Genomic DNA, 60,948 nt, shown 5'->3' with positions numbered 1-60,948 from the left:
TGAGAGGCAAAAAGAAAACGTGTCTTTGAGACAGACGTTAGTGATGATGAACATAAAAATTAGGAGCAGAACTGGATCATTCAGACCCTTCGACCATTTAAACAGGATCATGGCTGAGCTGTTTCTGCTTTAAATTCTATACTTCTATTTACTCCCAAGAACCTTTGCTCCCTTATCTTCCAAAAATCTATTGTCCTACATTTTAAAGATATTCAGTTACCCTATCTCCACTGCCACCATATATGATAATAAAAATAATACTCCTGAAGCAGAGCTTTCCAAAGTCACGCAACCCTCTCAGAGAAAAAACCCTTGTCTCTTATAAAAGGGTGAACCCTAATGTTAAAGCTGTTTACCTAGTTCTGCATCCTCAAGAAAAAATGCCCTCCCAACCTGTCAAGACTTTCCAGCCATTGGAGGATTTGAACAGGTGCAAATGTAAGCAACTGTACGCAGACAGAACATTGAATCAGCAGCCTGCAGTCTTCGTAAACAGGAAAGGGCTCACCTCCATTAATGTACATGTCACCTGTGACCAGAGCAGGTAAAAATCGCAGGGATGTGCATGATAACTTGTTGAAAAGGACAGCCTCCTCAAGCCCTAGTTGATGACTCATGCCATCTTCTGAACATCCCTCAATATTCTCCTTTGGTCAAGGGAAGTCATGGAGGGTACGTCAAACCACCAAGATGTAAGATACTTTGGTTGACGATACTGCGTTGCACCAAGTGGCTGGTCCAGATATCCGAATCTCTTTGTGACGAGGCGTCTGTAGTGGTACGATGGCCCATGTGGAAGTTAGTGCAGTGCCTGCTTGGTGCTGCTCATGGGCGCTGACCTGTGCTGAGGGGCCAGGCTGTCTTGGTCTGATGGGAAAGAGGACCTCCCTCCTTGCCAGTTGCCTGGGAGCATGAATCCTCGTGAGGCTTTGTCAAACCTTGGGGCTAACTTGTTCCTGTTCTGTGACATCTCCAGTGGTAGAGGGGCCAATAAATACAGGCTCCTCCATCGGTTCTGGTTGGCATGAGCGAAGAGGCGCTTGGGTGGCCTTTAAGTATAACCTTCAACTCTGAAAAGTCCTAATGAGGGTGAGAACTTATGCCCAGCCAGTGTATATGGAATTAGAGTTTAACCTGGACTACAACTTGTTGAAATCATATTAAGCAACAACTCAGTCACTGCATTAAAAAAACAGTTTTGCAATGTCCCAATAATAATTACAGTGAGGTATGAATATCTGATCTGAGTCATAGTGCTCATTAATACTGCAGCTCTATAAGATGATATGAATTGGGCATTCCTCTCCATTTCAGGCTGTTTACCACAAGTATGGAATTATCTGTGCAGGGTGACCAAAGGCAGCTCCTTCCCACTATCTGCTGATGTTTTTCTGTGAGCTGTTTCCTTGATAGGTTTCATCACTGGCAGTTTATCATCTGATTCCGCTCTTCAGAACAGAACAATTAGACAGATTCACAAGTTTACCTGAACTGAAATGGGAATTAACCTGCACTCTTAGTGTTCTTCAGAACAGTATGCTAGCATTCTAATCAACTGAGCTAACTGGGACCATACCCCACACAGTAAACAGCTAAAATGAAAACAATGTTCCTTTATCTTCTTGCATTTCAAATTGGCTTAATGTCCTTTTTGTCAGCTGGACTTCCATTGTCTACAGTGCAGTCATCTAAAAGAGGAACTGAGGTATGTACAAAACTCAAGTTTTTTAACATAATCCAATACAATTATTTGTGTTAGATAGCCAAGAGTACTAAGTGCTTATGATAAACCAGAAGATATTCATGTTATGTTTTATACTTGTTTTGTTTTCCTTGAAGATATTTGATTAAGCATTGCTGGTAACAACATGAAATATGAAGCATTAACCTCACTAAAACATGAAGTTAAGACAGCAGTGAACCAAGCTGCAGGTTTCCGATAGTGTGGACATTATGAAATTATCCACAGCTATTGTTGTGAGAACTGCAAGTAATGATCTTTTGTTCATATTGCCACGGAAATGAATTTCAGTGTAATAGGCAGCACATTCAAATTCACCATTCATTAAAAAGTCTCAGTAGCTTACTATAAAATTTAGTTCAAACACATTCCAGTCTAAACATGGAGCTTTTTATCCTCAGCTCTTCACACTGTGATGTTATGGATGGGGATGTCTGACTAAATTGGAAACAGCAAGTAGCTTTCCAAATTGGGTAAACATCTTCTCCTTTGGTCTCCTTGCTCCTGGGTTTTGTTTTCCTTACATAACATTGTTAGATTTCTTCCTCTCTTCTCCCTGATCTTGCATTAAAGTTATACTTTCACCCTTCTGTTCTTTTTAATGCATACTGTGAGAGTGCAAGTAAGTGGAGCTGAGTCCACAAAAAGATCAGCTATGATCTTATTAAAGATGCCTCCTCCTGCTCCTAGTTCTTACGTTTTTATGTTCAAGGACAATGGCTCATTTTTAGCTGGTTGTGGTACGTTCAGTTACAGCAACAGGTTATGCATGGACTTAAAAAGAGTCTCTAACTGTCCCTTTACTGTACCCAACCTGCGGATTTTTCTTATGAAGATCTTTCTCCCCTTAGCCTTCAATTGTCCCAACTGAAAATGTATTTTACTTTAACTGTTAGCCTCTCACTAATACCACTTTGATTGTTTTAAAGTCAGTTTCACTGTGGATTATGTGTCTGTACTTTATCAGTAAAAATGTTTTCTCACTCTTCCCAACCTCACTAACCATTTTGTCAAGTAAAGGGGTCTGAGACCCATACTTCAGAGCATGTTTACCATGCATTCCTTCACATTAGTTAATTCAGATCGAACTATCATTGCTGTGTGCTTACATCAGTAGCCCAAGGTCATGTCATGCAATCTTGACTTTCTGGTGATCTTTGCCAGAAGGATTTCAAAGCTCTTGAGTAACTTGTTGTGGTAAGGTACTTCTTTAGATCTGTATAAAAACACAAAAATAAAATCCACTGTGGTTCTGGAAAAAGTCCCATGTTAATAATGTCCACACATATCTGCAAATTAGAAAGATCCAAATTTTAGTCCTGTTCAAAATCACACATCATAGAAATGTGGTAAGGTTTAAAGAAGGGACAAGGCCCAAATCAACAGGTGATATCATGTCAGCCCTTGTTTTAGGTTTTCTCTCTTATCTTTTGTTTACAATTTCATTTTTGGGAAAACGAGCATACATGAACAACTGGATGCCTGTCAAACTTCTGTTTATCTGTGTGCTTTGAGAATAAGCTTTGCACAGCACAACACAGTATGTTAACACCATTTCCAAACTTTCGTCTGATTTTTTTATCTCTTTCTCAAATCAACATTGAATCTTTGATGTTTCGGAACAACATTGTGCTTTAGCTAAGAATATAAGATGAGCTCTCCTTGCAAATTCATCCCAATGTTCACTGGGGATCTTTTGAACCTAACTGGGCAATGACGACTTGTGTCAAATTGTGAAATTTTCTCGAACTATGCTGCTGGGTGGCTTGCTACCTCTACTGTCTCAGCCCTAACTCTGCCCCAGTGGCATTGAACTCCAGCTTCACCTCATTATATTGGAGAGGCGGAGCCAAATGCTGAGGATTTCCAGCCATGTTCCTGCACCAGCTGGAATTGCCCATATCAACTCAGGAAAGTTGAAAGCTTCTTTTCCGAAACAGCAATCACAACTGTCTGCTGTTTGCAAATTTCTGTCTGATGGTTCCTTTGTTCGTTTCAATCCCATCCATATTCAAATCTGTGGCAAGGGACCTCAGTATTGAACCCTGCCAATAGAGATTGCTGACGAGCCATTTGTGGACACTGAGCAGGGATGCTGGATACTATTTGAAGGGAAGTCAGCTAGAATTAATTACTGGAGACTTCCATTATCAACAGTACAAAACGTTTATCTCTTAAGCCCATCATATTTAAGTAAAGACACCATCTCTCCCTGGAAACCTATAGGAGTCATTACAAACTCTGGGTTGTTAACCTGGGATTGTGGGTCCCAGCACAGCGACTGGCAAAGACCACAGACTGATCCTCATGCTCTCATTTGCTGCCTCTAGTCTCTGTACCCTAGAAATTCCAAAAACTACAAATACTGGAATTCTATACGGGAAATATGAAACACAAAGTGAACACAGTTTTAAAGAGGACCCCAATTTTCAACAATAAATTGCATTTAGAATGTGCAGCAATTCCATTCACATTACTTGGCTTTAAATCTATTGTTTTCCTGTTTCAGTCCACAATCGAAAGCACAGAGTAATAAAAGGATATGGCCTTTATGCCATTTTAACCGATGGTGTCTAGCAGCACTGGAGCATTCAGTAGACAGAAAAGACCCTCATTAATAATTCAATACCAAGTTCCAGTGGTGACATTTGAAACATTATCAAAGTAATCACCAATTCCCTGCTGTGCCTCAGGACCACCATTGATTTCAAAGGTTTTTTGATGCTTCATTCAGGCTGAATGTAGATCAGGTATTTTAGTTCCTTTTTTTCCACAGGATATGTAGGCCAGGATGTTTTGCCCATCCTTAATTGCCCAGAGGGTAATTCAGAGACAGCTACATTGCTGTGGGCCTGGAGTCACATGTAGGCCAGACTGGGTGACGATGGAAGATTCTCAGAACCATGTTCCCAAAATATTAGCCTGGGGCTCAGGTTTACTATTCCAGTGATATCACAACTATGTCAGCACCACCACAAACACTACCTTATGGAAAAACCAGAGATTGTCAGTTCTGAGGATTTGCAATCTGAAGGAAGCTGTTGAACATACAGTGAAGTTATCAACAAAATTGCAAACTGAATCCAAATCTGGCAGATAGGAAACAATGGTTATGGGAGAGAACTGCTTCTATGATTGGAAGCCTGTGACCAGCGGTTTACCACAAGGATTGATGCTGGGGATCTGGCTGTTTCTTATGTATTTTAAAGACTTGGTGGTGAATGTGGAAGATATAATTAGTAAATTGTAGATGACAACCAAATTGTTGATGGTGTTGATGGTGAGGAGGTTGGACTCAGCCTCCAGTCTGATATTGATCAGCTGGAAAATTGGTCAGAGCAATGGCAGATGAAATTTAATCCTGATAAGTGTGAGGTGGTGCATTTTGGTAGGTCCAATAAGGTAAGGACATCCACAACAAATGGTAGGTCCCTCAGGTGTATTGAGGAATAAAGGGACCTTGATTTATAAATACATAGATCCCTGAAGGTGTCAGCACAGGCTGATGAAAAAGGCATATGGGATGCTTGCCTTCATTAACTTGGGCACAGAATACAGGAACGAGGAAGTCTTGTTACAAACTTTATAAAACATCGGTTAGGTCACAGATGGATTACTGTGTGCAGTTCTGGTCACCACACTAGCAGAAGGAAGTGATTGTACTGGAGAGAATGTAGAGGAGATCAAAGTTTGTGAGAAGATTTGTAGCTCGGGTGCTCACTGTTGTGGTTCTGTTCGCCAAGCTGGGAATTTGTGTTGCAGACGTTTCGTCCCCTGTCTAGGTGACATCCTCAGTGCTTGGGAGCCTCCTGTGAAGCGCTTCTGTGATCTTTCCTCCGGTATTTGTAGTGGTTTGAATCTGCCGCTTCCGGTTGTCAGTTCCAGCTGTCCGTTGCAGTGGTCGGTATATTGGGTCCAGGTCGATGTGCTTATTGATTGAATTTGTGGATGAGTACCATGCCTCTAGGAATCCCCTGGCTGTTCTGTTTGGCTTGTCCTATAATAGTAGTGTTGTCCCAGTCGAATTCATGTTGCTTGTCATCTGCATGTGTGGCTACTAAGGATAGCTGATCATGTCATTTCGTGGCTAGTTGGTGTTCATGGATGCGGATCGTTAGCTGTCTTCCTGTTTGTCCTATGTAGTGTTTTGTGCAGTCCTTGCATGGGATTTTGTACACTACATTGGTTTTGCTCATGCTTGATATCGGGTCCTTCGTCCTGGTGAGTTGTTGTCTGAGGGTGGCTGTTGGTTTGTGTGCTGTTATAAGTCCTAGTGGTCGCAGTAGTCTGGCTGTCAGTTCAGAAATGTTCTTGATGTATGGTAGTGTGGCTAGTCCTTTGGGTTGCGGCATGTCCTCGTTCCATTGTCGTTCCCTTAGGCATCTGTTGATGAAATTGCGCGGGTATCCGTTTTTGGCGAATACATTGTATAGGTGTTCCTCTTCCTCTTTTTGCAGTTCTGGTGTACTGCAGTGTGTTGTGGCCCTTTTGAACAGTGTCTTGATGCAACTTCTTTTGTGTGTGTTGGGGTGGTTGCTTTGTAGTTTAGGACTTGGTCTGTGTGTGTGTCTTTCCTGTATACCTTTGTGGTGAATTCTCCGTTAGGTGTTCTCTGTACCATCACGTCTAGGAATGGGAGTTGGTTGTCCTTTTCTTCTTCTCTCGTGAATCGGATTTCTGCGAGTGTGGCGTTGATGATCCAGTGTGTGTTCTCTATCTCTGTGTTTTTAATGATTACAAAGGTATCATCCACATATCTGACCCAGAGTTTGGGTTGAATTTGCACTAAGACTGTTTGTTCTAACCTTTGCATTACTGCTTCTGCTATGAGTCCAGAGATGGGTGAGTCCATGGGGGTGCCATTGATTTGTTCATATATTTGGTTGTTGAATGTGAAGTGTGTTGTGAGGCACAGGTCCAGTAGTTTGAGTATGCCGTCTTTGTTGATAGGTTCACCGTCCTGTTTTCTGTTCTGTATGTCCAGCAGGTTGGCTATTGTTTCTCTGGCTAGGGTTTTGTCGATAGAGATGAACAGTGCCGTTACATCGAATGAGACCATAATTTCTTCCTTGTCTCGGTGTATATTTCTGATGATGTCCAAGAATTCCTGTGTTGATTGTATAGAGTGTCTGGATCCGCTTCACTATCCTATCTACCTGCGACTCCACTTTCAAGGAGCTATGAACCTGCACTCCAAGGTCTCTTTGTTCAGCAACACTCCCTAGAACCTTACCATTAAGTGTATAAGTCCTGCTCTGATTTGCTTTTCCAAAATGCAAAGAGTGAAATCAGCCTATAATAGATAGGGCAGGCAATCCCACACCAAGAGGTCAAATTGAGGTTCTATTGTTCTTTCACAGCCAGTTTGATTAGATTAGATTAGATTAGATTAGATTAGATTACAGTGTGGAAACAGGCCCTTTGGCCCAACAAGTCCACACCGACCCGCCGAAGCGAAACCCACCCATACCCCTACATTTACCCCTTACCTAACACTACGGGCAATTTAGCATGGCCAATTCACCTGACCTGCACATCTTTGGACTGTGGGAGGAAACCTGAGCACCCGGAGGAAACCCACGCAGACACGGGGAGAACGTGCAAACTCCACACAGTCAGTCGCCTGAGGCGGAAATTGAACCCGGGTCTCTGGCGCTGTGAGGCAGCAGTGCTAACCACTGTGCCACCGTGCCGCCCACTAATGGAATGGTGGTGGGCAATTAACCAACTAGCAGGAGTTGGAAATTGCATAAATATCTCCATCCCCCATAACATGGATGCCCAGCACATTTAAAAGTCAGGGGTGGTGATGAAATTCTCTCCACTTGTCTGGATCAGTGCAATTTCAACACTCAAGAAACCATCCAGGACAAAGCATCTTCAATACTCACTCACTTCATCACCGATGCATATCGCCCACACATATTAGATTGCTTTTAGATTAGATTACTTACTTACAGTGTGGAAACTGGCCCTTCGGCCCAACAAGTCCACACCGACCCGCCGAAGCGCAACCCACCCAGACCCATTCCCCTACATTTACCCCTTCACTTAACACTACGGACAATTTAGCATGGCCAATTCACCTAACCTGTACATTTTTGGATTGTGGGATGAAACCAGAGCACCCGGAGCAGACACAGGGAGAATGTGCAAACTCCACACAGTCAGTTGCCAGAGGCGAGAATTGAACCTGGGTCTCTGGTGCTGTGAGGCAGCAGTGCTAACCACTGTGCCACCATGCCCCCTGTAAACACAGTGATAACTCTGTGTGCCATCTACAAAATGCACTGCAGTACCTTACCAAAGCTACTTGAAGAAATCCTTTCTAACCTGTGACCTTTACTACTTTGAAGGACAAGAACAACAGATAAATGCAAATACCACCACTTTGACATTCCCTTCCAAGGCACACATCATCCTGACTTCAAAATGTATTGCAGTTTCTCCACCATCCTTTGGTCAAAATATTGGAATCTCATTCTGAGCAGAATTGTGGATATTCCTAACACTCCAAGGATTGCAACAGCTCACCGTCACCTTCTTGAGAACAATTCAGGATGAGCAGTGAATACTGGTTCATCCAGTGACATCCCATTGCAAGAGCAAATAAAAATAATCTTCAAACAGTCATGGTATAACAATGAGGCAGGTAGATTGTCCTTTATTGAAAAGTGAAAAATGACTGTTCATCTGAAATGGAGTGAACTACTAAAACATTAAATCTCAAGAATCCCCTTTCAAAACTGTTTTGCAGTATTTGTCATTGATTTGCCAATTAGATATAAAAAAAGTCACAATTAGTTTTTCTTTTATAAAGGTTCTTGATGACAATAAAGGAACGGGAATGAATTAATGTCACTTGTAATTAACTTTTCTCATACATCTAGGAAACACGGAAAACGTATCATCTTAAAATAACTCGAAGCCTGGTCAATGGGACAATGGGTTTACATAAAGGCCCACGGTGTGGTGTGGCTGTTACCAAGGGCGTCAAAGTTATTCCACATCAATACATATTTGAAAAACACAACATCACCTACAGGTATAGATCTTGTCTATGTGACACGTCCTGTTCATTCAGTTACATTGTTCAGCCTTATGGGAATTATCTCAATTGAAAACAGCTTAGCTATTAATTAGTTACTGTGTGGATTCAATTTCCATCCATCTCTGTTGGAAAGATTGATTAGGTACAGCTTAACCAGCCTTTTCATAATCCAGAAAATGATATGAAATAACCAATGCCTCAGTACAATCAGAATCCCTGAACTGAGTTCCAATTGCTTAGATTTTGGACACTTTGCTTGACAGATGATAAAAAGATTGCTCTCCAAAATCATATAGCAAATTGTAAATTGCTGGCATTTTAAGGGTACATTAATTTGTTAAAACTGCAATCATCTAAGTTATTTAATAGTACTTTGACAGTGGTGTGACTGTTTCATATTAATATTATTGCTTATTCTTGCTAATATTGATCTTGGTTTCTTTTTAACAATAGTACTGTGACAGTTCAACAGTCCTAATAAGTGTGTGCAAGTTTTTGAAAATTCCGACCTACTAAAGGCATCATACACCTCCACCCTCCCACCCAATCACCACCTCAAGGTGCAATGAGACCATAACCACAGCATCTCAGTTCTACAAAAGATACCCTGACTATACAAAAATAAACTCACGGGGACAGACCCACTCCGATCTGTCCATTCTGTCCATTCCAGATTCTACACACCGGGGAGTTCAAAATGGGATTCAAACAGAGAGTTGACCATGTAAATGAGTTGAAACTTTATTGCTGGAACAGCACAGCAGGTCAGGCAGCATCCAGGGAACAGGAGATTCGACGTTTCGGGCACAGGCCCTTCTTCAGGAATGAGCAGAGAGTGTTCAGCAGGAGAAGATAAAAGGTAGGGAGGAGGGACTTGGAGGAGGGGTGTTGGAAATGTGATAGGTGGAAAGAGGTCTTCAGAATGTGGCTGAAGAGCTTCTGTGCAGAGGAGATGACCTGGGGTGTGCAGTGAGAGAGGGACTCACTGAAATCTTTGTAGCTTTTATCTTCTCCTGCTGAACACTCTCTGCTCATTCCTGAAGAAGGGCCTGTGCCCGAAACGTTGAATCTCCTGTTCCCTGGATGCTGCCTGACCTGCTGTGCTGTTCCAGCAATAAAGTTTCAACTTTGATCTCCAGCATCTGCAGACCTCACTTTCTCCATGTAAATGACCAGTCATCTGTCCCAAAACATACTGCTGTGGAAGTCCGAGATGAGGCCGCAAGGATATAACGCCTGATTTTCACAATTTCACTTTTTTGTATTTGTCCCGATGAAAAGCTTTCTCAAGCATGGAGGGAATCTGAGCCGAGATCGGATAACCAGAGCCTCAGAATGTGTTACTGTTCGATTCTGCTTATGTTTCAATGATTGCAACTTCTAAAGAGCAGTCTGCTTGACAGTTAGTGGAGAAATCCCATAGAGAAATTATCAGTGTCAGGGCTTAAAGGATGAATGTTGATTTGTAAAGACTACAGTCAAAAACTGTGGTGCTGGAAAAACACAGCCGGTCAGGCAGCATCTGAGGAGCCTGAGAGCATAAGCTCTTCATCAGGAATTGTAATGACTATGCCTGATCTCCAATCTGAAAGTGAAAATGACACTTAAAATGTGCACATGACAATGACCCATTCTTGCTGCTGAATCTGGAAGAATCTGTAGCAGCTAACCCTCAGCCCATGATAATTAGATTGAAGATCTGCCTGTGACAACCACCATCTTTATCTGAGGCTGTGACAGAAATGTGCAGATTGAAGAAGCCACACCATATCAGGGACTCAAGGGTTACAGGGAAACTGTGGGGATGTGGAGGTGAGGAATACTGGATTGGCCGTGAGCCTCAGAATAGCAGAGCAGGACCAAGGGACCAAATACTCGCCTCCTGTTCCTACTTCCTATGGCCTTGTGGTTATAGGACACAGACAGATCCGTCAATGATTGCCAGGTGATCATTGTCCAGAGATTTGTTTTGGCTGCTGTTGTTTCTATACAATTGTTGAGGTATCTGTCATTTTCATTGCTGACCATTGCATGTGCCAGTTCCTGGTCGGAAGGTTTTCTGAAGGACAGTATAAATGGAATGTATATAGAACAGTAACCGTACAGGTTCACAATCAAGATGAGCACCATCCTCAACTAATGTCAGAAGAGAAAATTAGTGCATTTCTCTACAAATGGTCCAGTGAGCTTGAGACTGAGATAGTGACATATGCTTGACATGAAGCCTGAATGTATCTGAGTGTCACTTCAAGGAACCTGACTGCTTCACTGCTCCTTTACTGTTGTTGGGTGCAAGATCTTGGAATTGTCTCCAGAAAGACCTTGTATTCCGGCCCCACAGAGACTGCAGTATTGCAAGAAAGCAGCTCACTTTGTCAGGGCAAGCAGGGGAGGTCAGTAAAAGCTGGCCCAGCCAGTGAATACCACAGCCTTGATTGAATTTTTAAAAATATGCTGAGGTGTTTTCTGAAGGATAATAACTGATCTCAGAAACAACTGCATGTGATCAACATCATGATCCCCTTCTGTAGTGGTTGGAAAAAGGGCCTGGTGGATCTCACTGACTACACAATCCCTGATTGGGGTTGTTAACCTGGGCCAATCAGGGAGCCCTGGCTGACCAAGATAACCATTTATTTTGATTTAATCCCTGCCCTCCCCCTCACTGTTTGATCATGCAGCACTGCCCTTTGATGTGAAGGGCACTGCTTGTCACTGGCTACTCGGGTATGTTCCTATCTTCCTGGTGGTGGGAATTGAATTAAGATTCGTGCACCTTGTGTCTCTCACTGTGTCTCACACCTGCACAAACACACCATGGGAAAAGAAAAAAAAAGTATAACCATTTATTTTGATTTAGTCCCTACCCTCCCCCTTCACTTTCCTCAGGTCAGCCTTGCCCTTATTTAGCTTTGCCTATTAATGTTGCACTTGCTACGTGGTGTTTTCCTAGTGGTGGCAAATGTAGAATGAAGTTCTTGCACAACGGTGTAATTTGACTGAGTCACTGCATACCGACCCAAGGGCAAAGCCGGTGAATTTGAAACACCAGTGCAGGGGCTCTTGTGGGTCTGGTGGCAGTGTGGGGAATGAGTGGAAGAAGGAAACACTACATCAGGAGATTCAGGGAGTCTCCTCAGCCTAGGGCCTGGCTCTAAGCTGGCTGGTCAGAGTCCATGTATTGTGCACACGTAGATAAGCAGGGACTTGGTGCTGGGATACCAGCCACTGTGCAGTTATTCCATCCACAAAGTGCTTAAGAAAGTAATGTATTGACTTTGACTTTATACAGTGTAAAGGAATATACAACTGACTTACCACGGAGAGTTGTGGATGAAGTTCTGAAGCGGGCTTTCAAACTTTGGAGTGACGTTACTACATTGTCATTTACAAAAACAACAGCTGCAGCAGACATTGAAATTAGCTTTGGTGCTGGAGGTATGCTCAAACATTCAACCAATGTAATAAGTGCAAACAAGGGCATTAAACATCGTGCAGTGGTCCATGCTTTAACAGCCCACCTCAAACCCGACTCTGCATGTTCCCCAGCAGCACGAGAGGTGCTAGGGGCTTGGGTAAATTGAGAACATTAATTAATGGTATCTTAAGGGGGTCCTGCAACCAACACTGGGATTATACCTCCAGAGCAATGTGGTATGCTTTCATTACCTCCTGGTTAGGCTTGAGCAGGGGGCGCTTCCCTCTTCATACCCACATCCCTTTCCCTCCAAGCCAGAATTCTCCTTCTTTTACCTTCCTGCCTGGCCCATGTGAAATGGTTGACTCACCTTCCTTTGTTGAAAGTTGAAACTTTATTGCTGGAACAGCACAGCAGGTCAGGCAGCATCCAGGGAACAGGAGATTCGACGTTTCGGGCACAGGCCCTTCTTCAGGACTGCTGCAGGTTAAGCAGCAGTCCCAGCTTATTATCACAGACTACTAAATTTCCCAGAAACTGTAGAAGATGAGACTTCCTCTTGGAAGGATGTGGAGGTTCATCCACAAGCCAATTAAGGATCTGACATCTGTGGAAAGGGATGTGGGATGTATTGGCCAAATAGAGGGAAGCTTTTATTCATTTCCAAGGTTAAAAGAAATCCTGGGGTAAAATTTAGACCATGAATTCAAATCCCAGCTCAACCACTGCAAATTTAAATTCAACATATCTGTTTGTCAACTGATATTACCAAAATATTTTTACTTCAGAGTCAAATAAGTAGTGATCATATTTTTATCTGCAGTTGTCAATGAGTATTTCCTGACAAATTTGGTTATATTACTTTCTAGATCACGGTGATGCTTTTCCATTTCATGGACATGGTCATGTTCTGGCTCATGCCTTTCCTCCTGGACCAGGCATTGGAGGAGATGCTCATTTTGATGAGGCTGAAACTTGGGTAACAGGAAGTAATGGTAAATGTTTTTCATCACTCCTTGAAACTCATTGAGTTCAGTTGCTAATAGCAAAACTCCTGCATCTTCAAGTTTTGTCAGGAACAGATTATTTGCCCTGGATGTAGGTTTCCTCGCTGAGCTGGAAGGTTCATTTTCAGATGCTGTGTCACCATTTTGAGTAACAGCTTCAGGAAGCCTCCAACCAAAGCATTGCTGATATTTCCTGCTTTCTATTTATGTGTTTGGGTTTCTTGTGGTTGGTAATGTCATTTCCTGTGGTGATGTCATTTCCTGTTCTTTTTCTCAGGGCATGGTAATGGTAAATCAGGTCCAAGTCAATGTGTTTGTTGTTAAAAATCACACAACACCAGGTTATATTCCAACAGGTTTAATTGGAAGCACACTAGCTTTCGGAGCGACGCTCCTTCATCAGGTGATAGTGGAGGGCTCGAACGTAACACAGAATTTATAGCAAAAATTTACAGTGTGATGTAACTGAAATTATACATTGAAAAATTGATTGTCTGTTAAGCCTTTCATCTGTTAGAATACAGTGATAGTTTCACTTCTTTCATGTGTAAATCACAAAACCCTTTTTTTAAAAGTTGCATTCTCAGGTTAGCTGTTAACAATGGTGATAGCTAGATAATATGTTGAAGGTGTTAGCCCCCTGTGTTCTCTGTCTATGACCTGATGTTTAGATTGATTCTAATCTAAAAAGTGAGATAACAGAGTTTTACATAAATTCATGCAGTTTTTGAGCAACGGATGAATGGGCACCGCACAACAATCAACAGACAGGCGGGTTCCCTCCCAGTTGGGGAACACTTCAGTGGTCCAGGACATTCAGCCTCGGACTTTCAAGTGACCATCCTCCAAGGTGGACTTCGGGACAGGCCGCAGAGGAAAGTGGCCGAGCAGAGGCTGATAGCTAAGGTCGGTACCCATAGGGAGGGCCTCAACAGGGACCTTGGGTTCATGTCACATTACAGGTGATCACCATTGCACTACACACACACACAGATATTCCTACATACACACACTCTCTCACATACACACAGACACAGGTACACACAGACGCCCACACACACCCTTGTAGACACACACACTCCCACACTCACACATGCACCCCCTCACAGACTTAAGACACTCTGCACTCATTACACACACACACACTTTCTCACACTCACAATCCCCACCCCAGACAGACACACACACACAGACAGACAAAGACCCACATGCACAGGTATATTTTGAGGGGTGAATTTGTACTTGCAGAATTACATTGCACATTGCTCAAAAACTGCATACATTCATGTAGAACTCTGAGCTCAAAAACTGCATGAATTTATCTCACTTTTTAGATTAGAATCTATCTAAACATCAGGTCATAGACAGGGAACACAGGGGGCTAACACCTTCAACATATTGTCTAGCTATCACCATTGTTAACAGCTAACCCGAGAATGCAACTTTAAAAAAAAGGGTTTTGTGATTTACACATGAAAGAAGTGAAACTATCACTGTATTCTAACAGATGAAAGGCTTAACAGACAATCAAATTTTCAATGTATAATTTCAGTTACATCACACTGCAAATTTTTGCTATAAATTCTGTGTTACGATTGAGCCCTCCACTATCACCTGATGAAGGAGCGTTGCTCCGAAAGCTAGTGTGCTTCCAATTAAACCTGTTGGACTATAACCTGGTGTTGTGTGATTTTTAACTTTGTACACCCCAGTCCAACACCGGAATCTCCAAATAATGTGTTTGTTGATAGAGTTCTGATTGGAATGCCATACTTCTAGGAATTCTTGTGCAGGTCTCTGTTTGACTTGTCCTGGGATGCATGTGTTGTCCCAGTCGAAGTGGTGTCCTACCTCATCCATGCTTAAGTTATCGAACTGACCCTTAACAGACTCTCGAAAAGCCATCTTAGTAAGAGGATAAAATTACAACTTCCAAGATGTGGACAAGATGTCTTAGCAGCATTAGAAACAACACTGAAAGACAACCAATTCACAGAAGAACCCGAGCAAACTATCAGACAGGCAGTCGCACCAACATTAAGAAGGAAAAAGGAAGGAATCGCAATCAATATACAAGGAAGAAAAGCACTAGAAAGACTTAAGATAAAAACATTGTTATCCTATTACTTGCAGATGCCAACACTTACTAACAAGTGGTGATAGACCCGACCCCACAACTATAGAACCAAATCACAGCCCTACTCAAAAACCTTCAGAAATCTGGAGAAATAAATAAGACCGACTTCCAAAAAATGAAGCCTGATGGATCCAACACACCACGCTTCTACAGATTACCCAAAATTCACAAACCTGGACCCCCCCACCGCCCCAGACCCATAGTCTCACGACCTGGAACACGAACTTACAGATTAGCCAAGGAGCTACACCAAAGACTAAACCACTTTAGTAGAAGACACTCCATCCACTCCACTCAAGATTCCTTGAGGACCATCAAAGACACGAAGACAGAAGAGGATGAAATAATGGTCTCCTTTGATGTAACAGCACTGTTCATAGAACATAGAACACAGAACAATACAACACAGAACAGGTCCTTCGGCCCTCGATGTTGCGCTGACCTGTGAACTATTCTCAGCTCATTCCCCTACACTATCCCAAAATCATCCATGTGCTTAGAGTCATAGAGTCATGGAGATGTACAGCACAGAAACAGACACTTCAGTCCAACCTGTCCATGCCGACCAGATATCCCAACCCAATCTAGTCCCATTTGCCAACACCTGCCCATATCTCTCCAAATATTCATATAGCCATCCAGATGCCTCTTAAATGTTGCAATTGTACCAACCTCCACCACTTCCTCTGGCAGATCACTCCATACTCGTACCACACTCTGCAAGAAAACGTTGCCCCTTTGGTCTCTTTTATATCTTTCCCCTCTCACCCTAAACCTATCCCCTCTTGTTCTGGACTCCCCAACCCCAGGGAAAAGACTTTGTCAATTTACCCTATCCATGCACCTCATAATTTTGTAAACCTCTATAAGGTCACCCCTCAGTCTCCGACGCTCCAGGGAAAACAACCACAGCCTGTTCAGCCTCTCCCTATAGCTCACATCCTCCAACCCTGGCAACATCCTTGTAAATTTCCTCTGAACCTTTTCGAGTTTCACAACATCTTTCCGACAGGAAGGAGACCAGAATTGCATGCAATATTCCAACAGTGGCCTAACCAATGTCCTGTACAGCTGCAACATGACCTCCCAACTCCTGTATTCAATACTCTGACCAATAAAGGAAAGCATACCAAATGCCTTCTTCACTATCCCATCTACCTGCAACTCCACTTTCAAGGAGCTATGAACCTGCACTCCAAAGTCTCTTTGTTCAACAACACTCCCTAGGACCTTACCATTAAATGTATAAGTCCTGCTAAGACTTGCTTTCCCAAAATGCAGTACTTCGCATTTATCTGAATTCAACCCCATCTGCCACTTCTCAGCCCATTGGCCCATCTGGTCAAGATCTTGTTATAATCTGATGTAACCCTCTTCGCTGTCCACTATACCTCCAATTTTGGTATCGTCTGCAAACTTACTAACTTGGACCTCTTATGCTCACATCCAAATCATTTATGTAAATGACAAAAAGTAGAGGACCCAGCACCGATCCTTGTGGCACTCCACTGGTCACAGGCCTCCAGTCTGAAAAACAACTCTCCACCACCACCCTCTGTCTTCTACCTTTGAGCCAGTTCTCCCTGTATTCCATGAGATCTAACCTTGCTAACCAGTCTCCCATCGGGAACTTTGTCGAATGCCTTACTGAAGTCCATATAGATCACATCTACTGCTCTGCCCTCATCAATCTTCTTTGTTACTTCTTCAAAAATCTCAATCAAGTTTATGAACATGATTTCCCACACACAAAGCCATGTTGACTATCCCTAATCAGTCCTTGCCTTTCCAAATACATGTACATCCTGTCCCTCAGGATGCCCACCACCGAGGTCAGGCTCACTGGTCTATAGTTCCCTGGCTTGTCTTTACCGCCCTCCTTAAACAGTGGCACCACCACGTTTGCCAACCTCCAGTCTTCCAGCACCTCACCTGTGACTATCAATGATACAAATATCTCAGCAAGAGGCCCAGCAACCACTTCTCTAGCTTCCCACAGAGTTCTTGGGTACACCTGATCAGGTCTTGGGGATTTATCTACCTTTACCCGTTTCAAGACATCCAGCACTTCCTCCTCTTAATCTGGACATTTTGCAAGATGTCACCATTTATTTCCCTACAGTCTATATCTTCCATATCCTTTTCCACAGTACATACTGATGCAAAATATTCATTCAGTATCTCCCCCATTTTCTGTGGCTCCATACAAAGGCCACCTTGCTGATATTTGAGGGGCCCTATTCTCTCCCTAGTTACCCTTTTGTCCTTAATGTATTTGTAAAAACCCTTTGATTATCCTTAATTCTATTTGCCAAAGTTATCTCATGTCCCCTTTTTGCCCTCCTGATTTCCCTCTTAAGTATACCCCCAATTCCTTTGTACTCTTCTCAGGATTCACTCGATCTATCCTGTCTATACCTGACATATGCTTCCTTCCTTTTCTTAACCAAACCCTCAATTTCTTTAGTCATCCTGCATTCCCTATACCTTACAGCCTTCCCTTTCACCCTAACAGGAATATACTTTCTCTGGATTCTTGTTATCTTATTTCTGAAGGCTTCCCATTTTCCAGCCGTCCCTTTACCTGCGAACATCTGCCTCCAATCAGCTTTCGAAAGTTCTTGCCTAATACCATCAAAATTGGTCTTTCTCCAATTTAGAACTCCAACTTTTAGATCTCGTCTATCCTTTTCCATCACTATTTCAAATTGAATAGAATTATGGTCGCTGGCCCAAAGTGCTCCCCCACTGACACCTCAGTCACTGCCCTGCCTTATTTCTCAAGAGTAGGTCAAGTTTTGCACTTTCTGTAGTATGTACATACACTTATCTATGTTTAAATGCCCCTAATGTGACTGACTTAACTACATTAGCAGGCAGGGCATTCCACGCCCTTACTGCTCTCTGAGTAAAGAACCTGCCTCTGACATCTGTCTTAAATCTATCACCCCTCAATTTGTAGTTATGCCCCCTCGTACAAGCTGACGTCATCATCCTCGGAAAAAGACTTTCACTGTCTACCCTATCCAATCCTCTGATCATCTTGTATGTCTCTATCAAATCCCCTCTTAGCCTTCTTCTTTCCAATCAGAACAGACCCAAGTCCCTCAACCTTTCCTCATAAGAGCTTCCCTCCAGACCAGGCAACATCCTGGTAAATCTCCTCTGCACCCTTTCCAATGCTTCCACATCCTTTCTGTAATGGGGCAACCAGAACTGTACACAATATTCCAAGTGTGGCCACACCAGCGTTTTGTATAGTTGCAGCATGATATTGCAGTTCCAAACTCAATCCCTCTACCAATGAAACCTAACACACCGTATGCCTTCTTAACAGCACTATCCACCTGGGTGGCAACTTTCAGGGATCTATGTACATGGACTCCAAGATCCCTCTGCACATCCACACTACCAAGAATCATTCCATTGACCAAGTACTCTGCTATCCTGTTATTCTTCCCAAAGTGCATCACCTCACATTTAGCTGCATTGAACTCCATTTGCCACCTCTCAGCCCAATTCTGTAGTTTATCCAAATCCCCCTGCAACCTGTAACATTCTTCCAAACTGTCCACTACTCCACTGACTTTCATGTCATCTGCAAACTTACTAATCCATCCACCTATGCCTGTGTCTAAGTCATTTATTAAAATGACAAACAGCAGTGGTCCCAAAACTGATCCTTGTGGCACACCACTAGTAACCGGACGCCAGGCTGAATATTTTCCATCAACCACCACTCGCTACCTTCTTTCAGAAAGCCACTTTCTAATCCAAACTGCTAAATCACCCTCAATTCCACGCCTCTGCATTTTCTCCATCAGCCTACCATGTGGAACCTTATCAAAGGCTTTACTGAAGTCCATGTACACCATGTCAACTCCCTATCCTCATCTACATGCTTGGTCACCTTCTCAAAAAACTCAATGAGGTTTGTGAGACATGACCTGCCCTTGACGAAACCATGTTGACTGTCTGAAATCAAATTGTTGCTTACTAGATGATTATAAACCTTATCTCTCAAAATCCTTTCCAAAACCTTTCCTACAACAGAAGTAAGGCTCACTGGTCAATAATTACCTGGGTCATCTCTGCTGCCCTTCTTGAACAAGGGCAACATTTGCAATCCTCCAGTCCTCAGGTACTAAACCCGTAGACAAATATCAAAGCCAAAGGCTCTGCTATCTCCTCCCTAGCTTCCCAGAGAATCCTCGGATAAATCCCATCCGGCCCAGGGGACTTGTCTACTCTCACTCCTTCTAGAATTGATAACCCCTGTGTGTAACTAACCTCGATCCTTTGTAGTCTAATATTTCGTACCTCATTCTTCTCCTCAACAATATTCTCCTTTTCCTGAGTAAACACTGATGAGAAATGTTCATTTAGCATCTCTCCGATCTCCACAGGATCTACACTCAACTTCCCACCTATTCCTACCCTAACCATCCTTTTATTCCTCACATACCTATAGAAAGCTTTAGGGTTCTCCTTTAATCTATTTGCTAAAGACTGCTCGTGTCCTCTCTTTACTGTTCTTAACTCTCTCTTTAAATCCTTCCTAGCTGATCTGTAACTCTCTATCACCTCATCTGTACCATCTTGCCTCATCAACACATAAGCCTCTTTCTTCACATCAATCAGCATTAACGTGGTCAAGGAAACATTGACTAGACTATTAGAAGACCCTAAGATACATGCATCAAACACCACAACTTCATCAGCAAGGACAATATCATCAAGCTAGTGGACCTATCCTTACCACCCACTTCACCTTCAACAACAAAACCTACAGACAAACCAACGGAACACCCTTGGAATCTCTGATATCAGAGTTCTTAGCAGAGGCAGTAATGCAGAGACTCGAACAAACAGCTCTGCCAATCATCCAACCCAAACTTTGGATCTGCTACGTGGATGACACCTTTGTCATCACTAAACGAAACAAATTAGAGGAAGCCTTCAAGACCATCAATAATACCCTTACTGGCTTAAAATTCACTAAAAAGGAGGAAAACAACAACAAACTGCCATTCCTAGATGTCACAGTCGAGCGAATAGTCAATGAAGCTTCAAACCAGCGTCTACAGGAAAACAACACATACGGACCAAATACTGAACTCCAGAGGCAATCGTCCCAACATCCACAATCAAAACTGCATCAGAACATTATTCCAATGAGCCAATCCATGTTGCAGCACCGAGGAACTACGCAGAGCAGAGGAAAATCACCAATACGGTGTATTCAAAAAGAATGGCTACCCAATGAACACAGTCCGCCGATTTCTGAGCAACAAACCCAAACAAGCAGACAAAACACGTCCAGAAACCCTAGCCACTCGCCCCTACATCAAAGACATCTTGAAAATGATTGCCAGATTACTCAGACCTCTTGGCATCATGGTAGCCCACAAACTCACCAATACACTAAAATAGCAGCTCATGAACTTGAAAGATCCTATACAGACAACAAACAAAACTAATGTCATTTACAAAATACCTTGAAAGAATTGTAACAAACACTACATCGGACAAACAGGCAGAAAGCTAGCCACTAGGATGCATAAACATCAATTAGCCACAAAATGACATGACCCACTCTCACTAGTATCTTTACATACAGATGAAGAAGGACACCACTTCGACTGGGACAACACATCCATCCTAGGATAACCCAAACAGAGACATGCACAAGAATTCCTAAAAGCATAGCATTTCAACTGGAACTCTATCAGAAAATACATTGACTTGGACTCAATCTACCATGCCCTGAGAAAAAGTACAGGAAATGACATCACAATAGGAAATGACATCTCCACAGGAAATTACATCACACATCCAAAGAAACCCAACCATATAAACAGAATACAGGAAACAATAGCAGTGCTTTGTCCAGAGGCTCACTGAAGATGTTACCTAGTGTGAAAATGAACCTTCCAGCTCAGCGAGCAAATCTACACCCAGAACCTCAACCTGGGCTACAAATCTTTTCAAAAGTTGCTAAGATTATTTGCTGCGTGAGTGGATTTGATTTGGGACTTTAAATGGTGACAAGTTGAATAGTGACACATTACAACCTCTCATGGAATTATGCATGAGCAATAATCCTTCTTTCTTAAAAGGTACACTAAGATTATATGAACTGCAGAGGGCATCCGGATTCTAAATCAGGAAACCTTTGATTTTTCAGATGGTCATATTTCACAGACCATGCCCGTAATGGTCAGATTCTGCATTAGAAATGCATATTCTATAGGGTGAAGGTTTGCTCGCTGAGCTGTAGGTTTGATATCCAGACGTTTCATTACCTGGCTAGGTAACATTATCAGAGGCGACCTCCAAGTGAAGCGAAGCTGTTGTCTCCTGCTTTCTATTTATATCTTTCTCCTGGATGGGGTTTCTGGGGTTTGTGATGATGTCATTTCCTGTTCGTTTTTCTGAGGGGTTGATAGATGGTATCTAGATCTGGTGTTGTGGTTGGAATGCCAGGCCTCTAGGAATTCTCTGGCATGTCTTTGCTTAGCCTGTCCCAGGATAGATGTGTTGCCCCAGTCGAAATGGTGTTTTTTTTACCTCCGTGTGTAGGGCCATGAGGGAGAGAGGGTTGTGTCTTTTTGTGGCTAGCTGGTGATCGTGTATCCTGGTGGCTGACTTTCTTCCTGTTGTCCTATGTAGTGTTTGTGGCAGTCCTTGCATGGAATTTTGTAGATGACATTGGTTTTGTCCATGGATTGTACTGGGTCTTTTAAGTTTGTTAGTTTTTGTTTGAGAGTGTTGGTGGGTTTGTGTGCTACTAGGATTCTGAGGGGTCTCAGTAGTCTGGCTGTCATTTCTGAAACTTCTTTGATATATGGTAAGGTGGTTAGGGTTTCTGGCTGTGTTTGGTCTGCTTTTCGCGGATTGTTCTTGAGGAATCTGCGCACTGTATTTTTTGCATACCTGTTCTTCTTGAATATGTTGAATAGGTGGTTCTCCTCTGTTTTCCGAAGTTCGTCTGTGCTGCAGTGTGTGGTGGCTCATTGAAATAGCGTTCTGATACAGCTTTGTGTGTGTTGGGATGGTTGCTGGTGTAGTTAAGTATTTGGTCAGTGTTTGTCGGTTTTCTGTATACGCAGGTTTGTAGTTCTCCATTGTCCTTTCTTTCGACTGTAACGTCCAGGAATGCGAGTTTGTTGTCAGTTTCTTCCTCCTTGCTGAACTTTATGCCTGTGAGGGTGTTGTTGATGATGTTAAATGTCTCTTCTATCTTGTTTCGTTTTGTGATGACAAAGGTGTCATCTACGTAGCGGACCCAGATTTTTGGTTTGATGGTTGGTCAGGCTGTTTGTTCTAGTCTTTGCATTACCGCTTCTGCTATGAATCCTGATAGCGGAGATCCCATGGGTGTGTTGTTGGTTTGTCAAGAAAAAACTTGACAAACTCACAAACAAAGACAAAACCAATAACACAGGGACATGGATAAAGAACTTCTCAGACCGAACCCTATCAGACACAGAAAAAGCGGTAATAGTCAAAGGACTAAATTTCAATTACCGAGATGCTGACAAGAAAGATTTCCTAGCAGCATTTCGGAACAGACGAACTTCGGAAAATAGAGGAGAACCACCTATACAACGTATTCAAGAAGAACGGATACTCAAAAAGTACAGTCCGCAGATTCCTCAAGAGCAAGCAACGACAAGCAGAACAAACACAGCCAGAAACCCTAACCACCTTACCATATATCAAAGAAGTTTCAGAAATGACAGCCAGACTACTAAGACCCCTCAGAATCCTAGCAGTTCACAAACCCACCAACACTCTCAAACAAAAACTAACAAACTTAAAAGACCCAGTACAACCCATGGGCAAAACCAATGTCATCTACAAAATTCCATGCAAGGACTGCCACAAACACTACATAGGACAAACAAGAAGAAAGTTAGCCACCAGGATACATGAACACCAGCTAGCCACAAAAAGACACGACCCTCTCTCCCTCGTAGCCCTACACACGGAGGAAAAAAACCCACCATTTCGACTGGGACAACACATCTATCCTGGGACAGGCTAAGCAAAGACATGCCGGAGAATTCCTAGAAGCCTGGCACTCCAACCACAACGCCATAAACAAACACATAGATCTAGATACCATCTATCAACCCCTCAGAAAACGAACAGGAAATGACATCACCACAAACCCCAGGAACCCCATCCAGGACAAACTTGGAGGTCACCACTGATGTTTGTCCTACGTAGCGTTTGTGGCAGTCCTTGCATGGAATTTTGTGATGACGTTGGTTTTGTCCATGGGTTGTACTGGGTCTTTTACCCTCTTCAGGCAGAATAACAAATAAAACCACACAGACAGATTTAATATCAAAGCACAGGCAGCTCTTGATTGTATTGCAGTTCAAGTCAAAGATCAAAGTGATGTCTGTTCTATTCGATTTATGTGAGGACTGATCTTTCCTGGACCAATCATTGATGAATGTTGACTGAGTACCAAGATGTCGCAAGACCCAAAAGTCAAAAGATTAATTTCTAACTTGAAGGAAGATTTCCAGTTGCAGTCCATGATCATTCTAGAAAATCTTCATACATTTGTCTATTTCTTAGAAACCTAGAATCAAATAAACTAACTTCTGCTAGACCCTATGCCTACGCCATTGCTACCTCAAGGCCTGCTCTGACAAACCAGTTTTTCAAATATGTGGCCGCCTGGATCACCAATCTCCAGCAGAACAACTGTCCCCACTCAAGAAAACAACATTCCACCACCTCAAGGCTGACAGGAAGGGACTCCACACAAAGACAAATCTGGAAGTAAAGGAGTACATGGTGAAAAGGGAAAAGCCATGGTATCCAATAATGTGTTGATCATCATATTGTGGCAGGAAATAGGAAGCTTAGGGTCAAATGATCTGGACTCTGTATCAGAAGTTTAGCATTTTGCAATTTACATTATTGTGTATTGATTGATTTGCGAGCTCAGCTGATTATAGATTAAAAGTGTTATTTGTTTATTTTCACTTTTCAGCTCAGTTTCTAGTTCATTTGAACTGGGTGAACTTTGAAACAGTAGAGATTTGTGACCTATAGGAACCATATTAGTGAAAAGCTGAAGTCTGAGGTATCATCGCTGTATAATTCTTAACTTATTTTAAAACCAATTTCAGTACCAACATGTTTGATTGACAAAAGAATTAAGATACCATGCAAATAAATAATGAATTTTTTTGATTAATAATGATATTTTACATAATGTTTTAATTTATTTAGGAATCAACTTGTTCATTGTTGCTGCCCATGAAATTGGACACTCTCTGGGGCTCAATCATTCTGAGGATAAAAATGCTTTGATGTATCACAAGTATAATTATGTGGACACAGGCGGGTATACGCTTCCAAGTGATGATGTGAAAAGAATCCAGTCATTATACGGTACAACAAGATTGACTTTATGTGATGTTTTTAATCTAATCAGAATCAGTATATTGCTGCTTAAGGGAGATGAGTTTGGGTGAAGTGATAAGTTATAATTCCAGTCCAACAAGAAACAGAGCTAAAAAGACAGAGCAGGTCTCAGATGAAATTCCAGAGCATAGAACCTTTACTGCAGAAGGCATTGGGAGTGAATTGTAGAGAGATTAAAATTAGGAATACTAAACAAGCAGAATTGTGGAAGTAGAGATGTCCCAGAAGAAATGTGAGAGATTGGAGATGGAAGGTCATCAAGAGATTTGAAAACAAACCTGAGAATTTAGAATCTAATGGATTGCTTAATTGGTCAGAGACTGCACCAAAAGCTATTGCACCTCCTGTCTGTTTATTCCCTCACTGAGTACAGAACCTTTTAATTCTGAATTTTATTGTCTAAAATATCTTAAGATTTTCTTTTCCATCCCTCTTTCAATTTTTAAAATCAGGTCAAAATCATTTTTAATTAATTCTTTCACATGACTCAGTATCAACTTACTTTCTGTTTTGCAAACTTGGAGGTAAAGGGGTTCCATTGATCTCTTATGCAGTGGAAACTATGGAGGAACAGCATAAATATTTTATGCTATAATTTTCCTGAGGTTTCAGCAATTATTTCTGCTAAATTAAACAGGGTGATATTGAGAAATCCTATGGAAATTCCATTTCAAAAGTTGTGGAACAGAAGTATAATTATAAGTTTGCATGTGACAAAATATTGTGCAACTCACCTACTCTCAGCATTTCCCAGAATTAATTATTGACTTACTTTCACAAAAATATGTTCTTAAAGTAATAATATAAAAATTCAGTTTTCCTTTCCCAACATCCCAACATTAATATAGCCTTGTGCCATCTTCAATTTTTGAAATGAATTTAAAATATTGGTCAGCCTTTCCTCCAGTACCAAATTGTTGAGTTTATATTGCAATAATATTGCCCTTTAATTCACATTATTTATAAGGCTGTTTTTGTGCCACTGGGAGATGGGGATGCACACTTGCACTTGCAAAGTCAGATTGTTGCACTAAAGTTGCATCACAGGTAAGTCTGTCAAATTGTCAGACTGGTGTGTACTGTATAAAATGATTAATATTTATAGATACTGGACTGTGGACAATTTGTCGAAATGAAGATGCAGTGTGATTGTTTTGGGACTGCATAGAAAATAGGAACAGGAGGAGGCCATTCAGCCCCTTTGTCCCAGCTTTACCCTTCAATACGATCATGTCTGATCATCCAACTCTGTCCCCTGGTTTCACTTCCTCCCCACATTCTTTGATCCCTTTAGATCTAAGAGCTTTATCTAACTCCTTCTAGAAAATATTCAATGTTTTGGCCTCTCTGCTTTCTGTGACAGAGAATTCCACAGGATCCCAACTGGCTGGGTGAAGACATTTGTACTTGTCTCAGTTCTGTATGGCCTATCCTGTATTTAATTTTGCCTGGATTTATTACTGTCATGTGTACCACGGTACAGTGAAAAATATTATTTTGTGTGCTATCATGCCTTCCATAAGTGCATCAGGATAATAGAATAGAATGCAGAATATAGTGCTACAGCTACAGAGAAGGTGCAGAGAAAGGTCAGCTCTAACACAGATCTGTTCATAACTCTGATTACAGTGGGGAAGAATCTATTATTAAATCTGCTGGTGTCCTTTTCAGACATTTGTATCTTCTGCCTGATGGAGGAGAGTATAACCGGGAGGGTGGGGGAGTCTTTGATTATGTTGGCCGTTTTCCCGAGGCAAGGGAAAACTAGGCGGAGTCAATGGAAGGAGCGTCCTTCAACTGTGACCCCAGGGTCTGGCTGCCCAGTCATCATGAACGTTTATTCACCCTGTCTAGTCTTGTTAGAATTGCATAGATTTCTATGAAATAAATCCCCTTCAATCTTCTAAACTCCAGTGAATATAGTACTAACCAATCCCAGTCTCTCTTAATACATCAGTCCTGCTATCCTAGGAATCAGGTGGGTAAAACTTTGCTTCACTTCCTTAATAGTCAGCACGTCCTTCCTCAGATAAGGAACCAAAACTGCACACAATACTCCAAGTTTTTGTTTTATTCATTTATGGGACTTGGACGTCGCTAGCTGGACCATCCCTATTTGCCGTTGAGAAGGTGGGAGTGAGCTACCTTCTTGAATCGCTGCAATCTACCTGCTGTGGGTTGACCCACAATGCCCTTAGGGAGGGAATTCCAGGATTTTAACCCAATGACTGCAAAGGAACAGCAATTTATTTCCAAGCCAGGGGGTGAGTGGCTTGGAGGGAAACTAGCAGATTGTGGTGTTCCCAAGACTCGTGTCCTTCTAGATGGAAGTAGTCATGGATTTGGAAGGTGCTGTCTAAGGATATTTGATGAATTTCTGCAGTGAATCTTGTAGATAGTACACACTTGTAGGTGTTCAAAGTTTGTGCAAAGATTTGTAGCTCAGGTGCTCATTGTTGTGGTTCTGTTCACTGAACTGGGAATTTGTGTTGCAGACGTTTCGTCCCCTGTCTAGGTGACATCCTCAGTGCTTGGGAGGCTCCTGTGAAGTGCTTCTGTGAGAAAATATCACCCAGAAAATGTCACTTAGACAGGGGACGAAACGTCTGCAACACAAATTCCCAGCTCGGCGAACAGAACCACAACATAGTACACACTGCTGCGACTGAGCGCCAGTGGTGAAGGGATTGAATGTTTGTAGATGTGGTGCAAATCAAACGAGTTGCTTTCTCCTGGATGGTGTCGAGCTTCTTGAGTGTTGTTGGAGCTGCTCCCATCCAGGGCAAGTGGGGAATATTCTAACACACTGCTGACTTGTGCCTTGTAGAGGGTGGATAGAAAATGGAGTGTCAGGAGGTGAGTTACTCACCTCAGTATCCCTCTGACCTGCTCTTGTAGCTATTGTGTTTATGTGGTGAGCCCAGTTGTGTTTCTGATCATTGGTAACCCCAAGAATGTTGATAGTAGGGAATTCAGTGATGATAATGCCATTGAATGTCAATGAGCATCAACAATAAGAGACCCTCTAACCACCGCAGTTAGAGAGTCTCTTATTGGTGATGGTCATTGTCTGGCATTTGTGTGGTGTGAATGTTACTTGCCACTTGTCAGCCCAAATCTGGATGTTGTCCAGGTTTGTTGCATTTGAGCATGAACTGCTTCAGTTTCTGAGGAGTCACGAATGGTGTTGAACACTGTATAATCATCGGCGAACATCCTCACTTCTGGCCTTATCTCCAGAGGGGAGATCATTGAGGAAGCAGCTGAAGATTGTTGGGCCTAGGACACTACCCTGAGGGACTCCGGTAGAGATGTCCTGGAGCTGAGATGACTGACTCTACACAACCACAACCATCTTCCAGTGTGTCAGGCATGACTCTAACCAGGTGTGGTCTCACCAAGGCTCTGTAGAATTGCAGCAAGACACTCCTGTACTCTCACTATGAAGGCCAACATGCCATTTGCCTTCTTCACCACCTGCTGCATTTGTATGTTTACTCTCAAGGACACCAGGGTCTCACTGCATTTCCCTTTCCCTATCTCTCACCATTCAGAGAATGATCTGCCTTCTTGTTTTTGCTACCAAAGTGGTTAACCTCACATTTATCTAAATTATACTGCATCAGCCAATAACATAGAAGTGAATGATGACCCTAATCATAATATGAGCTGTAGGAAAACAAAGTTCTGACAACTGTTAAACTATTAACAAGATTCAGTTGATGTTATACAGACCATTTACAAATGCACATGAAATCTGTATATGCAAGTGCAGATGTGTATAGATAGCTTTAGAAGATTCTCTTGAGTTACAGACCACTTCACATTTAAAAGCATATATTTTTAAATTTAGGACCACCAGTTATGACCACACAAATGCTTGGCCAGATGCCAACTCAGAAACAAACACCAGGCCAGAGCCCAACTCAAATACCAGGCCAGACTTCAACAAAAGAAGCATTGATGAGTGACCCAGATGTGTTCATGGATGCTGCTGTTAAAATAAACAGAACTGTTTTATTCTTCAAGAATGGGTAAATATCATACTCGTGAATTTGTCGTCTCAGTTTAAAAATCAGCATTATTAGTTACAGTCTGCATGGCAACAGCTGTACCAATCAGATTCACCTCACGACCAATAAGCACTCTCCTCTCAAGAAATATGAATATTGGTTCTCTCTTTGAATTGGTATTCATGCAAAAAATCCTGATGATTGCAAAACAAAGATGTTTTGACAAAATATGTACTTTACAACAATATTCAAATTCTGTATTACCAAACAACTGCTTTCAGATTCCAACGGATCGATGATATTCCAACTATTTTGTTACTTTGCTCACATTACTAGTCATTTAATTTGTTTCTTTTCATGTATTCCTTCCCTGACCGAGTATTCTCAAAACAAAGTAATTAGCAATGAAATCAGATTATTTTATCTGAAACGGACTAATTAGTGGGGAAATAATTCTATGTGCAAGCATATAATGAAAGCTCCTGACTAAAGTAGCAAGCACAGCAATTCCTCCCCATAAAGATGAATGAAAGTATATTGAGATAGTTGCTTATTCGGTACAAATGACTGAGTGCTCTAGCTGTCGACAGAAAAGTAGAAAACCATCCCATCAATCACGTAAACCATCGATGTAACCTTGTTCATTGTTTTTCAGGTTCTACAAGACTGCAGGGTCTTCAAAGATAACCCCAGTGAACAACACTTGGCCAAGTATCACATCAAATATTGATGCTGCTGTTGAGTACAGCAGGAGTCCCCAAAGGAGAAACGATGTTGTTTTTTTCACAGGTTACACATTCTTACGTATTTTTACAATAAGTCTGTTATAGCACATATTTCCAGTGCACAGTGCTCAGACACCAAATATAGTTTGTGCAGAATTTGTTTTCAAATGAAGCAAAATGCATGGGTCAACCCCTTGCTACAGAATGTGCACAGCCTATTGGGCTTTACCTTCACTCTTCAACTTAGAATAATATGAATTGTAAATTGCTAGAAATGACAGCTCAGAAAGTGTGGCAAGAATTACAGGCCTTTGTGAGATTTACAGTTTTTAACATCATGAAGAAAATGTAAAACAGGCAGGAATTCAACAGAGCTTCAACAATTTAAATTGCCCCTCTCTGGACTGGACTGCATTGGCAATTATCATGTGTTAGAAAGGGACTTGTGCTGTTCATTATGAAAACAAATTTTCTGCTGTGGGTTTAATTGTCAATTAATACACAAATACTGCAAGTTTTTAAGAAGAATGGGGGCTGAGAGTGAGATAAATTTTATTGTATGCGAAGAAGCGAATGGCAAATGGTATGAATTATGCAGCAAATTGTGGAGATTCGGTCAGTGCCCTCTCTAAATCCCCTCAACAGCTAATAGATGTGTAATTTGCAGGCCTTTAACTCCTCTGATGACCTTGTCAAGATTTAACACTATTACTTTTTCACAAATGTTCTCCTGCAACACGTACTTCCACTAACTCTGTAACGACACAAGAAACTTTGAATTTCCTCATCTGAAAGGTAGATAATATCTTTTAAATGGAGAAACTGGCAAGGGCATTGCTGGTTATGGCACTGCCCCATGACGATAAACACATGATTGTCTCAGCAAGGGTAAGAGAGGACAGAACCTGGACCTATGGAGACCAAAATCATGCACCAAGCTCCCCGTCAAACCGATGGCAGCACACTGGCAGAAAGGCAGGTCTGCTCAGGTTACCGTGTAAGTATCAGGAAGTGTTCTCCAACTTTTTGCTGGCCAAATTGTGCAGATTCAGTCCCCTCTTTCTTCCCAGATATTTTACACTTACCACATGTCATGTCCCAAATTAATGTAGCCCAAGAATCAATTTTGACCATGCTGATTTATTTTGTAATTTATTTTGGAGTAGTTGTTGAGGAGAAGTTGTTTGAACCACTAGGAGAGGCAATAGTTTAGTGGAATTTTTGGTGGACTGTTAATCCCGATTGTGCTCTGGGGACCCAGGTTCAATTCCTACTCTGACAGATGGCAACATTTGAATTCAACAAAAATGTGGAATTAGGAGCCTAATGATGACCATGAAACTATTGTTAAGTGGAGAAAGTGAGGTCTGCAGATGCTGGAGATCAGAGCTGGAAATGTGTTGCTGGAAAAGCGCAGCAGGTCAGGCAGCATCCAGGGAACAGGAGAATCGACGTTTCGGGCATAAGCCCGATTCCTGAAGAAGGGCTTATGCCCGAAACGTCGATTCTCCTGTTCCCTGGATGCTGCCTGACCTGCTGCGCTTTTCCAGCAACACATTTCCAACTATTGTTAAGTGTCAGAGAAAACCATAGCTGGTTCATTAATATCCTTTAGGACAGGAAACTACCATCCTTCCCTGGTCTGGTCTACATGTGACTCCGGACAAAGTACTGAAGGTCAGGCAGTATCCAAGGAACAAGAGGTCGATGTTTCAGGCAGGAGCCTTCTTCAGGACTGGGCCCAGTCTGATCTGCTGTGCTTTCTCCTACACCACACTTTACCGACTCCGACGCTCCAGCATCTGCAGTCCTTACTATATCTCCATGTGACTCCAGACTCAAAACAATGTGGTAGACTTGTAACTGCTCTCTGGGAAATTAGGAATGAGCAATAAATTCTGGCATAGCCAGAAGTGCCCTTATCCTGTGAATGAACAAATCCGATTGTGCCTATCCTCAGCATTCTCTCCTATAGTACCACTACATCTTTCTCTTTATCCTCTATTATATCTTAGAATCTCTCCTTTTTAGTTTTTCACCACATCCACAATATAAAGTGTCACTGTTGCATATTGTGGGTGTGTGGGTTCACCACACAGACAATGATATAGACAGTCACCTTGAATTAATTCTTGGGACCTTCCTAAATTGGAAGTAATTATCCTCAGCACCACCAGAACAAAATAAGAGCTGCTTTAGGGAACTGATAACCAACCAATTGATATGATGCTGAGTATGGCATTAGATAGCATTTATATATTAACACACAGTCATATAAAATGTATCACAAGCTGAATACAGCAGCTTGTATCATACAATTGGTTTGATGCAAATGGTTATGACTAAGGTTGGAGGAGTCACTGGTTCCTTTCATAGTCTGCAACAAATTTTAAATGTTATAGTTTTGGTGAAATGACCAGTTATATAGATCTCAGACTGTGTTCAATATTAATAACAAGTCAGAGCTGAAAAATGTGACAGACATACACAAACAGACACACACATTGACACACACAGACACACACACACATAGACACAGACAAACAGACACGCACATAGACACACACACACAGACACACACACACACACATAGACACACACACAGACACACAGAGACACACATAGACACACACACACTGCCACACAGACACACACAGACACGCACATAGACACATGCATACACACGCACATAGACACACACACAGACACACATACACATACACACAGACACACACATTGACACATACACACACACACACATAGAACACACACACAGACAGACATAGGCACTCAGACACACACACAAACAGACACACACATAGTCACACACACACATAGACACACATACACACACGCACAAACATAGACACACATACACACACAGACATACACAAACAGACACACACATTGACACACACAGACACACATACACATAGACACAGACAAACAGACACGCACATAGACACACACACACACACACATAGACACACACACAGACACACATACACACACACACAGAGACACACATAGACACACACACACTGCCACACAGACACACACACAGACACGCACATAGACACACGCATACACACGCACATAGACACACACATAGACACACATACACATACACACAGACACACACATTGACACATACACACACACACACACACACATAGAAGACACACACAGACAGACATAGGCACTCAGACACACACACAAACAGACACACACATAGACATACACACACATAGTCACACACACACACAGACACACACACACACGCACAAACATAGACACACATACACACACAGACACACACATAGACACACATACACTCACGCACACACATAGACACACGTACACACACACACACATAGGTACACACACACAGACCGACATAGACACACACATAGACACACATACACATACACACAGACACACGCATAGACACACATACACATACACACAGACACACGCATAGACACACACACACATAGACACACACACACATATAAACACACACACACACACATAGACACACATACACATAGACACACACGCATAGACACACACAACAGACACACACATTGACACAGGCATAGACACACACACACACACATAGACACACGTACATAGACACATAAACATACACACATACACATAGACACAGACAAACAGACACGCACATAGACACACACACACACAGGCACACAAACACATAGACACACACAGACACACACACAGACACACATAGACACACACACACTGCCACACAGACACACACACAGACACGCACATAGACACACATACACATACACACAGACACACACATTGACACATACACACACACACATAGAACACACACACAGACAGACATAGGCACTCAAACACACACACAAACAGACACACACATAGACATACACACACATAGTCACACACACACACACATAGACACACATACACACACGCACAAACATAGACACGCATACACACACAGACACACACATAGACACACATACACTCACGCACACACATAGACACACATACACACACACACATAGTTACACACACACAGACCGACATAGACATACACATAGACGCGCACACTCAGACATAGGCACACACATATAGACACACATACACACACACACACATAGGCACACTCACACACACTCATACACACATACATAGACACACACACAGACATAGTCACACATATAGAGACACAGACGCGCACACAGACACACACATAGACACACATACATACACACATACATAGACACACACACATACACATTGACACACACACGCACAGACACACACACGCATAGACACACACAAACAGACACGCACATTGACACACACATAGACACACACACAGACACACACACAGACACACACAGACACACGTGGACACGGACACACAGACACATTTATCAGCTCTGATCTCCAGCATCTGCAGTCCTCTCTGTCTCCTAGTTGTTCATAACAAGTCAGCTTGGTTTCATTAGTCAACAACTAACTAGCTGGTTTATTACCAAAACCAAACTTACTGAACCAAAGCTACAAAGATTACTGACAGTACTGACATATGGTGGATAAATTTTAGGCAAATCCTCATCAGGGACATTTTGCTGTTGTTGACTCTGAGGGAGTTTGAGGGCCCTGGCTGCTGGATCAAATGAGAATGATCATAGAAACCATCAGCCTGTAGAACCAGAGCTAAACACAGAAATAAATTCTTCTGGTCAAGCTAGTAGAATCTGGGTCTTTATTGACAGCTTTACAAACTTTTTGGTGTCTACAGTGAAAAATAAAGACCAATTCTGGGAATATAAGGCCTTTATAATTCCTGCCTTGAAAGGCTTGCTAATTGCAACATTTTAAGTTTACCAAATGCCATTCGATGTACAGTGTCAATTGGGTGCAGAGTCCTGTTTTGCCCGATAGTTTTTTAAAATCCATAAATTATTTATTCATAATAAGTTAAATTTAATTAAATTATATATTCACAATAAGTTGGTTTCACTGAGAGTGTACCTGCAATATAAAGTCAACACAACACAATTTTATCATTAAGTTAAAGTCATAGCCATTGTTGATCTTCTAACATATAAAAACAGGCAGGAGAAACATCAAAGTAAAACAAAGAGCTGCAGCAGGAAAAAAGCAAAAAACTACATGAGTGGAAGGAGTAAGCGTATCACAATTTTACACAACTCACTGCGATATGAAACTGATGGAATGCTTGGCCAATAATTCTGTGATTACTTTTAAAGTAATGTGCTGTTCACCTTGCAGGACATCAATACTGGCATTACACTGGGGATGTTCTAAAACCAGGGTTCCCAAAGAACATCTCTGAACTTGGCTTTCCAGATACTGTTAAGCAAATAGATGCTGCAATGAGAGTTAAATTGCATTGGATAATGTTCTTTGTGGGAGATCAGTACTGGAGGTATGTGTTTTCAGAACTTTTCGGGGACATTTAAGCGACTGCTGGACATACACGTGGATAGCAGTGAGTTGAGGGGTGTGTAGGTGAAGTTCTTATATTTTACATTAGGATTAAATCTCGGCACAACATCATGGGCCACAGGGCCTGTTCTGTGCTGTACGTTTCTATGATATGTTCAATGTTTTCAGATGTTTAACCCATCATCTGATGTTTTCGCAGTTGTGCCTGTTCTATTTTCTAATGTCACTTTCTGCTTTTTCCCCATTTCTCTGCAAGTCATTTCAATTTAATCATTCTTTGCCCAATTGAACTTGCCTCCACCATATTTCCATGCAATGTATTCTGTATCCTAATTACTCACTGAGTGAAAACCTTCTCTTTCACATTATAAAAAACAAAAGAACTGTGGATGCTGTAAATCAGAAACAAAATCAGAAAAGTCTGGAAGAGCTCAGCAGGTCTGACAGCATCTGTGGACAGAAAGCAGAGTTAACATTTTAAGTCAGGTTCTGAAAAAGTGCTACTAGACCCAAAATGTTAAATCTGATTTCCCTCCACAGATGCTGCTGGACCTACTGAGCTTTTCCAGCAATTTCTGTTTTTGCTTCTTTCACATTTCCCTTTCTTTTTCATGTCACCTGAAATCTATGTTTTCTCAATCTTTCTTTCTTTTTATGAGTGGGAACAATTTCTCCCTTTGTACTGTATCTAGCCCGCTCATGATTTCAAAAACCTCTACCAAATTTCCTTTAAGTCTTCTTTTACCAAGGAGAACAATCCCAAATTCTTCAACCTCTTCCCATGGACTGAAGATTCTCATTCATGGAATGATAATTAAAAATCACTGCGCTCTCTCCAAACATGCTTCCTACAATGGAGCACCCACAACCATACACAATACTCCAGCTGATGGTTAACGAGGGTTTTATACATATTCAACATCATCTCCTTGCTCTGTACTCCGTATAACTATTACTAAAGCTGAGGACACTGCATGTTTTATTAAATGCTTTCTCCACCTGTCCTGTCACCTTCAAAGACTTGTACATGTATACACCTGGTGCCTCTGCTCCTGCACCTCCTTTAGAATTTTATTTTCTATGTTAGTGCTTGCGGTTGTGTGCTGCCTTCAGATCAGAGCGCACTGTGACATGTAATTCTTTTTAGTTATAATTTAGATGAAAACCAAATGAGCAGCAGAAGCCCAAGATTAATAACAGACACGTTTTCAAACCTTTCAAAAGTGGATGCAGCTGTTGAGCATTTTGGTAAGCGTCCACTTATTAGAAGAAAATAAATTACTGTGTAATAACAGCAATGTTTAAGTAATACGATAAATCTGTAAGATGTCAGGTAGATGCATCAGTGTATTTAAAAAGTTAACTTCTTTAATTCAGAACCTCCCAACTGAATGGATTTCTTCACCTTAAGAATCTCAGGACTGAGTGCAAAATGTACAGGAACACAGAGCACAGCATCTGACATGGAGAGCAGATTTGTTATTTTCACGGGAAAATCCAGCATTGTCACAGTTCAGGACTCTGATTGCATTAAAGCAACAGGGCCTCACTAAATCAGCCACAAGTCACCTTCGAGGGACACAATTTTGTCTCTCTTTTTTAAGAATTTGTGCTTTTTAGAGGACTGAAGATTAGCTTTCCACAACATAATCATTGCATATTTAGCATGATTTGCTAGTGTATCACAATTCAAATGGGTCACATTCACATTTCTCTGGCATACTTCAGAGATACATAAATGAACAGAGGAATGATTCTAATATACAAACTGTCAGGAGTGGTTTCAACACATGATGAAGGAGGGAATCGTGTTATTTTCATGAGTAATTTTTGAGCAAGTGAATTAGATCATACTATACATTGGAGGGCAATTTTGATGCATAGAATTCCTTTGGTAAACTCTGATATTTGAGTCATGCAGGTGGGGGGGATGTTTGGTTCAGAATGGAAGTGTTTCTTGTTTTCAGTCAAAGCTATCACTTGCTGGTAAACACCACTTCAGAAGTTTTCTGAAATTTATTTTACTATAAGTGTGGTCAGAGCAAAACAGGGGAAGGTGCAGAAATCTCTCCAATACTGATCACACATTTTGCTAAGGCCATTTTAACACAATTTCTGTCCAATTTAGTAATTCAAGAAAAATTGTGGAAAAAGGTCCACCTGGCACAATATGGCTATTAATCTCGAATTGCAGTCATTGGATCTCTCTCCAACTCTGATCTTGCTGAATTTTGTAGGATCACCAATTGCTTTAAGATGGGGCAAGTTGACATTTCCTCAATGCATCTGTAGTATCGCCTGTCCCCTTCTGTCAGGACTATTATCTGCCAACAGTTGGAGCTGGAGAGGAGAGTGCAAGTCTATCACCAATGGATTCCCTCCACTCATCTCCTATTGCAAGGAAACCAGTCAAGAACCAATCAATACTTTCTATTGTAGAGTTTCTGAAGCCTAAGCTGTTGATTCATTGGTTGCATTTTCATCAGTGAGTCATACAGTCATACAGCACAGAAACAGAATCTTCAGTCCAACTCATTTTCACTGACCACACTTGCTAAACTGATCAAGTCCCATTTGCCAGCACTTGGCCCATAACCCTCTAAACGCTTCCTATTCCTATACCCATCCAGATGCCTTTTAAATAATGCAAATGTACCAGACTCCACCACTTCTTCTGGCAGTACATTCCGTACACATACCAGCCTCTGTGTGAAAAAGTTGCCCCTCAGGTCCTTTTCAATCTTTTCCCTCTCACTTTGAACCTCTGCCCTCTAATTTTGGACTCCCCTACTCTGGTGAAAAGACCTTGGCTATTCACCCTAAGCATGCCATTTATTTTGTAAACCTCTATAAGGCCACCCCTCAGTCTATGAGCTCCAGAGAACACAGCACCAGCCTGTTCAGTCTCTCCCTATGGCTTAACCTGGCAACATCCTTGTAACTTTTTTTTTCTGAAACCTTTCGAGATTCACAATATCTTTCCCATAGCAGGGAGACCAGAACTAAACACACTTATGTAAAAGTGGCCCATCCAATATCCTGTATGGTTGCAACATGACCTCCCAACTCCATTATTCAATATACTGACCAATAAAGGAAAGCATATCAAATGCCTTCTTCACTATCCCATCTACCTTGTAACTTTCAAGGAGCTATGAACCTGCACTCCAAGGGTTCTTGGTTCAGCAACACCCCCCAGGACCTTACCATTAAGTGTATAAGTCCTGCCCTGATTTGCCTTTCCAAAATGCAGCACCTCACATTTATCTAAATTAAATGTCATCTGCCACACCTTAGCCCATTGGCCCATCTGGTCAACATCTTGTTGTACTCCAAGGTAATCTTGTTTGCTCTCCATTACACCTGTAGTTTTGGTGTCATCTGCAAACCCACTAACTATATGTCCTATGCTCACATCCAAATCATTGACATAAATGAAGAAAAGCAGTGGATCCATCACTAATCCTTGTGGCACTCCACTGGTCACAGGCCTCCAGTCTGAAAAGCAATCCTTCAGAACCACACTCTGTCTCCCACCTTCTAGCCAATTTTGTATCCAATTGGCTGGCTCTCCCTGGATTCCATGTGATCTAACCTTGCTAACTAGTCCGCCCCGCCGACACTGTGTTATTGAGAGCGGGCCAAAGTGTTAAAAGAGTCACTTTTCCAATGAGAAGTTAAATGCTTGCTCAGATGGATGGAACTGATTTTAGAGCTTTATTTTGAAGAAAAGCAAATTCCTTGTGACCTGGCCAACAGTTCCTTTCAAATGATATCACAGAAACAAACTTCTGTTCATGATCACATTGCTGTTGTTGGCGACTCTGCTGCATTCAATTGATTAAGGCAGTTCCCACAATGCAACAGAGACGACACTGAAGAAAACTGACTGTTGAAGCTGGAGGTTAATGAGTCGTGGAGTTCCCCAGGGCTACCATTGGGGTCCTTGCTTTTCCTGCAAAAGGCAGAAATGGTCTAGAGCTTGGGTCACAGGGAATTATTTCACAATTTGTGGGAGGATTGTACACCATGATAACAACAGTTTGGAACTTCAAAAGGTGGAGTGGATGGAGATGTGGCAAATGAGGTTTAATCTCGAGAAGCGCGAGGTGATACATTTTGTTACAAAGGACATAAACAGCCAGCCTGTGAAAGGATGGGCAGGGGCAGACAGACCAGTGTATTGTGAAACAGTGGTAGTGCCGCTATTCCTGGACTGGGAGGCCCAGGCACAATTCCCACCTGCTCCAGGAGTGGGAAATAAATACATACATCCATGAAGGTGGCTGGACATATGACGAAAGCAGTTAATAAACCATATAAAATTTTAAGCTTCATTAGTAGGGGCTTGGAGTAGAAGAGGAGGGAGGTTCTTGATGAACTTGTATCAGAGACTAATTTGAACTTATCTTGAGTACAACTGGACCCACAGCTCCACATCTGGAGGATTGAAATGAATGTATGGAGGAAATGCAAAAAGGGTTTGGAAAAATATCTCCAGGAATGAGAACATTCAGTTATGAAGATTGATTGGAGAAGTTGTCATTGATTCCCTTTGAGAGAGGTTTAAGAGGATTGATTGAATTTCTCAAAATCATTTGGGTTGTGGATAGAGTGGACAGGGAGAAACTGTTTCCATTCATAACAGGGTGAAGAACCAGAGGGCAGAGATTTGAGCTGTTTTGAAAAAGAACTTTGAAAATAAATACTTTTTCAAACAGCAAGTTAGACAGAGTTTAGAATTCACTGCCTGGAAGTGTGGTGAAGGCAGGTTGAGCTGAATCATTCAATAGGGAATTAGATGGTAATTGTGTGCAGGAGTATGGGGAAAAGGCAGGAGATTGGCACAGTCAAAATGTTCAGGATCAACATAGACTCAATAAAGCAATGGCCTTTACCTGCACCATGACAATTGAAAAGATAGGGTGGTGATGTAGTGGGAATGCCACTCAATTGGGAATACAGAACCTCAGGGTGATATTTTAGGGACATGGATTCATGTGCCATTATACCAGATGCTTTTAGCAAGTGGGTTAAATATTGTGGATGGGCCAAAGGGTCTGGGACTGTGCTGTTTAATTCGAAACCAATTATTTTCTGCTGCTTCCTTTCCTGACAATCGCTGTGGCTCCCAATTCCATTATTTTGGGTGATCATTGCATTTTATTTCTCTTGAAATATCAGTTTAGAATCTTACTCTAATATCTTCTCAGTCAGTTATGCAGGAATTCTCGACATAAGCAGTCCATGTTCCCTGTTCTTATCATCATTGATCTTGCATGAAGCGGCCAGATGTTTTGTCCACAAACTCTAAACTCCCAGAGTCAGTAGGAATCTGGCACCTCTCTGTTTCTAAGATATTCCACACTGCTGGAGTTATCACATGGATTGGATAGAACTCACAAGACAATGTGGCTGTTATGTTCTAACTAAATATTTAAATCACTATTCTTCAATTTCAGGGACTTATTATCTCACAAGTGGACCTCTTATATATGGATATCGGGGGATGGAAGTCAGAAAAATTTTAAAATGACACGGGTGAATGAATTGTAACTAAATGACCATGTTTTGCTATCGCACTGTTGTTCTGCAACTCACACAGAATATTGCTTATAGCGGAGGGATTTGTTACCCTAAGTGTATAATTAAATCTTTAGTTCAACAAAGCTTAATCATTAATGTTTTTGTAATATAGCTCCTGTAGTTTAGTTTGAAATTTTCAATCAGTTAGTGTAATTGCTCAACTTATTTCATTATCTTTGATAACATTACTGTTAAATTTAAAAACATAAGCATACTTTTTAGTCAATTTCAAACTATGAATATACTTTATTGTTAGTAAATGCATTGCTTATCATTTATTATATACTTACATTGTAATCAGGTTCGAAGTTTATGGTGTTTGGAAAGAACTTTTTTGCTAATGAATAACATCAATGCTTCATGTTACAAATTTGATCTCAAAGATCTTATGAAAAATAAAGGACAAATTAATGGAAACAATTGTTGTCATTTCTGTGTGTGACAACATTGGATTTAATATGAAGAAAGACAAAATATCCAAAGAACTATGGGTGCTGAAAATCAGAAACAGAAACAGGAATAGTTCGGTACAGTCAGCAGGTCTGGCAGGTGAAACTGCTGTGTCCCTCCAGCAATTCCTGGTTTTGTGTCAGATTTCCAGTGTCCATCATCCTTGTACTCATTTTAGTTCTTTGGCATTTTGCCCCAGTTATGTTAAAAGTGGCTAAGCCATCTTGCCTTCACCACTAACTCATTCTAAAATCAACCAAACTCAGTAAGCTTTAATATTGCACATTACTTAAAGGTATTAGAAGTATAAATCCTCAAGCTAGAGCTATAGAGCATGTAGAATAGAAATTTGATTGCAGTTTAGGCGAACATTTCAGGATATAACTATGTTTTATTGTCTTGAACTGCTTTGGGAAATTTCAACTCTGGGCTGAATTTCTGCCTGTTCCATCAATGCTCACTTGACTTCATTTAAGAGACAGAATGAATTACATTTTTAGATAGAGTAAACAAGAATGTCAAGAAATGACCTATGGCTGAATCTTACCAGAAATCAGCTTTTTGTCCTTTTTGCCTTGTTTCAAGGAGGATTTCTCAACCCAAAGGCCTATTGAGCTTTCTAGTACAATGTTTTAAACTCCTCTCATTAAGAGAAATGAAAGCTGGGTGGTAGGGTGAACTGTCATTGGGATGCAGAGGTGCTTCAGTGTGGTTTAGACAGATGCAGTATAATGGGGATAAATGGGAGGTTGTCCACATTAGTAGCAAAAATGGGAATACAGATTATTATCTGACTGGTGATAGATTGGGAAATGGGAGATGCAAGGAGACCTAGGTGCAGGTGCAGGAGATGGTGACAAAGACAAGTGGGATGTTGGCCTTCATAGCGAGAGGATTCGAGTCCAGGAGCAGGGATACCTTGCTGCTATTAATCAGGGCATTGATGAGGCCCCACCCGGAACATTGTGTGCAATTGTGTTCTTCTTATCTGAGAAATGATGTTCGAATTATGGAGGGAGTGCAGTGAAGGTTTCCTGGAATGGGAGGACTGACATACAAGGAGAGACTGGATCGGTTAGGACTATATCCACTGGTGTGCAGAAAGAGGGAAACCTAATGGAAACCTGTAAAATTCTAACAGGGCTACATAAGGTAAATGGAGGAAAGACATTCCCAAAGACCAGGGAGTCCAGAATCAAGGAGAAATTCTAAGGATATGGGGGAGGCCATTTAGGACTGAGCTGAGGTGAAATGTCTTCACTCAGAGAGTAGGGGAGCCTGAGAAGTCCTCTGCCATAGAAAGCAGGACAAAACATTGAATGTTTTCAGCTTAGAGTTAGATAGAGGTTCTAGAGTTGAAGGGATCAAAGGATCTGGGAAGAAAGCAGAACGATGGTCAGTCATGAACATATTGAATGGAGGAGCAGGCTTGAAGGACGAATGGCCTAGTCCTGCTCCTGTCGATCACAGCAGTGGCACGACGAAAAGATCACTGCACACCAACCAAGCACTGTCAGTCCTGAGCTACCCTGCACAATGAAGACATTAATCCCAGACATGGTAAATGAGGAAAGATTTGCTCACCTCTTCTCAGACAGGTGTCTGAGGATACGGATGGATGGGGTGGTGTAGAGGAGGGATCTCCTCTTTCCCCAGAACCAGAAGAGGACCCTGCCAGGCTGCTCTGAGGTTGCTATCTGGGTCAATGCAGTTTCTGTGGCTCGGAGTTGGTTAATTCAAAGGCACTTATACAATCTCCGGTACTTCAGCCACCTCCCAACAAGGCTCACATTCTACTGCAATATCTTCTCTCACTCACAGACCTCCCCCCTTCACCTTACACCATGTAAGCCCTTTGCACTGACTCCTCACTCACTCAGGACACATCCACCCTTCCCCGCATCAGTATTAACAACTGGGCCAGCCATCGTCATATCGCTTAATCTCTCCTTTTCCCTCATTACAGAATAAAATGGTGAAGAATTGGGCCTAGAACGCCAGGATAGGTGGTGGGGTTCCCAATTTTTGTATCTTCAAACCCTCTGAGAAGCTCTTGGCAGGTGAAAACTGAGACCACTCCTGCGGAGATGCTAAAACCTGTATGTCCCAGTCACTGAGAAAGAAACATTGTTCATTGATGTGCTTCTCTTCCATTACCCTACTGTGCATGTCCTGTTTACAAGTCATAATCACTCATTCACATCACATTCTGTCATCAAGTCATACACATCCCTCTGAACCTTTCCTATTCATGTACTTACCCAAAAGTCTTTTAAACATTGTTACTGTACCTGTATCTACCACTTTCTTTGGCTGTTTTATCCACGTACAAGTCATTCTCTGTGTGAAAACGTTGTCCCTCCAGTCCCTTGTAAATCTTTCCCTTTCACCTTCAAAATATGGCTCTGAGGTTTGAGCACTCCTACCATAGGGAAAAGACCTTGGTTATTCATCTTATCTAAGTCTCTCACGATTGCACAAACCTCTATAAGGTCAGCACTCAACCTCCTACTCTCTAGTGAAAGAAGCCTCTCCTCATTAATCAAACTCTCTAGGCCTGGAAACATGGTGGCTAATTTTTTCTGAATCCTCTCCAAATTAATAACATCTTTCCTATAACAAGGTAACCCCCCACAACTGTACACAGTCTTTTGACTTCTGCAGATATCAGCAGAATGTCCAAGGTCCTGCAATCAAAGGGAAACCTTCAACTTATCTCCTTCTCCACCTCCAAGAACGAGAGCACAGATCCTCCCAGTGTCCACCAGTAAGGTTACCTCCCACAGCCTCCAGTAGCTCAGACCGTGATCCATTGCCAGTATTTGATCCTGTTTAGAGTGGGTGGCACCAGCTGGCTAGCACTTCACCATCACATCTCTGCAGCTGGGAGAGAGAGAGAGAAATGCTCCAGGACCTACCAAGACCAGGCAGGAGAGCAGCCCCTTGGCGTGGCAGTTAGGAACTTCATACAAATGCACAAGCAGATACAGAAGCAGAAGCAGGTAAGTCAGGGGGCATGATGTAATGTGACCCTACTGCCTCAGGCATGTGATCACTTGGCTGTCTGCATGGATGGATTGGTGGATAAGAAGGAAAGCAAGGAGTGAGCAAATGGTGTGGGTACGAGATTGATGTAGCACACTACTCTACAGCAACATGTCCACCCCCCCCTAGACTGATGACCAGTCAAAGATGACAAGCTGCCTGACTAAGTGTCTGCACCAAACAGTGAAATAAGACAGAAAGACTGTGAGCCCTGAAGCTCTGGCTAAGGGACGTAAAGCATGGCAGAAATACTGTAAGCATCCAGTGGACAGTGAGGATGCAAAGATCATCACCAAAGGCGCAGCAATCTCTTCACTCACTTCCTGTAGAAACCTTGGGTATATCCCATCTGGCTGAGGGGACTTATCTATCCTCACGTTTTTCAAAATTTCCAGCACATCCTCCTTCTTAACAGCAAAGTGTTTGAATGTATCAGCCTGTTTCACACTGTCCTCGCAAACAACAAAGTCCCTCTCACTGGTGAATACTGAAGCAAAGTATTCATCAACAATGTGAGTAAGAGTTACATGAGCAAGTCAGTAGCCCTGGGTCACAGCATAGTCCGTCCATGAGCTAGTGCCTGGTTGAGGAAGACTGTAGAACTTCCAAAAGGACACTGACAAGTTCATAGAGTGGACAAATAGATGGCAGATAAAGTTCAACACAGAGCACTTTCGGCTGCATTTTGGCGGATAAAAAATAAGATCACGATAAGATAAAAGATGTCAGCCTTAAGATTGGGCAGGGAAAAAGAGACCTGAATATTAAAGACATTAAAGGTGGTAGGACAGGCAATTAATAAAGCATACAGACTCTTTATGTTTTATTAAAAAGAACATACAGTAGTTGAGCAGGGAGGTTATGCCGAACTTATGTAAGACACTAGTTAGACTTCAGCTGGAGTACAGAGTGTCACATTTTAGGGAGGGTGTGAACACAATGAATAGAGTGAAGAAAAGGACAATGAGAATGATTCCAAGGGTTGGAAGTCTCAGTTCTGAAGAGAGGTTGGAATAGTTATGAAAAGACGTTGGAGTAGTTATGAAGAGAGGTTGGAATAGTTATGAAGAGATGTTGGAGTAGTTATGAAGAGAGGTTGGAGTAGTTATGAAGAGAGGTTGGAGTAGTTGTGAAGAGAGTTGGAGTAGTTATGAAGAGAGGTTGGAGTAGTTGTGAAGAGAGGTTGGATTAGTTATGAAGAGAGGTTGGATTAGTTATGAAGAGAGATTGGAGTAGTTATGAAGAGAGGTTGGAGTAGTTGTGAAGAGAGGTTGGATTAGTTATGAAGAGAGATTGGAGTAGTTGTGAAGAGAGGTTGTATTAGTTATGAAGAGAGATTGGAGTAGTTATGAAGAGAGGTTGGAGTAGTTATGAAGAGAGGTTGGAGTAGTTGTGAAGAGAGGTTGGAATAGTTATGAAGAGAGGTTGAAGTAGTTGTGAAGAGAGATTGGAGTAGTTATGAGGAGAGGTTGGAGTAGTTGTGAAGAGAGTTGGAGTAGTTATGAAGAGAGGTTGGAGTAGTTATGAAGAGAGGTTGGAGTAGTTGTGAAGAGAGGTTGGAATAGTTAAGAAGAGAGGTTGGAGTAGTTATGAAGAGAGGTTGGAATAGTTATGAAGAGAGGTTGGAGTAGTTGTGTAGAGAGTTGGAGTAGTTATGAAGAGAGGTTGGAGTAGTTGTGTAGAGAGTTGGAGTAGTTATGAAGAGAGTTGGAGTAATTATGAAGAGAGGTTGGAGTAGTTGTGAAGAGAGGTTGGAGTAGTTATGAAAAGAGGTTGGAGTCATTATGAAGAGAGGTTGGAATAGTTAAGAAGAGAGATTGGAGTAGTTATGAAGAGAGGTTGGAGTAGTTGTGAAGAGTGGTTGGAATAGTTAAGAAGAGAGATTGGAGTAGTTATGAAGAGAGGTTGAAGTAATTAAGAAGCGAGGTTGGAGTAGTTATGAAGAGAGTTTGGAGTCATTATGAAGAGAGGTTGGAGTAGTTATGAAGAGAGGTTGGAGTATTTATGAAGAGAGTTTGGAGTCATTATGAAGAGAGGTTGGAGTAGTTATGAAGAGAGGTTGGAGTATTTATGAAGAGAGGTTGGAGTCATTATGAAGAGAGGTTGGAGTAGTTATGAAGAGAGGTTGGAGTATTTATGAAGAGAGGTTGGAGTCATTATGAAGAGAGGTTAGAGTAGTTGTGAAGAGAGGTTAGAGTAGTTGTGAGTGTTTTTTCTTGGAGAGGAGAAGACTTTGAGAAGATTTGATTGAAGTTTTCAAAATCACATGCAGTCTGAACAGAATTGACAGGGTAAAACTGTCCACTGACGAAAGGATTGGGAACCAGAGAGCACAATTTAAACTGATTTGCAAAGTAATTAAATGCAAGGTGAGAAAAATTACCTGTTTCACACAATGAGAGTGGTTCAGGTCTGGATCACTAAAAAAGGGCTGCAATTGCTGACAACCAACATATACATGGTCTATGGACTCACAGCTACACAAAATAAACAGCTGGGCAATCGCTCACTCTGTCCCTGGAGTTGTTGAAGCAGGTATATTCACCTCAATTTTCACAAGAGAAAGAGACAGAAGCCACAGCACTGTGTCCACTGAATGCACTTCCAAGAATCCCTGCAAGACAGATAGAGGCTGTTCGGCCCTTCAGGTCTGACCCACACTCCACTCCCCACCCAATCCCCGTCATCCTATATTTACCATGGAAACTATGGACAATTTAGCATGGCCAAGTCACCTGACTTGTACGTCTTTGGAAGCCCACGCAGACCCCAGGAGAACATGCAAACTTCACACAGCTAGTCATGAGAGGCTGGAATCATTGGCAGGATCCTGGTGCTGTGAGGCATCATTGCTAATCCGCGTGTCCCTCCTCTCACATATTTGAATGACCTAAAAGAAGAAAAGAAGTCGAGAATGTTACATTTTTACCAATTGTCTAAATTTCAATTATATTTTAGCTATCTTATAATATCCCTGGATATTATAAGGGTCCAGTTCTAATCCCCAGTAAATATTTCTTGACCAGGAAGGGAATACATTCACTGAGTGCTTCATATGGGTCAGGTACGTTTTGGCGCCGATCATTTGTCCCCGCCGTTTTGGCTCTAAACTGTTTTGGCGCTCATTACTTTGGCGCTAAGCTGTTTTGGCGCCAGTTCAGAATACAAAAAAGTCTTGTTTGGTTGAAGAAGAGAGGATGACTAATGACCCGATGTAATTTTCTCAACTAGCAAGAGTTGATAGTCAAAGCTGTAATGACCCGCTGTAGATTCAATTCTCGTTTTGTAATCATTTTCTCATTTAACAATTGTTAATAGACATCTACTGCCTTGATGATACTTAAGCCCTTCTGTCTTCACATTGGAAAGCTGTAATACAATTCTCTTTCTATTTTCTTGTTGAGCCCATACCAGAAATGGCTGAAAACATTCTAAGCAAGAGAGACAACCCAAATTTTCACACAATGGTGACCTATATGTGTTTGATAAATGTAGCAAAATGTAGAAAATCATTTTTATAATGAAATGGTTAAAAATAATGAATAAAAAAGAATTAGATTTATTTCTTGCAATGCAATAAAAACAAACTTCTTACTGGCTCTACAAGACTTTTTCTTATTCTGAATTGGCACCAAAACAGCTCAGCGCCAAAGTAATGAGGGCCAAAACAGATTAGAGCCAAAAGGGTGGTGCCAAAGAGTCCCATTCCGCTTCATAGACGACATGGGATGAGAAAACTGGCATTCTAAGTACATAACAAAGTTATTCTCATCAACATCTGGCAATCTGGTGGTTTACAAAACATACGATTTTTCTTATTTTTGGCGCAACACAGGCCCTTCAGCCCTCGGTGTGGTGCTGGCCTTTTATCTGACTCTAAGACCAGACTAACTTTCATACCCTTCATTGTACTAACTTCCATGTGCCTATGCAAGAGTCGCTTAAATGCCCCTAATGTATCTGACTCTATTACCACTGCTGGCAGTGCATTCCACACATCCACCACTCTCTGTGTAAAGAACTGACCTCTGACAGCTCCCCAAACCTTCCTCCAATCACCTTAAAATTATGTCTTCTTGTGATAGACATTTCTACCGATGGGAAAAAGTCTCTGGCTATCCACTCTATCGATGCCTCTCTTCATCTTGTACACCTCTATCAAATCACCTCTCATCCTTCTTTACTCCAATGATGAAAACCCTAGTTCCTCAACCTTTCTTCATAAACCCTGCCCTCCAGTCCAGGCAGCATCCTGGTAAATCTCCTCTGCATCCTCTCTAAAGCTTCCACATTCTTCCTATCATGAGGCAACCAGAACTGAACACAATATTCCAAGTGTGGTCTAACCGGGGCTGTATAGAGCTACAGCATAACCTCGCAGCTCTTAAACTCAATCCCCTGCTCATGAAAGCCAACACACCATACGCCATCTTAATTGTTGATGTATATTTCTTCCACAAATCCGGACAACACAAGTTTCTGTATAACAGTAGATGCTTTATTATCGGAGAGCCAGTGAGAGATTCTCAATGTCCCCAAAAGTAATTGTGCATCTACTTGTGGTAACACTTCTCTACAAATCTCTGTTCTACATACAGAGACAGTACATTTATAGGAATAATACAAAAGGGCTATAAGTCACATGGTTGATTGTTGTTACATTGCTTAAAGTAGGTAACCATGATTTAACAATGCCCAGTGATTGTCGTGTCCTGTGATAACTAATGGATGGATTATAGGGATTGATTATCGTATTCTTCATAATGATGTGTTGATGGGAAGAGATTTAGACAATTGATACTGCAGGGAGCCTTTTAACAGTGGCCTGTTTATCCCTTGAGTCCCCAGTATGTCAGGAAAAAGAAATAAAAGTGGAACTGATCCCTTTGTGGCTTTCTACCTTTCTCACTCCCTCTTATCGGTCATTCGATCAACCAGATCCCGTCCGAGACTATAACCAAAACACTCGGACATCAGTGGCCAGAGACACTGGAGCACTCGAACGCAGGTGATCACAATAAGTGCTGGATTGTAATTCTGAATTGTAGCAGCAGGCCTCCCAGTCCTCTAACAGTGCCCCCTACAGGCCACCCCGCCATGCCATCGCAAAAACCCTTGTCAATAATTTGGAAAGTTTGGATTTCCCATGTGTTGTCTTTAGAGAGGTCAGTGATGTTAGTGGACTCGTCACGGATGTAGGTGCAGCACTCTGCCCCAGCAGTAGCAGGGTTACCCCAGAGACACCCCGTCCCCCTCCCTGCAACATGCAGGGAGCAGGGTTACCCCAGAGACACCCCCCCCCCGCAACACCCTGGGAGCAGCGTTATCCCAGAGACAACCCGCGCCCCCCCTCCCTGCAACACCCTGGGAGCAGGATTATCCCAGAGACACCCCCCTCCCTGCAACACTGTGGCAGCAGGGTTATACCAGAGACACCCCCCTCCCTGCAACACCGTGGCAGCAGGGTTATACCAGAGACACCCCCCTCCCTGCAACAACCTGGGAGCAGGGTTACCCCAGAGACACCGCCTCCCCCTTTCCCCTCCCTGCAACAACCTGGGAGCAGGGTTACCCCAGAGACACCTCCTCCCCCTTTCCTCTCCCTGCAACAACCTGGGAGCAGGATTATCCCAGAGACACCCCCCTCCCCCGTCCCTGCAACACCCTGAGAGCAGGATTATCCCAGAGACACCCCCCTCCCCCGTCCCTGCAACACCCTGGGAGCAGGATTATCCCAGAGACACCCCCCTCCCCCGTCCCTGCAACACCCTGAGAGCAGGATTATCCCAGAGACACCCCCCTCCCCCGTCCCTGCAACACCCTGGGAGCAGGACTATCCCAGAGACACTCCCCTCCCCCTCACTGCAACACCGTGGCAGCAGGGTTATACCAGAGACACCCCCCTCCCTGCAACAACCTGAGAGCAGGGTTACCCCAGAGACACCCCCCTCCCTCCTCCCCGTCCCTGCAACACCCTGGGAGCAGGGTTACCCCAGAGACACCCCCCTCCCCCTCTCTGCAACACCCTGGGAGCAGGGTTATCCCAGAGACACCCCCCCTCCCCCTCTCTGCAACACCTTGGGAGCAGGGTTACCCCAGAGACACCCCCCTCCCTCCTCCCCGTCCCTGCAACACCCTGGGAGCAGGGTTACCCCAGAGACACCCCCCCTCCCCCTCTCTGCAACACCTTGGGAGCAGGGTTATCCCAGAGACACCCCCGTCCCCCTTCCCTGCAACAAAGGTACAGGCACAAAGGGGTTCCGTGTGCCCCCACCTCAAGTGGGTATCACTCCCTGTCACATGGGCCGTCTGTTAGGCCAGGTGCAAAAAGGGATTATGCATCAAGGTGTCAGTTTGACATCTATCTGTTCCCAAGGCCACATTCCCCACAGTCACCAAAGTCACAAGTATGGAAAACATCTTTGTCTTTAATTGGTGTCGGTTTCTGCGCTGATTCCTTTGCAGTCGGTTCTGTGTATCCCCCTGGCGCTGCCCTTGTACTTGCACAGCTGTGGGAGTGGTTAGCACAGCTGGAACGGTCCTTTCCTTCTCTGTCCCAGTTTCTTTCATTCCCAGTCCTTTATCAGGACCAAGTCCCCTGGCTCTGCAGCGGGGTATTCCCCTGGAAAAGCACAGCTAGACAGAAAGCATCTGAGGAACAGGAGAGTCAACATTTCGAGCATTAGCTCTTCATCAGGGAGGTGTGAGCTTTAGTGAGGTGTGGCTGTTGGTGATGTGTGAGCGTTAGTGAGGTGTGGGCGTTAATGAGGTGTGGGAGCTTGTGAGGTGAGAGCATTAGTGAGGTGTGTGTTGGTGAGGTGTGCACGTTAGTGGTGTGAGCGTTGGTGATGTGTGGGTGCTGGTGATGTGTGAGCATTACTGAGGTGTGGACATTAGTGAGGTGTGGGTGTTAGTGAGGTGTGGGTGTTGGTGATGTGTGGGCATTAGTGAGGTGTGGGCATTAGTGAGGTGTGGGCATTAGTGAGATGTGAGCGTTAATGAGGTGTGGGTGTTGGTGAGGTGTGGGCATTAGTGAGGTGTGGACATTAGTGAGGTGTGAGCGTTAATGAGGTGTGGACATTAGTGAGGTGTGAGCGTTAATGAGGTGTGGACATTAGTGAGGTGTGAGCGTTAGTGAGGTGTGAGCATTAGTGAGGTGTGAGCGTTAGTGAGGTGTGGGTGTTGGTGAGGTGTGGGTGTTGGTGAGGTGTGGGCATTAGTGAGGTGTGAGCGTTAGTGAGGTGTGGGCATTAGTGAGATGTGAGCGTTAATGAAGTGTGGGTGTTGGTGAGGTGTGGGCATTAGTGAGGTGTGGACATTAGTGAGGTGTGAGCGTTAATGAGGTGTGGACATTAGTGAGGTGTGAGCGTTAATGAGGTGTGGACATTAGTGAGGTGTGAGCGTTAGTGAGGTGTGAGCATTAGTGAGGTGTGAGCGTTAGTGAGGTGTGAGCGTTAATGAGGTGTGGACATTAGTGAGGTGTGAGCGTTAATGAGGTGTGGACATTAGTGAGATGTGAGCGTTAATGAGGTGTGGACATTAGTGAGGTGTGAGCGTTAATGAGGTGTGGACATTAGTGAGGTGTGAGCGTTAATGAGGTGTGGACATTAGTGAGGTGTGAGCGTTAGTGAGGTGTGAGCGTTAGTGAGGTGTGAGCGTTAGTGAGGTGTGGGTGTTGGTGAGGTGTGGGTGTTGGTGAGGTGTGGGCATTAGTGAGGTGTGGACATTAGTGAGGTGTGAGCGTTAATGAGGTGTGGACATTAGTGAGGTGTGAGCGTTAATGAGGTGTGGACATTAGTGAGATGTGAGCGTTAATGAGGTGTGGACATTAGTGAGGTGTGAGCGTTAATGAGGTGTGGACATTAGTGAGGTGTGAGCGTTAATGAGGTGTGGACATTAGTGAGGTGTGAGCGTTAGTGAGGTGTGAGCGTTAGTGAGGTGTGAGCGTTAGTGAGGTGTGGGTGTTGGTGAGGTGTGGGTGTTGGTGAGGTGTGGGTGTTGGTGAGGTGTGAGCATTAGTGAGGTGTGGGTGTTGGTGATGTGTGGGTGTTGGTGATGTGTGGGTGTTGGTGAGGTGTGGGTGTTGGTGAGGTGTGGGTGTTGGTGAGGTGTGGGTGTTGGTGAGGTGTGGACATTAGTGAGGTGTGAGCGTTAATGAGGTGTGGACATTAGTGAGGTGTGAGCGTTAGTGAGGTGTGAGCGTTAGTGAGGTGTGGGTGTTGGTGAGGTGTGGGTGTTGGTGAGGTGTGAGCATTAGTGAGGTGTGGGTGTTGGTGATGTGTGGGTGTTGGTGATGTGTGGGTGTTGGTGAGGTGTGGGTGTTGGTGATGTGTGGGTGTTGGTGAGGTGTGGGTGTTGGTGATGTGTGGGTGTTGGTGAGGTGTGGGCATTAGTGAGGTGTGGGTGTTGGTGAGGTGTGGACATTAGTGAGGTGTGAGCGTTAATGAGGTGTGGACATTAGTGAGGTGTGAGCGTTAATGAGGTGTGAGCATTAGTGAGGTGTGAGCGTTAGTGAGGTGTGGGTGTTGGTGAGGTGTGGGTGTTGGTGAGGTGTGGGCATTAGTGAGGTGTGAGCGTTAGTGAGGTGTGGGCATTAGTGAGATGTGAGCGTTAATGAGGTGTGGGTGTTGGTGAGGTGTGGGCATTAGTGAGGTGTGGACATTAGTGAGGTGTGAGCGTTAATGAGGTGTGGACATTAGTGAGGTGTGAGCGTTAATGAGGTGTGGACATTAGTGAGGTGTGAGCGTTAGTGAGGTGTGAGCATTAGTGAGGTGTGAGCGTTAGTGAGGTGTGGGTGTTGGTGAGGTGTGGGTGTTGGTGAGGTGTGGGCATTAGTGAGGTGTGAGCGTTAGTGAGGTGTGGGCATTAGTGAGATGTGAGCGTTAATGAGGTGTGGGTGTTGGTGAGGTGTGGGCATTAGTGAGGTGTGGACATTAGTGAGGTGTGAGCGTTAATGAGGTGTGGACATTAGTGAGGTGTGAGCGTTAATGAGGTGTGGACATTAGTGAGGTGTGAGCGTTAGTGAGGTGTGAGCATTAGTGAGGTGTGAGCGTTAGTGAGGTGTGGGTGTTGGTGAGGTGTGGGTGTTGGTGAGGTGTGGGTGTTGGTGAGGTGTGGGCATTAGTGAGGTGTGGGTGTTGGTGAGGTGTGGGTGTTGGTGATGTGTGGGCATTAGTGAGGTGTGGGTGTTGGTGAGGTGTGGGCATTAGTGAGGTGTGGGTGTTGGTGAGGTGTGGGTGTTGGTGAGGTGTGGGTGTTGGTGAGGTGTGGGCATTAATGAGGTGTGGGTGTTGGTGAGGTGTGGGTGTTGGTGAGGTGTGGGTGTTGGTGAGGTGTGGGCATTAGTGAGGTGTGGGTGTTGGTGAGGTGTGGGTGTTGGTGAGGTGTGGGTGTTGGTGATGTGTGGGCATTAGTGAGGTGTGGGTGTTGGTGAGGTGTGGGTGTTGGTGAGGTGTGGGTGTTGGTGAGGTGTGGGTGTTGGTGATGTGTGGGTGTTGGTGATGTGTGGGCATTAGTGAGGTGTGGGTGTTGGTGAGGTGTGGGTGTTGGTGATGTGTGGGTGTTGGTGATGTGTGGGCATTAGTGAGGTGTGGGTGTTGGTGAGGTGTGGGTGTTGGTGATGTGTGGGCATTAGTGAGGTGTGGGTGTTGGTGAGGTGTGGGTGTTGGTGATGTGTGGGCATTAGTGAGGTGTGGGTGTTGGTGAGGTGTGGGTGTTGGTGAGGTGTGGGTGTTGGTGAGGTGTGGGTGTTGGTGATGTGTGGGCATTAGTGAGGTGTGGGTGTTGGTGAGGTGTGGGTGTTGGTGAGGTGTGAGCGCTGGTTCAACTCGAAGCCTCTGTGGCTCTTCATTTGATGGATAAGACAGTGTTCATTGCACTAATATATTCAGCAGCTCATGAAAGCCTTGTTTGTCAGGGACAATACTCATCCAGGCTTGCATGTACCAGCTCGCGCCCTTATCTTCTCTCACCTTTCACAGTAACCCAATACCGAGGAACCTCGATTATCCGAATATCGGTTACCCGAATTTCGGATTATCCAAAGAAGATTTCAAGGTTCCCCAAAATCGTTATGTCAAAGAGGTTCTATTTACCTGTACTGAAAAAGGTGTTAAATCACTGGCAAAAACAAACAAACATAGCTCAGACATCAATGATTGGATTGTTTTTAGGTAAGGGTTGTTAACATAGCCCTTTGTGAAAGTAAGTGTTTTCCAGTAGAGGCTATTCCTGTCACTTAACCGGGCTGTTCATTAAAAAAAAAGGCCAAGAACGTAAAGACATGTGCAAGGCGGTGTTTCTGTCTTTCTATCAGGAGACTGCATTCCTGGAACCTGAGAAATTCTGTTGTGTTTGTAGAAGCTGTTTGGGACCTTGTTTAATGCTGTCTTCACCACTCCTTGCCAAATGCTAACTACTGCTGCATTTTTAAAAAGGTTTCTTATGTTATCATTGCTTTACTTAGTTCATCATGTGAATTCTTGTCCTCTTGCGCTTAATACATTAAAATTATAGATTTAAACAAATGGCTTCCCTTGTTTAAGGTAAAATCGATTATCTGAATAAGCAATTATCCGAACGAAATAGTGCCTGCCCATCTCGTTCGGACAATCGATGTTCCTCTGTGTACGGAATGGCATTTTCAAGTCTTCAGGCTCCTGTCATACAATAATTCTCCAGGTTTAGTTATTCACTTGTGGGTAAGGATGTCACTTTGGCCAGTCCCTAATTGCCCTTGAGAAGGCGATAGTGAGCTGTTACAGTTCATGTGCTCTGGGCTGAACAAGAATGCCCTTAAGGAGGAGATTAAAGGACTTTGACCCAACAACACTGAAGGAGCAGCAACATATTCCCAAGTCAGCTTGGTGAGTGGTCCAGAGGGGAACCTGAAGGTGGCAGTGTTCCCATAGATCTGCTGCCTTTGTCCTTCTGGAAGGTGCTGCCTGAGGATATTTGCTGAAATGATTGAGGTGAGTTGTTTGTATACTTGAATTTTGTGGATAAGACAAAGCTGGAGAGGAATGTGAGTTATGAGGAAGACGCAAAGAGGACTTGGACAGATTTAATGAGTGAGCAAGAGCATGCACAATGTTAAGAACATCCAAGAAAGTGGAGAGAGCAGCATCAACGTGTATGCACAGCACTCTTTGATCTCACAAGGCCTGCGACTCAGTTGATTGTAACAGATTGTGCACTGTCCTCCTGGACTGCCTGTAGAAATTCATCATCAGCATTATCCACTTGTTTCATGATGGCATGCAAACTGGGATCCTCACCGATAGATCCTGTACAGACCTTGACGATCTAAAATCTGGATTTGGGCTGTTGTCAGGAGCAACCATTTAATACATGCTTTTACTAATGACAAAATGGCTTCTCAATGCAACTAATTTGAAATAACATAATAAAATGGCTTCAGGCTGCAAATTAACACTGTGTTTAATATGGCTTTGCACCCTGCTAAAGGCTGCATTCCTGCCTTGCTGAGCTAACTGAATCAAAGATAAAGCAGACAATGGACCCTTTACAGTATGGAATTAGCTAAGCTAGATAGGACATTACTAACCATCCCAGCTAACCTTGAAATGCAGGAGCATAGAGATAATGTGAAGAAAATCAACTTTGTTTCCCAGGAAATATCATTGGGTTAATCTGCCATTTTGTCATCTTATTACACTTTATTGGATTTACTCTGCAATTAAGGCTGTACTATTTCTTAAGAAACATATAAAAAATAGCCTTTATTCCAAGTGAACTGTCCAGTTTCTCCGAGGAGAGCATAGAAGCTTTTAACCTCTGTGTTGCTGGCCAAACCTGTGTCCGGACATTAATCATTAAAGTGTGAAACCTTGCTGAAGCAGACCGTATTCCTATTGTTTATTTGACCGATCATGGAACCGAGAGACTCGTCCCGGGGGTTGAGATCTTCAACCTAATACAAGTGCAGAACTGCACCATCACGCTAATGCTCTTCTCCAACATCATCATTACAAAACTCCACAGCATCTCCACAAAGCTCCCCACCAGAGTGAAGCTAACCTCCAGGGTGAGGGGGAAACTGTTCAACCTTTGATGCCTCCAGGCCAGAGCCAAGACCTGGGAGAAAATGAGAACTGCCAATGCTGGAGATCAGAGTCAGAAAGTGGTGCTAGAAAAGCACAGCTAGACAGAAAGCATCTGAGGAGCAGGAGAGTCGACGTTTCAAGCATAAGCTCTTTATTAGGAATCGTTTCTGACAGAGCCAAGCCTATCCTAACTTTGATCATTGAGTTGCAGTATGCAGATGGCACCTGGATGTATGGGAATGTTCTATGAAGAGACCCTAATGGAATTGGGCCTGTAATCTCTAGAGTTTCAAAATGTACAAAATAGACAGCGTACGTGCAGTAAGATATAAGTCTAGAATGAGACAATTCCATTTTGAAATAAGGGGGAAGTCACTGTAATGAAAAAAAAATGTTTTTCACAGAGGCCTACGAATCTTTGGTTGTTTCTTGACTAGTCTGTGGGATCATTTTCCCAATTTTGGCACAAATTCTAAGATGTTAGATTTCTTACAGTATGGAAACAGGCCATTTGGCCCAACAGGTCCACACTGACCCACATTCCCCTACCCAATATTTACCACTGACTAATGCTTTTAACACTATGGGCAGTTTTAGCATGACCAATTCATCTGACCTGTACATCTTTGGATTGTGGGAAGAGGTTCATGCAGATATGGGGAGAATATGTAAACTCTGCACAGCCACCCAAGCCAGGATTCAAACCCAGGTCCCTGGCACTGTGAGGTAGCAGTGCTAACCACTGAGCCACCATACTGCCCAATGTCTGGATGATTTTGTATAACTGACAAAGCTATGTGTGCCATCATTGTTTGTTATATCTTTATTGATACTGGATGGTCTAGCGTGTTTCATTCCTTTTTTTAGAGTTTGTAACATTTTGATACAACTGAATGACTTGTGTGACCATTTTACAGGGCACTTCAGACTTATCCAAGCTACAGCAGATGTGGAGTCCAAAACAGGTGAACACAGCAGATCTTCCTTCCCTTAAAGAAATTAATGGAGCAAATGGGTCCATCTGATCATCAACCAATCAAAACAATATTTTTTTTAAATTCCAGATTTTTATTAAATGAATTCAACTTCCTCTATGTGCTGAGTTAGGAATCAAACTCAGGTCAACAGAGTGTTACCATGGGTGGATAGATTGCTAGTCCTGACAAAACATTGTTATGGCCAACCACCCTTGACTACAGTATGCGTGGGTTGTTAACATGACGACGCTTTGCACACTTCCGCCACCTAGTATTTGTGTAATTGTTAGCCAATGTACATCACTAGCATTTACCCAACAATGTGGAAAGATTTCCCAATATCTTCTGGCTACTAAAAGTAATCACCAAACTTAGAAAAGCCAATTACTGCCCCAGCAATCTCTTCTCAAGAATCAGAAATGTGATGCAAGATGTTGTTTGGGAAGACTTCCTGACAGAAGATTTCCTGATGCTGCAACAAAGGAATTTACACTTTTAAAGGAAGTTGGACCCCTTTATGATTTGTCACTGTCAGCCCTGGGATCTCCAAATGTTACATGGAGTCAAACTTTGGACAGTCAGGCTGTGATTAGTCACTCAGGAAATGTTAGACAGTTTAACATCTTATCTAATTTCTGGGTATTACAGAACTGATGCCCCAGTCATTCACAATGTACACCCAAAACACACCTGAAACTCCCTAACCAACTCACTGTCTCTTAACTATCCTTCTGAGTCCCAACTCCCCAACCTGACCTGACAGCTTCTCTCCTGACCAACCTTCAGACCTGCCGAACTTACTTCCACCACCCAATTATCCCTCCGACCTAGCCGGACTAGTCCAGCCCCAGCTACCCCTTCCACCTGACTCAACAATCACCGCATATACCTTTTCACTCACCTTTCTCACTCCCCTGGGAGAAAGTGAGGACTGCAGATGCTGGAGATCAGAGCTGAAAATGTGTTGCTGGAAAAGCGCAGCAGGTCAGGCAGCATCCAAGGAGCAGGAGAATCGACATTTCAGGCATGAGCCCTTCTTCTCACTCCCCTCCCCATATCACTACCTGCCACTCTACGCACCTACCATCTCACCACTTGTTACCCTACCCCTCACTTGCTCACTTACGTCACCAACTGGACCTATTTACTTTGTCCACCTACTCACTCAGTCAACCATCCATGCACACATTCACATGTTCACAACCATTCATCCATTCACTAATGTAAGGCAGCTAGCTCTGTAAAAAGATAAGGTCTTGTCTTCTCTCTGATGCTACAGAACTGCAGTGAAGCTCATCAATGGATCTTACATTCTGCCTTTCTGGAGACGCAACAAATGTGGGGCAATGTCAGGGTGGACAAATGTTCAAGTAGAGCGCCCACCGATGATGATTGCCACTCTGTAGACAATTGGGTCTTTAGATCACTAACATTGGGATAGTCCAAGTCGAAATAGCTGAGGGCTGGGTGGAAAAGTGTCACAGTCCTGTAAAAAGTCTTTTCACCAACTTCTCAGCTTCAGATAAAAGCCATTTATTTATATACACAAACACTTATAATTTTAGGGCGAAAGTCTGTCCACGTTCATCATCTTATGGAAATTCTCGTTGACACACAGACTGCCATCTTGTCATTTGGTTGCAGTGTTAAGGGTGAAGTTTCAACAAGCTGACTAGCTTAATGGAGGTAATGAGCAAGACTGTTTCCAGCAGACCCCGCCAGCCCTAACCAGTCCTCACCACCCCTAACCAGACCTCACCAGCCCTAACCAGACCTCGCCAGCCCTATCCAGTCCTCGCCACCCCTAACCAGACCTCACCAGCCCTAACCAGACCTCGCCAGCCCTAACCAGACCTTGCCACCCCTAACCAGACCTCACCAGCCCTAACCAGACCTCGCCAGCCCTAACCAGACCTCACCAGCCCTAACCAGACCTCACCAGCCCTAACTAGACATCTCCAGCCCTAACCAGACCTCGCCAGCTCTAACTAGACCTCGCCAGCCCTAACCAGACCTCGCCTGCCCTAACTAGATCTCACCAGCCCGAACCAGACCTCACCAGCCCTAACTAGACCTCACCAGCCCAAACCAGACCTCACCAGCCCGAACCAGACCTCACCAGCTCTAACTAGACCTCGCCAGCCCTAACCAGACCTCACCAGCCCTAACTAGACCTCACCAGCCCAAACCAGACCTCACCAGCCCAAACCAGACCTCACCAGCCCTGGTAGGGAGAGCTCAATTCAAAAAAAGGAAGATCTTAAACAAGGATTGACCTGAGGTGGAATTAACATAGAAGATGGATTGAGGGCTGTATCACATAGTCCAGAATAGCAAAAGGCCTCTTGACCCATTGTGCTTGCATTGGTTTTCAAACATCCAATGATTCTGATCCTATTTACTAGCATTTGGCCCACAGCCTTAGTGTTTCAAATATTCATCCAAACAGCTCCTAGGTATCTTGGTTCACAAGGTTCCTACTATTTCAAGCAGTGAGTTCCAGATACCCACAACCTTCTAGGTGAAGAAAAAGCTTTCTGAAATGGCCTCTAAACCTCTTTTTCCTTCCCTTAAAACTGTGTCTCTTGATTAATGACCCCTCTACTAAAGGGAAACATTTCTTCTGGTATATGCCCCACAGAACGTTGTCCACTTCAATCGGACCACTCCACGTTCAGCTTTCTGTGCTGGAAGGAAAATTGCCCTAACCTGAATTGCTGCAACCCAGGCAACATCCTGGTGAATTTCTTCTGCACTCTCTCCATATCTGTCCTGAAGTACAGCAACAGTACTCCAGATGTGGCCCCACCACTCCATTATAATATCCTTGCTCTTGTACTCAATGCCTTGTATGATAAAGGCAAGTATCCAACATGCCTCCTGACTACCATACCCACTTCTCCTTCTTGCATCTATGGACATGCACACCAAGGTCACGCTGATCCTCTGTACTTCCTGGGGTTCTACAATTCAATGTGTCTTTCCTTACTTTGTTAGTCCTCCAAGAATGTATTACTTCATGCATTTCAAGACTAAATTCCATTTACCTGTCCAGCTCATCTGAGCAGCCCATCAATATTGTCCTTTAGTCTGGGCTTTCCTTCTCATGACTTATCACACCACCAATTCTCATGCCATCTGCATCTACTGATCATAACTCCTACAGTCATCAAGATTATTAATGTGCCAAACCAGGAGCTGGGGACTGCAACACAGAATCCTATTGTATGCCACAGGACACAGACTCCCAGTCAGAAATACATTCTTCAACCATCAAACTTGGCTTGATACAATTGTGCCAATTTTGGATCCAATTTGTCAAATTTCCTAGGACCCCATAGGGTCTTAGCTTTTGATCCAGTCTGCTGTGGGAGAATAAGCCTGACTGAAGTCTATGCAAAGTACATTAAGTGTTCTCTTCTCATCGAAACACCGAGTCACCTCTTCAGAAAATTTGATCAAACTTGTTAGATAAGACCTTCACTTTAAAAAGCCAAGCTCACTATTCTCGATTAATGCTTGCTCCACCAATTGAAGATGAATTCTGTCCCTCACAATTGTTTCCAATCATCTTCCTACCATAGATGTTAGACTCATTGGCCTGTAATTCCCTGGTTTGGCCCTACTACCCTCCTTGAATAATGGTGCCACATTTGCTGTCTTCCAGTCCTATGGCTGGAGAGGATTTGAAAATGAATGTCAGAGTCCCTGAAATCTCTTTCCTTATCCTGCTTCAAGTCTGTGAAAACCATGAATGACTCCTTCCTTTCAATGTTAACTAATTCAACTATATCACAGTTCC

The 60,948-nt window shown here is 43.0% G+C and overlaps 1 protein-coding gene across 2 annotated transcripts; it reads left to right on the top strand.

Moving 5' to 3' along the window:
- Window positions 1–1,349: 1,349 nt before the first annotated feature.
- Window positions 1,350–41,020, top strand: LOC122551104 (matrix metalloproteinase-18-like). 2 transcript variants are annotated; one of them, XM_043692749.2, is made up of 10 exons: window positions 1,351–1,705; window positions 8,632–8,786; window positions 12,085–12,230; window positions 13,080–13,205; window positions 24,613–24,774; window positions 28,661–28,841; window positions 29,476–29,609; window positions 34,847–35,003; window positions 36,171–36,271; window positions 40,486–41,020. In XM_043692749.2, the coding sequence occupies exons 1-10, from the start codon at window positions 1,598–1,600 to the stop codon at window positions 40,557–40,559; spliced, it is 1,344 nt and encodes a 447-aa protein (XP_043548684.2). In that variant the 5' UTR covers window positions 1,351–1,597; the 3' UTR covers window positions 40,560–41,020. The 2 variants fall into 2 exon arrangements, with proteins under 2 accessions (XP_043548685.2, XP_043548684.2); XM_043692750.2 differs by lacking the exon at window positions 24,613–24,774 and having other exon boundaries at window positions 1,350–1,705.
- The last annotated feature ends 19,928 nt before the right edge of the window (window positions 41,021–60,948 follow it).

Source organism: Chiloscyllium plagiosum, unplaced genomic scaffold (assembly GCF_037043375.1).
Source record: "Chiloscyllium plagiosum isolate Xiang-an unplaced genomic scaffold, Cpla_swu_hap1 HiC_scaffold_6, whole genome shotgun sequence".
Classification (NCBI taxonomy): Eukaryota; Metazoa; Chordata; class Chondrichthyes; order Orectolobiformes; family Hemiscylliidae; genus Chiloscyllium; species Chiloscyllium plagiosum.
Note: the sequence above shows the minus strand (reverse complement) of the source record. Positions and strands in the feature narration are given on the sequence as shown.

Coding starts and splice junctions, on each gene's coding strand:
- LOC122551104 (XM_043692749.2), top strand. CDS start 1,598: ATGAAAACAATGTTCCTTTATCTTCTTGCATTTCAAATTGGCTTAATG. Junction 1,706..8,631: donor CATCTAAAAGAGGAACTGAG/GTATGTACAAAA, acceptor TCATACATCTAG/GAAACACGGAAAACGTATCA. Junction 36,272..40,485: donor TGCAGCTGTTGAGCATTTTG/GTAAGCGTCCAC, acceptor CTTCAATTTCAG/GGACTTATTATCTCACAAGT.